The sequence below is a fragment of the Alligator mississippiensis genome, chromosome 5 (assembly GCF_030867095.1).
Source record: "Alligator mississippiensis isolate rAllMis1 chromosome 5, rAllMis1, whole genome shotgun sequence".
In the NCBI taxonomy this organism is placed as follows: Eukaryota; Metazoa; Chordata; order Crocodylia; family Alligatoridae; genus Alligator; species Alligator mississippiensis.
Genome location: NC_081828.1, coordinates 29,449,446 through 29,510,393, shown reverse-complemented (window position 1 = coordinate 29,510,393; position 60,948 = coordinate 29,449,446). Strand labels below are relative to the sequence as shown.

Here is a 60,948-nt window from a genome sequence, read left to right as displayed (position 1 = left end):
TGATACTCTCCCATGAGTTGATGTCAATTTTCAAGTTGGCCTGGAGGACATTTTTTCAAGTTGGCCTGGAGGACATCCTTGAAGTGCCTTCTCTGCCCAAGTTGCCATCCCCTTCTATGTTCCTCATCAATTCTTCCCTGTTTGTGAGCAGCTGGTCAAGAAGAACATGGCCCCTTGTTTGCCTCCAACACTTGCACCAGGAAGTTGTTCTTGGTTCTCTCCAAAAACTTTCTGGATTGCCTGTGTGCTGCTGTATTGTCCTCCCAGCAGATGTCATGGTGATTGAAGTCCCCCATGAAAACCAGGGCCTTTGATCTGGAAACTTCTGCTAGTTGTTTAAAGAAAGCCTTATCTACCTCATCTTCCTGGTACAGTGATCTATAGCAGACACCCACCACAACATCACCCTTGTTGCTTTCCCCTCTGACTTGAACCAAGAGACTTCCAACAGGCCTATCTCCAGTTTCATATTGTACCTCTGATCAATCATACAGCTCTTTTACATAGAAAGCAAGTCCTCCTCTTGTCCCTTGCCTGTCCTTCCTGAACAGTTTATACCCATCCATGACAGTGCTCCAGTCATGCAAACTCCCACCAAGTCTCTGTTATTCCAATCACGTCAGTTTCGTGATTGTGCAAGGATTTTCAAATCTTTTTGCTTGTTTTCTAGGCTCCGTGCATTCATGTACAGACACCTGAGGCAACTAACTGATTGCCCTACTTTCTCAGGAAGAATGAGAAGGCCTCCCCTGTTGTCCACTCTGATTTGTGCTTCCACTAGGTACCCCTGGGTGTACTTGGAACAGTCCTAGGGGGAGCACAGCTGCCTCTCAGGGCTGGGGCGGAGCAAGGGCAGCATGAGAGCTTCCCTGCCCCTTAGAGGGGTGCCACTGCCTTGCACTGCCCTGGCCCTGCTCCTGGGAGTTAGCAGTGCTCCATTTCCTCCCACCCGCGCACCGTCCCCATCTCCCTGCTCTGCCTCTGGCCGCTCGCTACCCACTGCCCCCCACCCCCCAGCACCATGTTCTTCCAGCTGTTGGGGGGTACTTAGACTTAAAAAGGTTGGAAACCCCTGCTCTAGGTCATCTGATTTCCCATTTGCCATAGAGCTTTGTTCTCCATTCCCCAGTGAACCTAGTTAAAGCCCTCCTCACTAGGTTAGTGAGCCTGTCTGCAAAGATGCTCTTCCCTCTCTTTGTCAGGTGGATTGTGTGTGTGTTGATCTAACTTCTGAATTTTAGCTACTTATGCTAAATATCTAGGTTTGTTATGCTCAGTTAAAGAAAGAATTTATCTTAAAGGCTTCCCTTCAAAGAGAGGAGCAACATACTGACCTGTGAACTGTTTGCAACTGCACTGTTTCCTGTCCCTGGTTCCTTTTGAGCCTGGACTCACCCTGCCCTTTTCTTAGGACTTTTGTTAGACACAGGCAGCAATCACCCAGCAATCACTCAGCTAGCAGCACTTTCAGCACTGTGCAGAGCACATGCCCAAACACACAGTCCACCAAACAAGCACTCACCAAGCTGAACACACAGACAATCACTTAGGTTCCAGGAGCAGGATCTGGTCCCTGGATCCTTTTCCTCTTCCCCTTTCTCCTTTTGCTCCCGGCAAATTGCTTGCAAACTGCCTTGTTTGCTGTCCCTGTTCGCAACAGCAACACAGCATAGCACATAAAGTATATTTAATTAAAAAGAGGGATTTACCACTAGTGCTACCTATAAAGGCAACATAAGATTTATAGGCAATTTCATACCATGAAAAGAATTATTTGGAAAATACCAAAACTGCAAAACCAGATCAGTTCCATAGTTTGTTTAATCCAAAAACCTTTTTCTGACTGAGCTTTCCTTCACTAGACTTTTTACAAATTAATATATTTTTAAAATCTAGTGTAGACATCCTCAATATTTTCATTCCAAGCACAGCTCTGTTAAGCTTCAGATATAGTCTGAGGATTACCAGGTAGGTTCCAGACCTGTGTTCCAACAAAATGAAATATTGCAAAAACAATGGTTATAAGAAAATTTTTTAAAAATCTCAGCCTGAAAATACAGTAACTAAATACAGAACTAGTGTAACACCAGCTATTTATAACAGAATTCTCTTTATTGCTATTACAACCAATTAAGTGTTCTTAAATCTGAAAATAGACTTCATTACTAATAATAATATAATTAAAACCTGAAAGGTTACAAATAACCAAAATGCTTGTAAACCTGAAAAAATATTACAAATAATAAAATGGTTAAGAACCAGGAAAAATTGCAGAAGACAAAATAGAACCATGGAAAGGTCCCAAATGATAACATTTGTTCAGTCTGAAAGAAAATATATAACAGAGTGTGAAACAGAAAGAAAGTTATTCTGGTACCCCAAATTTATGAAGTGATAACGTCTCAAAATCCCTAACATATGGCCAGCCTGTCAGGCCAAACTTACCCAATTTTTAGAGACTAAATTCTGACTAGGGTATGTATCATTGGTACATTGGTTCCTTTGCCTGAACAAGATTTCAGTGTAGAAACACTGTCCAAGGAGACAGCTACGCTTGTATTAACCTATCCGTAATATATTATAGGGTTACCATATTTATAGTTTCAAAAATAGGCCACCAGTCAGGGATGGTGCGGGTGGGGGGGTGTAATATGATTGTGGGGGAAGGCAGTTATATGCCCATGCCCTGCCCCTGCCCCTCACTCCTAAACCACAGCCCCCACAGCCCTGCTGGTACCCCTCACTCCCAACCTGCAGTCCCCCCAGCCCTGCTGATGCCCCACACTACTGACCCACAGCCCCCTGGCACTGCCTGTTCCCTGCACTCCCAATCCAGAATCCCCCACCCTCCCTGGTGTCCTTCACTCCCAAACCACAATCCCGCCAGCCCTGCCACTGCCTCTCACTCCCAACCCAGAGGCCCCTGCTCCCCCAGCCCTGCAAGCGTGTCCCGACTGCCCCACCCCTGTGAGCACAGGCTCTGGTGTGACCTGGCCATGCAGCTCCTTGCTGCCTCTTTGCCGCTTCCTACCCCTGCTGGAGGAGCAGGAACCTCCCCTGCCCTACTGAAGCCCAGTGCTGGGGAAAACTTTGATTCTGAGCAGAGCGAAATCCCAAATCCTGGACAGCAGTTGATATTTAAAAAAAACACCTGGGTAGAGATGGGAGGACCCATAAAGAAGACATGTCTGGGAAAACCCAGACATATGGTAACCCTAGATAATATGAAGTCAGACTGTAGCAGGGCAGTGCTAGCTGCTGCACTGCTGGTGGCACTGGCAATATGACCAGCCCCATCCTGCAGCACAGACTATTTTTTTTCCATATCAGTGTAATTATCAGTATTTTACAAATGTATTTGTCTTCTGTATTTGAAAGTCATGAAGAGATCATAAGGATAAATTTATAGTGAGTTTTCAATTTGCTGTTAGTTTTACTATGTTCTAATGCCAGGGCCTCTCCCCTACTTTTCTTAAATAAAACAGATAGTTGTACTTACAGTAATGCAGAGAATAATATAGATCCAGTCATTATTAGCACCACCATTAGAACATTACCACTATTATTGTTATCACTATTAGAAGTATCAGGTAAAGATTCCCTTGGAGGGGAAAAAAAGGCAGCTTGAGCCACATTAGACACTTCTGAAATCAGGAAGGCATTATCCATGGCACGTACTGCAATATAGATTATGATACCATTTTCTATTGTGAAATTTTCTGGTTTAAATTGAAATGATTCTTTGGTGCAAGCAGGCTGAGGTATCAAACTAGATGTATTCACAGATGTAGCCTTGTCAAAAGCGTTCCGTAAGTCCAGAGAAATTTCACTCATTTTTATGAAGTACTGTTTAGCTGAGGGGAAAAAAGTGGAAGTGGGTAAGAATGTTAGCATGCATGTTTCACTGTGCATACATGCGATGATTGTAAATAACTTGCAGAGCAGAAACCTATCTTTTTTGAAACTCAGATGGTACTCCATTCCCAACGCAACCATTGACTAGTTTGTTCAACTAACTACCAGCCTTTCTTTCTGAAAAGACCTGGACAGGATTTGCATTAGAACTTGTCAGGCCCACACATTAACCTGGCCAAGGATCTGCTGTTAACTTAAGTTGTGCATTTTTTATCTTAATCAGCCTTAAGTGAATTACCTTACAAGCACTTACAGCAATGAACTGGCTGAACAGAAGAACATACCCAGGGATGGAAGTCTTCCATATATAAGTGCAGACTATGGTCCATACATTTACCACCCTCAAACACACTTAACAAGATTTTCTATAATGCTAAGATTAGAATGATAGGATGAGAAGCTTCTCGCACAATATCCTTTCCTTTGAATATCCAGGTATGCATAAAAGACAAAAAGGGAAAGCTAAAAAGAGAGAGGAAAGAAGTCTCTGCAATCTACCAGTATTGGCAGAAACTAAAATATATAGCAGAATGGCAGCTCCATTTGTCAGGGATGTTGCTGTAACTGTACTTGGCTTCCTAATGTTCTTTAGTTCACTACTACTGTTAATTTTTCAAGGCTACACGGTTATTTTCTGTTCCAGACTTTTCCAGCTTTTTGTTTGATTTGGGTTCTAAATGCTTCTCTTCTAATCATAAGTGCCATTACTTTAGGGAATGGAGGAAGGCTGACTCTACACCCCTGTAGAATCCTCCTACTCAAATATGCTTTAACTGTACAGCTGTTTTGAGCTGTAGGAGCAGTAGTAAAGAGCCACGTAACAGAACCTAAGTTTGTTTCCTCCATGAGCTGCTCATCAGGAGTTGTAGGAATGTGCATAAGAAAGCATGGGATAGGCAGAATAAAATCTTTTCATTTCCTGTAAAATGAAGTGTTGGGGTTTGGAAACATTACAGTTTTCTCATTCCTTTCTCTCGAGGATTAGGTGTTGTCACAGTGAATGCTGTGTTGAACTTTTGGTTACTTAGAGGCCTAGTCTATGCTAGGAATTTTTCGCAAGGAAAAGCTAGAATAGGCAAAATCATAGGGCATACCCAGATGAGTGCACCACATACCACACAGTCCTTTGTTCTCCGCACTGCAAGGGCATGCTGCCCGAGTGTGCGCTGCTCCTTTTTTTTCTGTGAGGTCAAAAAAGTCATGGAAAAAAGCCCGAAGCAGAGCACATTTGGGCACCATGCACTGTTACAAAGTGGAGCTGGACTGCTCAGATCCGCACTACAGGTGACGGCCAGGCTCCAGCCAGTAGGATCACTGTCGCTGCAGCTCCAGGAGGCCCCCAGGACCTCAGGTAAGGCTTCTGGGCCCAGCCTCCCCTATGCTACCCGGGGGCAACTTGCCACTGCTACGTGTCCCCGGGGAACCAAAGGTCCATGCTCATGTGGACGCGCCCATAGTGTCTATCACATTATGGAAAATGGGAAAGATATAGCTCATTTTCTCATCTGGTAGGATCCTTGTGCTTTGTAATTTCAGACAAGTGACAAGAAAACATCATTTCCACATCTGCGAAATAACCTACAGGCTTACCTTGTCCCATATCCAGGTCTCCCCCTGGAGCTGTCCATGATAAGTGAATGCTGCCTTCTTCTATATGAGCGTGCAAGTCAATTATTTTAGAAGGTGGGAACACATCAACATACTGAGAAGGAACATTTTCCACAACAAAAGAACCTCCAGGTGTAGTTCTTCTGAAGCTTCCTAGCTTTGCTTGAATGTCCTTGTTACTGACTTCAGGTCTTGGTACATTCATTTTGATTTCACCTGCCCCCAAAATAATTAATAGTTTATTAGTACAAAACTCCAAATGATAACATTTTCTTTTACCTTTAATTTCTTTTCTCTTCCTGTATTTTTTAACTTGGGGTAGTTCAGATTAGTACAGGAATAGGTGAAGCAAAGATGGAAAATACAGTGAATCCAGGTATTCTCCAGCCTGGCACAAGATTTAGAAAACCACAGACACAAAACAGATTTTAGAGCAGTTGGAGCTAGAAACAGTGCTAATTATCATGTAAGGTAGGTAGAGTATTATGAAGGTTTCCAGTGGGTTATAGATGCAATAACTTTGCTTCTACCCATCTCTTCCTGGATACTGTAGGCATTAGAAGGCATTTAATCCCAGGTAACCATTTTCTTACTCATTTGGGTATATGCATTTTTCTAAACAAATATATGACTATAGAAATATGAGAGTGAGAGAGGATGGGGAATGAGAAACTTCTAATTCTATTTTGACCTCTCTTCAGTTGATTAAATATAGACTTAGAACTAGCTTTGATTTTCAGGCTCTTAAACTCAGAGATGCTCTTGACTTCCAGAGAGAACTGTATTTTTTATTAAAACTCTATTTTGTATAATAAAACATTCTTATTAAAATATTGTACACGGTGCTCATACATAGCAAAATACAGTTTTTTTTTCGCTTTATGCTGTATATGCGTTCCTGGAAAACAATGCATAACTTGAATTCACAGAAAGGGAACCCACTTTACAAATAGGGATACTTTCCAAGACCTCAACTGTACTGACCTTCAGACCCATTTCTACCAATTTTATAAGGCAATTTTGGTATTCACCAAGAGCAAGCACAGGGTATTATCATAATGGGGATGGCAGCTACAAAAACACGTCACAGACAATGACCGAGGAGCACTGATCCACACGGGAGACTATATTTTGGTGCGCATCACTCCCACCATGCACCATACAAAGCAGCTGACTGTGGGCTTCCACCACACTGATCATATAAAAGTGAATTTACCTTGCATATAACCAATTTTTGGTATAAAAAGGGTCATCACATAAGAGCAAATTCACACATAAAGAACACACACAAAACGAGGGAAACCTGTAATGTGCCTCCAGCTGTTCCTTTTGAAAACTGCAAATGTGAATAGAAAAAAATACATTTAACTGATTTTAAGGTTAAAAATCATTTCTGTAAAGCTAAGCTCTTCCATATTCAGCCATATTTTATGCATGCAAAAAATACAAAAGTATTTTACTACTTTTATAAAAGTTTCTTACCATTTTTTATGTAGCCTGGTACATACAAGGCTTGACTTTGTCTCTTGCCAAGTCGGGTACTCTTATCTTTTCCCAGGACCTGCACTTTCAAGTTGTACCTACCATTTTCATGGAAAGATGTGAAGAACCTTGAATAGATTCCATCATTCTTGGCAACGTCAGCACCTTGGCATAAAATATTAAGAATTAATGTCCAAAAAAAAGGTAACTTCTAGTAAGCAAGGTCACTTAGGCTGTTCAGTAGTTAAGCACAGGTGATTCTGCTATTATTGGAGTAACTTATTTTAATATGGACATCAGCCGAAATGATATTGTCTCCATTGTGATGTAAATGAATTACATATTTATCCAGAGGTAACAATGTGGCATTTATACATATAACTATGTAATTGCTCTTCTTTCTGGGAAACTACCTTAGTGGAGATTCTCATGTTATGGTTGGTGGAGACCTTCTTGGCAGTCTTGAGACTGACACAGTGTCAGAGCACAGGACTCTGTGAAGGAGACAGCTTGCGGGATGATTTCTTTATCTGCCACCAAAGTTATATCTACACTGCTGTCAAAACTGTGACTATTTTTGCACAGTCATGCCTGAATTAGCTTAGCTGATGGGCAGTGGGTTCATAGTATCATAGTGCTTATGGTCAGAAGGGACCTAAACAGATCATCAGGTTCTGACCCCCTCCACTGGGCAGGAACGGATGCCGGGGTCATATCACCCCAGCCAAATATCTGTCCAGCCTCCTCTTGAAGACACCCAAGGTAGGAAAGAGCACCACCTCACTTGGGAGCCCATTCCAGAGCCTGGCAGCCCTAACTGTTAAGTAATGTCTCCTGATGTCTAGCCTGAGCCTTCTCTCTAACAATTTGTGGCCATTATTCCTAGTAACCCCGGGTGGCGCCCAGGGGAACAGAGCCTCCCCCAATTCACACAGGTCCCCCCTGGTGAGTTTGTAAACCACCACCAGATCCCCTCTCAGCATTCTCTTGAATAGGTTCAGACCTTCTAGCCTCTCCTTGTAGGGCCTGCCTTGCTGCCCCTTGACCATGAGAGTGGCCCTCCTTTGGACTAGTGCTAGCCACATCCCCCTTGAAGTGTGGCGCCCAGAACTGGACACAGTACTCCCTCTGTGGCCTGACCAATGCCACATAGAAAGGAAGGATCACCTCCCTGGACCTGCTTGTGATGCATCTGTAGATGCACAACAAGGTGAGATTAGCCTTATTGACCACTTCGTCGTATTGGCGGCTCATGTTCATCCTGGAGTCAACAAAGACTCCAAGATCCCTTTCTGCCACCGTGTGGACAAGAAGAATGTTCCCCAGCTTATAGGTGTGTTGCTGGTTCCTTCTCCCTAGATGCAGTACCTTGCAATTGTCTGCATTGAATTCCATCCTATTCTCATTCGTCCACCTCTGTAACCTGTCTAGATCTAGCTGAATTCTGTCCCTTCCCTCCAGCATGCCCACCTTGCCCTAAAACTTGGTGTCTTCAGCAAATTTGGACAGCATGCATTCCACACCCACAGCCAGATCGCTGATAAAGATGTTGAACAGTAGAGGCCCTGGGACCGAGCCCTGGGGGACTCCACTGCCTACATCCCTCCAGGTCAAAAATGACCCATCCACCACCACTCCCTGGGTGTGACCATCTAGCCAATTTGCCACCCATCTGGCTGTGTAGGCATCAATGCCACAGTCACCAAGTTTTTTTAAGAGAATGTGGTGAGAAACCGTGTCAAAGGCCTTCTTAAAGTCCAGGAAGATGACATCCACCCTGACACCCTCATATAGGGACTGTGTGACCTGATCGTAAAAAGAAACCAGGTTAGTCAGGCAGGACCTGCCCTCAGTGAACCCATGTTGGTTGCCCTTGAACATTAACTCCCCTGCTGGGCCCTTGCAGATGTGCTCCTTGATAATTTTCTCTTTCTCGAAGGTCTCCCCAAGGACTGAGGTAAGACTGACTGGTCTATAATTGCTGGGGTCCTCCTTTCTCCCCTTCTTGTAAATTGAGACCACATTGGCCCTTTTCCAATCCTCTGGTACCTGGCCAGTGCCCCACGAGCGCTCATAGAGCCAAGCCAGGGGCCCCACTATGACCCCTGCCAATTCCCTCAGCACCCTCGGGTGAAGAGCATCTGGACCTACTGATTTAAACACGTTCACCCCCTCCAAAAGTTCCCTAACTAGGTCATCTCTGTCCCTAGGCATGGCAGTGCCCCCTGGGTCCATCCGAAACTCTAGTGGGGGAGATGTCCCGGTCCCTGTTCAGGAATATGGAGGCAAAGAATTAATTAAAGAGGTCATCTTTTTCATTTGCTGCAATCACCAGATTGCCAAGCCTATCCTGTAGGGGCCTACGTTACCCAGTGCCTTCTTCTTACTTCCTATGTATTTGAAAAAGGACTTTTTATTATCTTTAATTCTGTTCACTAGCCCTAGCTCCATCTCTGCCTTGGCCTTCCTAACAGCCTCCCTGCAGTTCTGAGCAGTGGAGGTGTAATCCTCGTTGGTGATGGCCCCTTGCTTCCACTGTTTGTACACTTCCTTTTTTGCCCTCAGGCATCCCTGGATGCCTTTGCTGAGCCATGGGGGCTTCTTAGCACTCCTTCCCCCCTTGGTGAGCATTGGGACTGACACCCTTTGAGCTCGGAGGATCGTCTCCTAAGAGAACAACCACCTGTTTTGGACTCCCATCTCATTGAAACTCTGAGACCCCAATGCCTTTCCTACTAACCTTCTTACCTTACAGAAGTCAGCCCTCCTAAAGTCGAGGACCTCTGCCTTGCTGCTTGCTTTCACTACCCTGTGCTGGATAGTAAATTCCAGCAGGCAATGATCACTGTCACCCAGGTGGTTGAGTACCTGCAGACCCCTCACCAGGTCATTGCCTATGGCAAGGACCAAGTCCAGCAGGCATTTCCCCTGGTGGAACTATGTATTTCCCCTGGTGGGTTAACATTAATGCTGCAGTCAAGATTCACATGGCATGGGACAAACTTGAAAAACCAACTCTTAAGCCCCCGACAGATGTAAAAGTAAGGTGAATGCACAATAGGATCTGATGCGGGATCCCAACAGTTGCATTTCCTGGGATGCCTGCATCAGATTCCACTGCACCATATTGTCAGGGCAGAGGGAGCCTGCTCCCAGGCTCCCCCTGCACTGGCAAGTAGGTTTCCAGATGCAGGAGCACACTATGTGCTCCCCAGGCTGGGAGACCCACCAGCTGAATGGGGCTTTCCACTGGGGAAACACATTTGATCAGCTGATGGGGCTCCGAGCCCTGGGAGCCCATGGTGTGCTCTCTCAGCTGGAAGCCCTGATCTGCTGAGGGGCCTCCCAGCCTCTGGAACACATAGGAATCTTGACAGGCTCCTGTGGCCCCCAGAGGCTGGGCACTGGCCTTGTGTTCAGTTACAGGTGTGATAAGAATCAGTCACAAAGGTATTACACATGTTTTGTAACATGTATGTAAAATATACTCAAAGTTCAGAAAGTGAATTTAGGCATAGAGTTGTTTGCCATCTTTTGTCCCTGTGCAGTTATTTGCATCATAGGTGATAGCCCAAGAGAGAAAACAGGCTTTGAAGAGAGACTTTGCCTTTCCTTCCTGTGCACAATTTTTCTTTCTTCCTCCCATTACACCCAGTACAATACATCAGGGTACATATGTTGTATCAGTTTGGATACCAAGCCATTCACCCATCCTAAAAGCACTTCCCCCCTCTTAAAGTACCACTACTAAAGACCAGAGTCACAGTTTTCTTCCTTTGAAACCCCTTATTCTGGGCTCATTGCATACCGGTGACTGACTCCTTTGTATAAATTTGCAAGTAGCATGTAGTAGATTCTAAAATGCAGAACACAAGTGGGGAGAATGCAAACTGATAAATAAAAATCAAGGACATTTATTAAAAAATTACCTGAGCCATTGTCAAAAAGTTCCAGATCTACTGCAGTTCCAGTCTGCGGTTCAACAGTAGCCTTCACCGTTGCACCAAGAACAGGCAAAAACCCTTGGCTAACTTCTGCATAAATAACCATAGGACTAGGGAAACTGTTTGTATCCTTATTCATGTGAGCTCTCACAGTCACTGGAGGCACATCCAAAGATGCTGCTCGAGAGGTTACTGTCATTGATATAATTTGAGAGGCTGTATATGTATTTTGAATCTGATAATGCCAATCTCCCCACTGCAAATCAAATATAAAGAATATTATAAGTTTATTATAAGAACTTAGTATCCTATGAACAGCCTTGTTCCTCTTAGATAATCATATATTAGATTAGATTAAAGGAGATTTTCAGTGGCACAAAGAGCAGTTCGAGTTAGGATATCACTACAAGGCCAAATCTGAGACCATTTGGATACCTTGGCCAGAGCTGTTAATATTTTTAAATGTTTGGATTACTTCTAATTTCAAATTTAGAGCTGATATTTTTTTTTAGGTTTTAGGAATTCTCTCATTCGTGGAACCATTTGTGTACTTAAAGTTATAGATATGAATGCTCAGCCTTAATTTCACCTTAATATAGTGTGTTGTGCAGAAATCTTATATATATGATAGGAGTGCAGTGGCAGGAAAGGTGTCAAAAAGTGGGATTTTAGGCATTTTAGTCCATGAAAGGTATTAAAGAGTTCAGACACAAAAAGAGAGAACTTGAACTTTACCTCTGCGGTGCCTGCTACAGTGAGTCGAGCTGTTTGGAGGTTTGTATCACTAATGGTAAAGTCAGAATTTCCATACACTTTTCCATTAGGGTCCCTGAGGAAAATGTGTGGTAAAGAGCCACTCCATGTAACTATGAAGAAGGTATCATTTCCTATAGTGCTGTCAACTGTCACTGACCCATTCATCCACTGACTAACTGCAACTTGTAGAGCTTTGCTTTCAAGCTGTCAGACAAATGAAATATGATTTATGGTTAGATAGCAGGTAAATACTTAAAATAAAAATAATTTTCATCTTACTAAGATGAACAACTCTGATATTATGGCTATTTAGAGGGAAGCCTGAGTGGGTAAAGGCTCTCTGTCCCGCTGCTGGAGGAGGGAACACAACAATATGAGTAATGTTACAGCCAGTGGCGATGTGTAGGGGGTGTACATGCACCCCTGAGAGCACCGGCGCACCCCCTGTCAGGCCAGGCTCTCCACTTAGGTGACAGGCAGGTGGGGAAGGTGGGAGCGCTGGTGCCCCCTCTACGAATGCCAGCCAAGGAGTGGGAGCACCAGATGAAGCGGTGCTCCTGGAAGTGAAGCAGAAGAAGCGAAAGCGGAAGCGGCGCTCCCGTGGCTGCTTCCAGGTGAGTGTGACCGGCCGCAGGCCCCACCCCCACTTGCTAACTGGTTGCTGGGAGGGCACATTCCCCCCTGACTAAGGTGGCACCAGTTGCCCATGCTTACAGCCCTGTTGGCGCTATCATGAGAAGGTCCCATGTTCTGCGCAGAACTGAATTGTTTGGAGAGACAAAGACCTTCTGTGTCTATTGCTGTTTCTACCTTCAAGGGAGATCAGCAAGGGAGGAAGAGCCACAGGCATCACAGGATCAAGGATTACCTTGATAAATCTCTCTTAATTGACTAGTAACATGGGGGAAAAAATAGCCTATTAACATGGGAAAAAATGCTTTGAAACTCAGACCTGGATAGAGAGTTGAGAAATATTTCCACTTCCTGATGAAATTCCGCTGAATGCATCAGTTAGACTACTGGATTCCAGTGTATCTGAGGCATAGAATCGCAAACCTCCTGAAATGTAATTATTAAAATAATCAGAATAGTAATTTAACTGTAGAAATGAACATACCTTTGCTATGAGCCTTGTGCTAGCCTAAATGAGTGCAACACTGAAATAGCCAACTTGATGATTTAGAACTTGTGTATTGCCCTCTGTGCATGCTTTGGGGGATGATCATCAGGAATCAGTTAAAATGGACACTTGAGTCAACAATCCTGGTTTGGAAAAGCTTCCCAGCTATTTCCATTTAAATCCATATGGCTTTGTCTGGCAAAGGACGGTTATTTTGTCACTTTTCATCAAGTACAATGATCACTCATTTCTAGGCTGTTTTTAGTAATTTTGGATTCTGAGCTACGTTTCTCCCTCAAAGTAAAATTCTGCTCTGAAAAACATCTCTATAGGAATAACATTGGTGGATTCTGTGGTTAATCCCTCAGCAACCTAGATGATAACTCCTTGATTTTAAGTATATCGTTTGGTCCTCCACTAGCGGTCATGACCTGACTGTAGCACAAGTTAAGCATGTTTCAAGCATGGTAAGTGGATCAAACCTCTCCAAAGACTAAAGGTGCTTCCCCAGCACTAAACTGAATTGCTACTAAGCGTAGGCAGAAGTTAGGCACCCAATTGATCAGCCTGGATCATTTCTGAACATTCTCTGAAGCCCAAGGTCAGGCGCACAGTAAACTTTCCAGTCCATTCTGAAGGCATCACCTCAACTAGTAGTTTATGGATTAGGCCCAATCCAGATCAGAGAGAAGTTAGCCACCAAAATTCAGCCCACATGCTGCTTAGGCACTTAAGAAGCCAAACTGGATTAGTTCCTCAGTGAGCATTTCTGTAATGGCACATAGTCCTCCTATAAGAATAATTCTTCTATGGTGGTAGCAAGTAGACATGACTATTAATACATACAGCACATACCTTTGGAATCCCTACTTGAAGTTAAACTGAGACTAAACCAGAACATATAAATCCCACTGGCATTTGTCCTGTATTGTAGCATTATACAGTTTCCACATAGATTCCCTTAAAATGGCTTAAGTTAAAAGTAACAATGCAATTTTAACTCAGACCAGAACTGAGTATCCTAGTCAACAGTATAGTAGAGATGCTTCAGATTCCTAAGCTAGAGCGCTCTACCTGTGAGTATATGAGACCACTACTGGTTTTATCACAATTATTTTATTTAAAAGCATGTATTTAGGAAGGTTTAGTATTTACAAATCATTCCCATGTAAATAACAGAAATCAATCATGCAGATGCAAGACAAAGATGTCCAGGGAGGTGATGCTTCCCCACTATGTGGCACTGGTCAGGCTGCAGTTGGGGTACTGCATCCAGTTTTGGGCAACACACTTCAAGAGGGATGCAGAGAATCTTGAGAGGGTTCAGAGGAGGGCGCTCGTATGGTCAGAGGCCTGCAGGCAAGGCCCTACGAGGAGAGACTGAGGGACCTAGATCTCTTTAGCCTTTGCACCTAGGTCAGCTACCTGCTGATTGCAGCCCTTAATCTGCTGCAATCTTTTTAAGTAACAGCAGCTAGAAACTAGGGCTGCATGAAGTTTCAGTGGGTGCTTTGTTATGAAGCTGTTTTGACTCGTTTTGAGCCGGAAAGAACGAAATTGAAATGAAGCAAAAGCCTCAAAACAGCTTCGAAACAAGGGCACTTGAAATGTTTCAAAAGTTTCAAAATGTTTCGAGTTTTGAAGCTGGCTTGCTTGTAGCTAAACAGAAACTAAGGAAAGGCAGGGGTAAGAGGAGGGAAGGACAGCTCTGATAGTGATATATAGCTCCCAATTCGATTCCACAGCTCTCTGATCACTTTCCCCAGGTCTCTGATCATTTCCCCAGCTCTTCCCAGGGGGCATGGGCCCCCTGATCTGTGCGCAGGGTTTCAGTAAGCTCCCACTGCAGGCTGGGGCCAGTGGCAGCTGCTCGGTGCTGCCGATGGCCCCAGCCTGCAGCAGCAGCCTGCTGAAACCCAGTGTGCAGATCCAGGGGCCTACACCCTCCAGGAAGAGCTGGGGGAATGATTAGAGAGCTGGGGAATCAAATCGGGAGCTGGCAAATTGAACTGGGGGCTGGGGAATTGACCCGGAGGCTGGGGAATCAAACGGAACTGAGGAATTGAACCAGGGGCTGTAGAATTGAACTGAGAGCTGGGGAATCGAGCTGGTGGCCAGGGAATCGAACAGGGAGCTGGGGAATTCAACCAGGGGCTGGGGAATTCAACTGGGGGTGGGGGAACATTCTCAGGTCCTGAGCATTCCCCCAGTTTCTGGTTCAATTCTCCAGCTCCCTGATCTTTCCCCCAGCTCTCTGATTACATCCTCCAGCTCTTCCCAAGGGGTGCAGGCCCCTGGATGATGCAGGATGACAGCAGGCTGCTGCTGCCAGCTGTGGATGGTGGCAGCTCTGGGCTATTTCCCCAGCCAGCAGCAGCATCTTGCTGAAACCCTGAGCGCAGATCTGGGGACCACGCCCCCCAGGAAGAGCGGCGGGAACCGATCAGAGAGCTAGGAAATGAACTGGGAGCTCTGGAAGACACGTGGAGCTGCCCCAGGTCTGGGACAGCAGACAGCACCCTGCTGAGCTGCACTGCACCCAAGCAACGGTGCAGCTGCTGCACGGGTTCCAAGCAGGGGGGCGATCCCCACTGCTCAGCACTGTGGTAGGGGGCTCTGTCATGAGCGCCCAAAGGCCCCAATCACCGCTGCCAGAGCCAGTGAGTGCGGGGCTTTTTTGTTGGTTTTTTTTTAAGGCTCCATACTCACTGACTGTGGAGTATGTGGATGACAGCATGCTGGTGCTGGTGGCTGGGGCCAGTGCCAGCACCTGAGTCTGCCTGGTGCAGCCTGCACTGAGCACCGGGAAGAGCCCAGTGCTGGTGTTGGCCCCAGTCAGCAGCAGCAGCCTGCTGTCATCCTGCACACTGATCTGGGGGCCCACACCCCCTGGGAGGGCTGCAGGGCTGTGCCAGACTCCTCCCAGGGATAGCGAGACCCTGCAGGATAACAGTAGGCTGCCGCTGCTGGCAAGTGATATTAGTTTTGCTTTGAACAGTTTGTGGTACAGTTTCATAAAACTCCCTGTATCTATCTCTTTGAAACTTGGCAGGTGTCATGCCCTCAGAAGGGGCTACTGTCCCTGCAATGCTCATCTGAATCAGACAAGAAATAACAAAGTTATAGGCATTTTGATGATTCCCCATCACAGCCCATGGGCAAAACGTCAAAATCCGGCAAAACATCGTTGAAACAGCAAAACAGTTTCAATGAAACAGAACAGTGCTTCAAAGCAGAAAAAACAAAACTCTGTCCCTTTGAAATGGTGAAATGGAAGTTGAAACAAAATGGTGCTGTTTCACACAGCCCTACTAGAAACCTGTTACAGGCTCCTCCTACGAGCTTTAGGTTGATCAGAGCCCCGATGCAGCAGTACCACGTCCACATACCATAGCCTTTTTTGCACTGCTACAGTGGGGATGCAGGTACAGGGAATTTTTACCTGGAGGCAGAATAACCCAGCTGAGAAGCACTGACGTAAATTGTGGCTTGGGATGCCATTACCTTCCAAGAAGTGGTGGAGGGGTGCCATGACCCTGAAGCAGTTGAGAACCACTGCTCTGCCATATTGCTATTTCTAATCAAAGGCAAGTAAAACAAAATCCTATGAGGTTTATTGAGATACGAATGAACATTCTACAAATCAGCTTTGAACAGGATAAATCGTTCTACAAATGAGCCTTGAATATGATAACTAAGTTTATTTTCTTCCTATATTTCAAGCTAAAATGTGCTTTGCTTTTGCATTTCATCATTTAGATATGCCTGCCAAAGCAGGATTCATTAGAAAAGTATTTACCTGTCATTTTCGAAAATTCTTCTAGTTCTGGGGCTGCCTGTGGCCCTAAAGCAATGGTGTGAATGATTGATCCACTCCTTCTCACTTCCTCAAGGCAGTTTCTCATAGTGTTGTCTTCTCCATCTGTCAGCAGCACAATTTCAGACCCATCTGTGTTTGAGAACTTTGCCTTAATCACCTAAATTGAGAAGAGGATCCACAGCATTAGCAGTGGAACGTCATTGGTAACATCAGCTTTCCTAACAGTTTACATGTGAGTTAAGGAAAATTATTGCCTTAAGTTTATTTCAAGGCAAAGCCCTTTCCTTGCAAAATTTTTTGGGAAGTTTTTTGGAGTGGAGGGGATATCAGCCAACATAAACATATTTGCATTATCTTGCCTGCATTATACAGTTCAATAGTTCAGGGGAGGGGGATTCTACAAGCAGCACATGAGGTTCCTCTGTTTGTTGTCACTCAATAATTGCAGATCACATGTACAAGAAAAATATGGTGAGCCAAGACCTATTTTAATTTAAGGCAATATCAGTTAACTGTTTGGAGCATAATTGAGTCTGCTTTTTCTCTCTCATTGTCCAGTACTGACACTGAAATCTGAAAGTCAAATTATAGTCATTTTTGATTTGTCTGTCAACTCAAGAAAGAAGTGTATTTGCAATCTGTTGTTGTCTTCAGTTACACCTCTGCAATCCACTTCTCCTCAGTAGGGTTATGCGGTATAACTCAAGTCAGAATTAACTCTTGTAACTGGGACTCAACTAACATTGTCATGAAGATGCACAGGCCAGGCTGACTAGGGCAGAATCCAGTTCTCTCTCCAGTAGCTGGAGTCAAACATAGTTAAAATATTTTCTCTGTTACCAAGGTCATAAAATATGACTCTGAATTTACACAGAAAACATGTGGCATATCTACCCTCCATTTCCACAAAACTGATTTTCAGAATCAAATTTGGCTGATGTCAACACTAAGAGAGTAAATTTTGAGTTTCAAACCTCAAATTTCCATGATTTTAATTTCTGGAAGGTGTCTTGATTCTCTACAAAGCAATCTTACAGGATTTACTTAACATGGTTGAAAAATATCATCTGCTGACAAACTGACAAGGTGCTAGAAGTAACTGTCATAAGTCATAGAAAGATAAAGCCAGAACAGACCATTATGATCATTTTGGCTAACATCCTTCATAGTCAGGCCACAGAAGCTTATTCAGGAACTCAACTTCTTCCCCATTGTATGTCATTAGAGAGACATTTCTTAAACTTGTCTTGGCTAAAACTACATGCACTGGGCTTAAGTCATGTCATGATTTTCATTACATGTCATGAGTTTCCAAGTTTGAATCATTCTTATTTCTCTTGGTCCATTGCCTATCCACCAATATCTCTAATTCTGTTACTGTATTCCCAGGTAAAGCCCCCCAACATTCTTCACCTGAAATCCTTGCTGTACGCCTGCACAGATGTTAGTTCCTCCATCAGCTCTTGTAGGCAGGTATTTGATAAGGCCCTGGCGCACATTCTCACTGACTATTTGTTGCAGGTAAGTTTGAATTGTTGCTGAAGATGAGAAAGTGACAATTCCAGCCCAGGAACCGATTTCAATAATCTGCAGCAGGAATGTCTCTGCAGCCTGATGGAGCCGTGTAATCCGATTATGCTGTATGTGATGAATAGAACATACTTAGAACTGTCAGAGCTATTCGGGGAGAAGATACTGAATAAGAACTATTGATCCTGAGCTGTTGTTCAGTTCATAGTGATAAATCAAAATGTTTCTGATAAAAAGTAAATGAGAGATTTGGGGAGGAAATATGGAAAATTAGACAAATGCACATATCTCAATATCACCAACTATCCTGTACTTTATCTATATGTCTGTTCATTCCAAATCATGGTGTTTGTAGAAGATCCTTCTATCATGAAGTGTCACTCACAGGTAACAGTAAAACTGTATGTTCTGATACTGGGATCTCATTCCTAGTAAAAATATTCATATTCCATATTTATTTTAGTAAAACATTTCAAGCAAGAGAGGAAGATTACTGGCATATTCAGTATTATACCACATTATGATACTCCAAATTCTCAATTCCTAAGTATGACAAAAAGATGAAGGTTGAATATTTTATTATTTTGATAAACATAATGAATTAGATCTTGAGGTTGAAAATTCCTGGGGGATGCCGGACAACAGAGCTTTTACTGTACTCTCTTTTTTTATATAAATATTCAGTTTTTTAAATGAAACTAAAACAAAGGAGCACAATTTATTTATAAGTTTTATCTTGAAACGGAAAATAGACTAAGTCTGGCCTATCTGTCTTAGCAGTTAATAGCCTTCATACACTTCTTTTTAGCATTTCCTAATTTTGCATAACATGGTTTGCTAGAGCAGCCTTAATTTTCCTAAAAAAAATTAAAGCTGTTAACTAAAATATTGACTGAAGAAAGTGTTATAATAAATCAGCCATTTTATATCTATGTCTGTTTTTAATCCCTTCTGCTCAAAATGATTTATACAATAGTAATACTTACAGCATCCATACTCCCAGAAACATCCAGCACTAGACAGACAACTCTGTCCCTGGTCTGTAACAGTACAAAAGAGGGCTCAGATGGGGGATAAGAGCTGTTTATTGGTGAGACATTGCTGAAGTCAGTAGAGTTCATAATTACTTCCCATGCGCTTTTGTAGTTACACAGTTTGTTCTGCATATTCATAGCTTTTTCATTATGACTGTGTTTATCACAGAATTTAACCACCTAAAAAACAGTTAGGAGAGAAGAATGATTATTAAACAGCAAGTGTACATATAGCAGCAAACCCCAGTCTATTAGGCTAGGGACAGACATTCAAAAAAGCATGAGCCTGAATTGATTTCATCTTTGCAGGTTAGTCTAAGCTGGCTAGACTGAACTGGTTTGCAAGTGCACAGATATTCCCTCTGGACTGAAGAAATGCAGGTGAATGCCTGCAGTGGCTCAGGCTTGAAGCTGGAGGGGTACTAGAGCAGCCCTCCCTTGCTTTCTTCAGTGCTGAGCTGAGGGGTGGGTGTTGGGGCCCTGGCAGGATGCTCTGATTAGGGAGGGGTTCCCTCTGCCCTGCACTGCTCCTGACCTGCGAGAGAGCCAGCAGGGAGTTGATAACACAGCGTTTAGCATCCTATCAAGAAAACAAAAGGCTCTCTCATTAGTTCAAGCTCTTCTTAAATAACTTTTTCCAAGGAAGGAATGCAGGGACATTAACTAGCTTGAAAAGGGAACACTCTCTCCCATTGACTCTATTTAGCTCTGGGTTAGCTATTTTGATTCCAAGGACTCTCCCTTCTGCTTTCCAGCTAGCCACATACATGCTTTCATGTTTTAGAAAGGCTGCTTGCCTTAGGCACTTCACTTCTGGTCATATTTTTGTCCTTAAAGGTGAAAATGCCCATCAAGACCTCAGCCCATTTGAACTCACTAATGGGGTCACAGAGGTAACAGAGATAAGGGCTAAGTACAGACATTAAAAAAGCCAAAGGTAGAATCAATCTAAGTTACAAGGTTTTCTGTAAGTGATGCAGTTAAGATGAGTAGTGAACAGAACACATATTCCCACTTTGGGTGGGGGTTGGCAGGAAGGGGCAAATTTTAGACTGGGTTCCACCATTTTTAAAGCAGTCTATGTGTGCTGAACATCTGTTCTGTTACAGGTATATAACAGTTTTGTGTGCTGAACTTCTGTTATGGGTATAGACTAGTTTCCGGTCACTTATTCTGGTAAAAGTGTAATGTCTGTATCTGGCCAAGAAGTGGTGCTGTAGACCTACAGGCTTGGTCTCCAAGTTGAAAGAGCTATGGGGCTTACCCCTGCACATGGACCCAGGATACTCGGATAGTTTGTGTAGAGGCTGTGGATCCCAAGCTGGAATCCATCCCTGCAAAATGCATGAGACTGGGCAACACAAGAAATCCCTATCCTCATGGGCACAAAAAAATAAATCCTCACTGTCATGGGCACATCCCTGTCCTCATTCAAGAGATATAAGAAGCATGTAAGCTTTTTGACTAATAAAGCTGAACTAGAAGTTACTGCCCAAAACACAGGCCACATAGAGTGCAGATCAGAAACTGAACTCTGTACAGTGAAGAAGTCTTGCTGGGAATTGTTTGGTAGAGATGTGCATGTTGGGGGGGGGGGCTCAAGTATCCAGAGACAGGCAGAGAGAGATCTGTCATGACCCAAAGGTCTGATTTTTTGTGTGTGCTTCAGCACTAAGAATTATCCCCGTGGATTTACAGCTTCATTGCACGGAGGAGTTCTGCTGCACAGAGAACCCGCGTGCAAAGGAGAGTGTTCCCGCCACTTTGCAGCTGTCTTCGCAGGGTGCATTTCCTTTGCAACACAGAAATGCACGGTGCAAAGGACTTCCCGCTCTTCGCATGCAAATTCGTGCCCCGCAATTGGCTAGTGCTAAATTATTCCCACGTGGCGGCTAGCGATTGGCCTGCTAGCCGTATAAGAGGCTTGAGCAGTTTCCGCCCAAGCTGAAGAGGACTCCACATCCATCTCGTGGGGACTCTGGGTGTGCGCGGCAGGGTAATAGAAACCCTGTGTGATGCTCAGAGGAGTTTGGCGGCCTGATCCACCGCCCACCTCTTCCCGTCTTCGAGCGGTAACTTTCTATAAGACGTATCGACGAGTTTTCTATTCTGATGCGCGCTTGTCCTGGACATCCGGAGTTCTGTCTGCGTGGAGCCTAGCAAACTCCATGTGATTGTTCGTGTTTTCTGTTTGTAACCGCAACTCAAGCAAGTCTCCAGCCTGCACCGCGACCATCTCGGTGTAAGTAAACAATCTTAAAATCAACCGTTAAGTCTCTGTGCCTAATTCTAGCTCGGTGCCCGCCCTCTCTGACCCAGCCTGCCCGGGCTGCCGGCCACAGCCCGCGTGCAGAGCGACGAAAGGGCCCGGGGTTCGACCCAGCCCGCACAAGATCAAGAGATCAAAAAGCCAGTCAGATAACAAGGGAAGAACTACAAGCATGATCCTGAGAACAAATGAAGAGAAGCTTTTCAGGAAGACTGCCGGCTTGAAAGTGGCTTGAAAATGTGACCAAAGAAATGGTCTCATGCTGTTTGAGTTCAAGAACTTTGCATACATTCTTTGGAAATATCTGGATTTCAACAAATGTCTAACTCCATAATCAATTTCTACTGCTGACACAAATAATGTACAAACCATTACTGTTTTAGCAGGGAGAAAATATTACTTGCAGGGGCTGAGGCGGCATCAGAGGAGCGAGTGGTATGGGTGTTGGCTAAAGCAGGGGGGCAGTGGGGAGATGGTGGGGCTAGAGGAGTGGATCTCCATACTGAGCAGCACCAGGTGCTGCTGCTGTGGCTGGCTACTGCAAAATTAGTTTGTGGGGGCTAAATCCCATTAGCCCCGGCCTTCTGCCACATATGACACAAACGGTCAAATATTGTCTACCCTGCAAACCAAAAAAGGTGTAAAGATACTCACAGAAGGTAAGCTTTGCATGTACATTATAGATGCTGAGGCAGCTTGTTTGTTTTCTGGCACAAATTTACATCCACCTTCGAACAGCTTGGTCACATTATCATATTTGCATTGCCTAATTGTGCATCTGTTTCCATGGCAACTTTGGTATATATATTGACCAGTAACACCAGCTGAACACCTGCAGTGAGATAAGATAGAAAAACACAGAGCCCTCAAGCCACAAATAACCAACAAATAACTATTATTTGTAGAAATCATCATAAGCTTTGTGGTAGCAAATAAACTGGAAGTATGTTCTTCTTAAGAATTTAAAGGATTTCCTTTAAATTCTTAAGAAGAACATAGAGCATGATCTAAAAAAAAAAATCTTGGATAAGGAGAGGAAACTTCAAGGATTGCTTCCCAAAGGGGCTTGAGAAAATATTTGTGTACATTTCATGCCAACTGCTATTTGATAAACCCTGTGAAATCATGTGAAATAGAGAATTCAAATCTGCATTTACATGTGGAATGAAAGATAATGCTATTTTAAAGTTCCGCACGATGAAATGATAATGAATGAAATTCCACAAGACTAAACTGTGGGCAATGATAATTGTTAATTAAGTATTATGGACTAAAGTTCTTTATACTCACCTAAATAACAGCTCACCAAGACTATTCACTTGGGGCTCAAAATATTGATGGGACCAAGAAAACAAGGATATGGCAGATGTAATCAAAATGTTTAGAATGATATCAGCTAACGACAGAATGTGAAGAAATACTACCTTGTTGCTTCAACCCTTGCTTCTCCAGAGTCTTTAGATACATAGAACGGTGCATCATTATTATATTCATCAAATACCCCCCATCGAAGATGGGCCCATTCATGGACAAAAACTCTGCCTGTGGAAAAGTAAGAACATGTGTGCATTCTAAATCCAACAGTTTAAAACTTACTTTAGGTTAAGTCATATTAACATATGTTGGTTCCTTTTCTTTAATAAGCTCTGCTAATGAAAACCTTCTTGCCAAGCAAAAATTCTTGCATTTGCACTCCCCGAGCCATGGTTACTATTGCTGCCACTGAGTCTGGCGTGTTGGGCCACACTAGTGTGCAGGATTGCATCATGGCTAGTATTAGCATGCAGGTTCATGCTGGATCACACCTGTGGACTGACCCCATGTGCTTGTCTCCTGTGCCACACATCTGACTTCTGGAGTTGGAGGGGCTGAGCACTATGTATATAGACCAGGAGCAGGCAACTATTTCGGGCGGAGGGCCGCTTACTGAGTTTTGGCAAGCCATCAAGGGCCGCATGACAGGTAGTCAGGGGCAGCTAAATATTACATTTTCTAAATTTTTTAGGGGCCCCGTGGGCTGGATAGAATGGCTTGGCAGGTCTCATCCGGCCTGTGGGCTGCATTTTGCCCACCCCTGGTATAGACAGACAAGCAAATTATATTGATCTAAAAGGAGGAGCATGTACCAGACATCTGCTCTTTTGTGGTAAATGTTTTGTGTGTCTACATCTATTCCACAGTAAGTCACAACTAATCAAGAGTTACTTAACTCCAAAACAAGAGAGCTAAGTTACCACAGTTCAGGTGGCAGGGACAGTGGACATACAGAGAGTTGTTGCAGAGAAGCTGATGCAAAGCAGTTCTTCTCTTCACATCCTCTCCATGTTTTTAAGTTAGCATAATTTATTCATCTGTTCATTCTCTAAAAGTTACTTTGCAGGAGCCTGATGTTCATGTCTTTTTCTGAAAAATCATGCCTTTTCAAGGTATCCAAGGTAGACCAAACAAAAGAAAACACTCCAAATCACTGGACACATCTGAAATCTGGACCACCGTGTAGTAACAACAACAGTAGGTACTGAAGGTCAAATAGATTGTGTTACCGCGTGATCCATAGATATCCAGCAAACTATCATTTGACAGAAAGTTAGGTGTGAAATGAATGTATCGTCCCATTTCTCCACATCCTCCATACTGCAGAGTGTACGGATCATCTCCATACTTCAAGTAAGGATCAGCCACTATGACATCTGCCTAAAATAAATAAGCTGTGGTTTAGAAAACGGCACAGAATATGAGTGGTCTGAGATGATTCTGTTGCATGGGCTAAATTCTCCAAGTTTTACACAAGGAAAATACCCACAGAGAAAAATTGTATGATCAAAAACAAAAAGAAAAGTTTACATTAGAAGACTATTAGGTAAATGGGATACACTTTTTCTTGCAACTATGAACATAACAAATACTTTTGATTTTTAAAGAGTACTGTAAGTTTTACCTTATCATATGACTCTGTTTTCAGTCTTGAATAGTCAGGTTTTTGCTGCCATGTTTGAGGAATTATAATTTTTAGAACTTTGAAAAACAATCTTTGTTCTGTGGCTTGAAATAAGTAAGTAGACGCTTCTTTAACCATGGCCTAATAGGGAAAGAAGTAAAATATTTATGGATTTTAAAATATCATTGCAGCGACAATTAATCATTTTATCTGGGCCAGGAAACAAGAATACAGTAAGATGAAATGGTTAATGCAACAAAGGAACATAGTCATTAAATCCTTGCTAACTGAAGGGCTGTACAGATTTTTCTTCCTAAAAGAAAAAGGAATAAATCAGGCACTGAATTGCTCCTGTTGCTGTGTATCTAGATCTGTGGTTCTCAACCTTTTGGGGCTTGAGGCACCCCTTTTGTGAACTTAGTGCCAGGGTGGATCATGGCAGGGTGCAGTTGCATGGCCCATGCCTTTGATTCTTGCTCCACCCAAACTTTAAAACCAATTGCCTGGGAGGGGCAGCGGCATTGCTATTCAGGCAACCCTGAGGAAGTCAACTGACTTCCTGACTCATTAAAATCTACCTTATTCCTGCTAACCTCTCTTCACTTGCCAGGTGTTAAGTACCCCCTCCTTTTTAGTAGTCTGGATGTTCCACTAGTCAAACTATCCTTTCTTCTACAATTTTGTTGTCTACTAGCCACTCCTGGTAATGTCTCTCTTTTATTTCTCTGCTATGTCACAGCCCTGCAGAATGTTTTTAGCTCTAGCTGAAAACCTTAACTCAGATGTGGTACTATTAACTCAGGTGTAGCAATGACTGACAATGAAGTATTGCAAGCACTATCAGACAGGGTTCAAATTACACTTTGGCTCTTGGGTGGGGGGTGGGGGGAAGGGGGTCAAAGGTAGCTGTGGCAGAGATAAGCTATGGGCTCTGGGCACCTGCAGCAAAAAGTGCCCTGCAGCAATGAGGAGAAGCAGCCACTTTCCCCCCTTTTCTCCCCTTCTGCTGGGGGCAATTCTTATCTCTTATGGGGGGGCCCATCCTGCCCAAACTTGCCTGGTTTTGTTTTAATCTGAATAAGAGATTTACATTTGACTATAATGAAAAAATATCTTTTGACCATGTTTTGTCTATTTTGTGTTTTTAAATTATATAACTTAGAAAATTAGTGAACTTCTAATCAAGTTGTTTGTTTTGCTTTTTTGCTTTTAAACTGAATAATGGAGCATTAGGCTACTAGCATATCAGTAAAGCTTCTAGTGCAGGGGAGGGGAAAATACAGCCCCTGGGCTGCGTCCGGCCCACCAAGCACTTTCATCCGGCCTGGGGTGCCCACCAACAAATTGTACCCCACCCAGAGCTTCAGCCCAGGAGGGTGGGAACGAGGCATTCACCCCCAACATACCCTTTTATGCTTCACTCCCACCCTCGTTGGTGGAAGGGCCCAGCCCTGCTAGCAGAGGGGAGGCCGCTGCTGCCCTGGCATCCCACTGCTTCCAGGCAGAAGGTAGGGAATTGGGGGTAGCAAGGGCTGCAACTGGGCAGGAGCGTGGAGCATGAGGGTGCAGTTGGCGACAGTGTGGAGCCCATGCCCAGGGGGGTGGTGGCAGCATGGGGCTTGGCTGGGCAGGGTGTGGGTATGAGTAGGGGAGTATGGCAACCCCTCCCACACTCCCTCCCATGGTGCACAGTGCTAGCAGGCAGCAGGGACAGCAGCAGCAGCAAGGGGGGGATGCTCATGTTCAGCACTGGTACCTGGCTCTGACCAGCACTGCCCATTGTAGCAAGGAGCACAGTTCCTGCTGGGTAGTCTGTATCGCTGGCCTTCCCCGCACTCATGCAGCACTGGAGGGAAGCCCCAGGCATGGGAGGGCAGCCCCAGGTGCTGGAGCCAGCTGGTGTGGGGAAAGCAGCTGGCTCCTATGTGGGGGGCTTCTCTCCCAAGCCACGCGAGTGCAGGAAGAAAAAAATATGTCTTATGTGTAACCCAGGCGGTACTCCAAAAGGTACCCTCTCTCCAGTTGAAGGGATCAAAGCAGGTGCACAAGCGCTGTGGGAGGTGTAGAGACTCTCCTCCCCCTATAGAGCAGAGCCAGACCACCACTGGGGACTTAACCATATACCTTTTAATGAGGGAACAATACTGGGAACATAAACAGGCATAATCAGGGGGTATAGTGGACACCACAATACCCCAAGGGGGCAGGATTCAACAAAGGTTAGACACTTACAATCATTGACAAAAGACAGGGTTAACAAAATATAAAACACAAACAGCAGAGCAAACAATACTGGTTGGGGAAATATAAAAAGGCATGAAATACAAAATGTCAAAGGACAAAGAAATATAGGGCCTAGGTACCTGGAAAGGGAGAAAACACAATGCCCCCTTTCCATTGCAAGAGAAATTTCTCCTTGTTAGCTCACTCACCCCAAGTCACTAAAGTTGGGACTTGAACCTCCCATGTGGTAGGTAGGAGACCTGCCACACAGCCACCAGTGCTGGTACTGCTTCAAGCTGTAAGGGGTCTTGACTTTCCTGTAGCTCCGGCCTCACGTGGCACTGCCTGGTTTCTGATTGGAGGAGTTGGAAGTCAAGCTGGGAACCCCTCAGGTCGCTGCTCAGATCCTTGCTGAAGCGGGAAGCCTCTCCTGCTGGCCACAGCCTCTCGTAGGCGATCCTGGAGCCCAGCAGGAAGCCTCTCCTGCCAGCCACACGCTGTGCTGCTGAGGGTCCTGCTCCTTCAGTCTCTTCTGGGGCAACTGCTCCCGCCCCGCTGGCTCAGCTCTTGCCAGCTCTTTGAAGCTCCTTCCTCGTGGTCCCTCACTGGTCCCCTCTGAGTCAGCCGTGCTGCCCCTTTTATCCCCCTCCAGGTGACCCAAGGGGCCAATCAGGGGACATGGAGGAGTGAGTCTCTGGGGCCTGATTGGTGAGGAAAGGGAATCCCAAGTCCTCCAATCATCTTTTGCCCTTTCAAAACCCCTGGGCTAGGTCACTGCCAGCTAGCCCGTCACATACTCCCCCATGGAACCCTTCACCATCCCCGGTGAAGTGCAGGCCTCAGCCTGGGGGACTACCGGGCCCATGGGGCAGTGATGGGGACCTCCCCTGGCACCCCCGGGGCATTGTAGGTGAAGCGGCGGACTGGCCGAAGCTCCCGCCTTGGCCATGGGGTATGGTCTGGGGCAGGACTCTGTGAGAGCCCTGGCGACTCAGGTTCCCTCTCACTCGAGGAGTCTGCCCCACTGGCAGGTAAAGACGTGGGGATGTTTTCTCCTTCAGTCTCACCAGGCGGGGCCCCACGAGCAGCAGTCCCCATCTCCCCTTTGCCCTTAGGAGTGGCAGGTCCTAAGCTTGGGTGAAAGTCAGTAGGGTACCACCAGTCAGAGTCAGAGTCTGAGTCCTCCAGGGAAGCTGCAGGTACAGCTGCCGACTGGGTGGTGTGAGGCCTCCTTCTACAGGGAGACCTAGGCCTCTCTTCTAGCGGCTTGCTCTCAGGTGGAGGGGACCTCACCAATTCGCCAATAGGCAGCAGGAGGTTCTGGTGGACCCCGCGACTTCAACCCAGTCCAGACTAAGGGGAGATTTCGTGTACTGGGAGGTCTCCCAGTTGTTGCACCACTGTATAGGGTTCAGCCTGCCACTGATCAGCGATTTTGTGTCTCCCAGTTAGCCCCAGGTTTCGCAGCAGCACCCGGTCCCCTTCTTGTAACCCTTGCTCACAAACTCAAGCATCATAAAGCTGCTCATGGTGTTGCTGGTTTCTTCCAGCAGTTTCGACTGCCAGTCGGTATGCACCATGCAGACGGTCCTGAAGCTGTTGTGCACATTGACCATGAGTCAGATGTTGTTGGTAGACTCGTTCTACCCCAAAGCACAAATCTATGGGTAACCGGGGCTCCCTCCTGAACATGAGTGTAGCAGCCTTTAAAAAATGGACCCACCTGAACAGAATGGGAAAAGCTGCCTGGCAGAGACGAGTTTGTCCCAGAGGGGACACTGTAGGCTCTGAGGACAAGTGAAGCTGTTTTGGAGAAGCCCTGTTGGAAGTGGGAGGGGTGATGTAACCCCAGCAAAGTTTTGAAAGAGAGCCGTTAGCAAAAGCCCAGGAAGGGCCCTGAGCTGGGATTGGCTGAGAGGCTTGGATAAAAGGGGGAGCAGTTTTTCCCGCGGGGGGGGACGAGAGAGAGAGGGGGCTGAGGGACAGGCTGGAGACCGGATTGAGTCTCGGCTCAGTGGTCCCTCGGAGAGCCCCTAAGAGAGGCCTGCAGGAGCAGAGTGGAGAAGCTGCAGCAGCAGGAGCAGGCAGGGACTGCTGGTGTGGAGAACCCAAGTCTGGAGAGACCTGACCGCAGCTGGTGTGACTGGGTGAGCACAGCAGAGCCGGGGGGAGGGGGGGACTGCCGGAGTCTGCCCTAGTTTCCCTGAGGGGCAAGAGGCCCCAGGGGCAGGCAAAGCTCAGGAAGGGGCTGCATTTGCTGGGGCTGTGAGGCTGTGCGGGGCAGGAGGGTTGCTACAGCCTGCAGCCCAGACACTGCTCACAGCAGAACCAGGGAAGGGGGCAAAGGCAGGGGAAGGCTGTCTTGCAAGAACTGCAGAGGAGCCGCTGCTTGCTGCCCGGAGACCCCAGGAGCACGGAGACGGACACCAGTGCCACAGACCACGTGCAGGGACACAGACAGTCCCGCTCCCTGAGATACCCCGCCAGGGGCAGTGCACACGGGATCCCCAGTACACCGTGTGCAAGTGAGAGACTGTGTAAATAAGTTCTTAAGGGTTTATTAGACAGTATATCCATGTGCTTATTTAATGATTATTTGTTATGATGTAATAATTAAATCTTGTAAATAGTTTTAGAACTGTCTGCAAGGGTGCTTGATTGTAAGGGGAGGCTCTCTGCTCGGGGGCACTGCAGCAGCTTCCCAGGGGGGTTGGGCAGGGCTACTGGCTACTGGGTACCCCAGGATCCCATTATTCAGGTGAGGGCGCATGTAGTGTCGTGCCCAGAGTTACATGAGTAAATACAGACTGGCCCCCGTTGCATCATTCCTAGTGGAGTTGTAGGCATGCACTAGGTATGCGATGTGCTGGCTCCATGCGGCCTTCTGTTCCTGCTGGAGGGTATCCAGCATGTTCAAGAGAGTGTGATTGAAGCGCTCAGGTTGGGGATCCCCTTGGGGGTGGTACGGTGTAGTCCTAGATTTGTGTATGCCAGCACTGTCAGTACTTCATGCAACAACTGGCTCTCAAATTCTCGCCCCGATCTGAGTGGATTCTTGCAGGCAGCCCAAACACGGAGAAGTACTTTTCCCACAGCACTTTGGCAACTGTTCTTGCTATTTGATCTTGTGTAGGGAAGGCCTGGGCATATCAGGTGAAGTGGTCTGTCACACCCAGCACATTCCCCTTTCAGTGCCCCTCCCCTTCTATGGCTAGGAAATCCATGCACATGAGCTCCATGGGTTTTGACCTCTGGATGGTGTGTAGATAGGCAGTTCGAGTGGGCAGGGTCTTCCTCTGCACACACCGATCACAGTTTGAGCATTTAGTCCTTACATCTTCAGCCATTTTGGGCCAAAAGAACCACTCATGGGCTAGTGCCAGGGTGTGCTCCACTCCCATGTGTCCAAAGTCATCATGCAAGGCCTGTAACGCAAGGGTCTTATACTTCTGAAGGAGGACCAGCTGCCAATATTTCCGTCCTTCTGGGTCCTGCACCTCCCGATGTAGCACTCCATCAAACAAGCGAAGCCTTTCCCACTCCCTCAACAGGAGGTGGGCTGTGGGGGTAGCATTATTAAAGGGTCATGGGTCAGGTATTCCCTGATCTCTGGGCACACAGCACCTCTCGCACATCTGGGTCCTGTTCTTGCACTGTCTGCCATTTTGTGGCCATGACCTGGGGCAATGAAGAGGGAGCCAGCGTGGTGTACTGAACCCACAGGGGATTTTCGGTAATAAAAAATTTGCTGTTTGAAAACTGTCTGAATATCAACGTCATTTTCCCTGAAGCAGATTAGGATCCGGCACTGTTTGAAAGTTAGACTTTCTAGGGCAGGGGTGGGCAATTATTTGGGCCTGTGGACTCCATATGGAGTTTTGCTGAGCTGTTGCAGGCTGGGTCAGCAGCTCTCTCCCTCCAACACAATAGCTCACCAAAATCCCTATGTGTGATGGGGCTGCAGGCTGGCAGGGAGCAGGATGGGCCTGCGAGGCCAGGATCACAGGGTGGGGTCACAGAGTGGTGACAGCCCAGGGCTGGCGCCTAGGGCAGATCCGCAATCTGCTGCCCATACACCTCTGCGACGGGCACAGTTTCCACCGGCAGGGGCATTCAGGGAGCAGATTGAAGCTCTGTCCTATCCCCACACTGTCATTATGCCAAGATCCTGGCTGTGCATGCAACTCCCCACCCAATTCTTGGCTGGATTCCATAGAGGCTCTGGGATCATGGGGTGGTGACAGCCCGGGGCCAGGGCAGAGTCATGATGTACTCCCTACATGTCCCTACCTGTAGAACTGGGGTTCTGCTTCAGCTCTGGCCCACACCCTGTGCTGTCACTGCCCTGCAATCCCAGGGTTTCCATGGAGACTGCAAGGAGCTGTGTGGGCAGGGTGTGTGGTCGGGCAGGGACCTGCATTCGAGGCCGGGGCTAGGGCTGGGGCCAAGCTCTTGGGGTGGTGACAGCATGGAGCTGGGGCAGAGCCCCTGTCTCTACCCCAAGATCCCGTGGTCTCCCCAGCCCCATCCACACCTTTTACTCCCGGACACCACTCTCCACCAGACCACTGCCCCATCCCAGCCATCGAGCCATGCACCCTGTCTGTGTGGGTTGCACTCCCAGCGGTAGGTGTGTGGTGGACAGGATGGGGTGCACAGGCAGTGGGTCTGGGTCTGGTAGCAGCAGCCAGAAGGAGCCACCATGATTGGGGCTCCTGGGAAATGGAGTCCAGTTGCTATAATGCCCCAGCCCCGCTGCGCACCTTGGGGTAGCAGGGCCAGCCACGTGCCCCACATCCCAGGCTGCCCCTCGGGCTGAACAAACTATCTCAGTGAGCTGAACCCAGCCTGTGGGCTGTATTTTGCTCACCCCTGTTCTAGGATGATCACAGTGGGCACATCTACATGAGATATTTACTTTGGAGCTGCCTAATAACCTCTACAGTAAAGTCTCAATGTCTACACATGCAGCCCTATTAGGTCACAGTAAACTAATTAACTCCACCACAGGTTAGTAATTGTAAATACAAGTAGTATCTGAGGCAGAGTTCTTTACTCCACAGCAATGCACATGTAGATGCTGACAGGTCTGGCTGGTGCATGAAGGTGCTTCAGTACAGGGCTACCTGCTGGCTCTAGCCCTGCACTGAAGCATCCTCATGCCCCAGCCACCCCCTCTGCAGCACATTAAGCTGGATTGGAGCAGCTCTGGCCTGGCAGGATCACCACCCTGTTCCCTTCCCCCCCCAACCTCCCAACCGCCCAAGTCTTCTGCCAGCTGGGGCTGCTCTATCCTGCCTTAACTTGCTACGGTCCTGGGCACATATGAAGACACAGAGTCCAGGAGCAATAAACTCTAGCATGATGTGTCCCAGGGTTTATTGCTTTGCATTAATTTTATGTGTAGTTGCCCCAGCATATTGCAAGAAGACTGCAGCCCAAGGTCCTAGTGAGGACTTCCTCCCTGAAAGAGAGTTGGTGGCTAGAGACACATGAGTAGGGTGCTTTTGAGGAGGTTGTGAAGGGGATAGAAGAAGTTCACTCAGAAAATGTAACATATTAAGTACAGAAATAGTGCTGCAGCTTTACACACTTTTCTTCCTCTTTTTTATTGAAGGTGTAGAAGCCAATACGACTAATGATAGAATTGTAGAGAAGTAACTGCTGATTCATTACAAATCCATGTTTCAAAGATTCTTGGGTAAATACATTTTGGAAAGAAGTAGTAGAAAATGAGTTTCTACTGGATTGAGGAATAATATTCAAGTTAAGCCTCCAAAGATTAGCGCTGTCATTAGCAACAACAGGTAAGAAGAAAAATTCAAGAAAAGAACATACCTACTACACAGGGAACTAAAAATCAGAGGAAAAACTCACACCAATATCAATGGGAGAAGAATCTGTCCATTTTAGCACTATGATTACTTCAGAAGTAGAAAAATAACTAAGGAATATCTCTGAATGACATACAGATGAACACCAGCATTCTTACCTGTATATTTCCAATTATCTTGTCATCTTCTGGTAAATGGGGGTTAATTGCAATAACAATGTCCTCATAGCCACCGTTTTTCAGCTGTACCATAGAACCTCTCACCACGAGCAGCAGTTGAAATGACACTAAAAGAATCATACTCTTAAACACCATCACCATTTGTCTTTCTCTCCACATTTCTTGGTTAGAAAAATTATGGAACTGCAGGACTATTTATACTATCACTTTTGTTCACAAAAAGTCAACACATGTTATAACAGGTCTCTGATTTGGAATTTGAAGTACGAAATTGTTATTGAACATATTTGCTTAAATGTTAGCTTCCTGGAGCATTTTCTTAGAATTGGGATAATCTTGGAATGTTCCACTTATAGCGTTAACCCTCCATGCCACAGGCTGGGACTTGCCTGTGGAGCTGTATTATTTGTTCAGTGTGGTTCCCTACAAGTCCAGGAACCTGGCAGTAGGGGAGTAATAGCAGAATTAGTGCTTCCAGAGCCACAGCTATCATTGCTTCCACTGAATCTAGCACATGGGGTGATACTAGTGTGCGGGGCTGCACCATGGCCAGATCTGGCATGGGAGGTCATGCTGGACTGCACCTGTGGGCTGACCCTGTATTCTTAAGAAATGTATATAAGATAAGTTTAATGGACTAATGTTGGAAATGAATGCATGGGGACAGAGAAAGGAGGTGGGTTAGGGCTCTGTGTTTTGCTGTGGTATACAGCTAGCTGTATTCCCACTAGCAGGTTTGTGCAGAGGTGTAGCGAGCTCACAGAGTGCTGGAGTGGAGAGGGGAAGAGGGGTGCCATAGAGGTATACCAAGCATTGTAGACTGAGGTGAGGGAATGTGGATGAAAAGAAGACTTACCTTCCCAGGCTACTTCTGCTGTTACTATAGCAGCAGAAGCTCCACTCAGGCCACAGGAGCCCCATAGCAAGGCTTCCTGGGAGCTGACACTGGTCCCTGCCATTCACTCTCCCATAGTATGTACATATTGGGTGCTATGCTGTGCCTACTCTGGCAAAGGCTCCCCAGGGTGAAGAGATCATCATCCTATTTGCTCCACACACTCCCACTCCCTAGACAGTGCTTGGTATGGTGCTGCCCTGCCTAGCTCCTGTGGCCAGGCAGGGGAAGCTCTGAGCAGAGTTATCCCTGCCATGGCAAAGACTCCTAGGGGTGGGATTCTGGTGCCATCTCCTAGCCAATGCTCTCATTAACTTCTCAGATAGATTTCTGCTCTGCATAGGATTTGTTTACAGGTTTCAATGGACCTTTAGTTATAACAAGTTACTTGGATTTGTATACTGTCCTGTTGTGGTGATTAAAATGGTGGCTGCTGTTTACACCCCCAGGCTAGGTACAGACATTCAAAAAGCCTGACATGGAATCCATCTAATTTACACAGTGTTCTGTAAGTGGCATAGTTTAGATTGGCAGTGAACAGAACAGGTATTTGCCCTTTGGTTTTGGGGGGGGGGGGGGGGTAGGATCTTAGACCAGGTTCTACTACTTTTAAATCAGTCTGTGTGTGCCAGACTTCTTATATTGGTAAAAATGTAATATCTGTACCTCGCCCCAAAGTGTGATAGAAATTGAAAAGCACAAAACCTATTGTAGGCCAACACCCTGTTCAGTGATTGTGGCACTCCATCCTGAGAGGTGTTTATACAATATTATACATCCCTCTAGGATGCAGCTGTAATGCAGCTGTCTTTAAAAACCATTTTATGTTTGATTCATCACTGACACCCATACTAACCTTCCTGTTCTAATTGCCTATAAACTCCTTTAGATTAGTTGTTGCCTGAAGCTGCTGAGGAAGAGGAAAATAGAATAGTTAAGAGAAATATAGAAAATCAGCCAAAGTCAAGAGAAAAAGAAAGGGGCTGGAAACCCTGCTCAGTCCTGAGAAGCAGAAAACTTCTGCACAAGCTCAGAAGAGCAGATAATGATGAATGTCCAAAGAGCTGATCAGTTTAAAAGCAATACAGTTTCTAATGATGTGGGTTTTCCTTCTGTTTTGAGTCTGGCGCATTTGTCTTGTTTCCAACAATATTTCTCCTACCATGTCTATCATCTGACTGCCATGTGAGTGATCTCCTATCCTTTCCCATTGTTAGCTCAGTGGGGAAATGTGGTAGCCTGGCAGCATGCATAAGGTGGGCATGGGGGGACACATGCCCCCTCTGAGATTGGCCCTCACCGGCTGGAGAGTGGGGGCACCAAGAGAAGCACCAGTTTTGCCACCGGCGTGTCCGGGGTCAGCAATTGGCTCCTGGTGCCCCCGCACACTCAGGAGGCACTAGTCACTCATGGTAGCCTGAGAGAGATCAGTGGCAAGCTATGAAGTGGCTTGTTCCAACAGTAGTTTTGATTATTAAATTAAAAAAAAATTAGATGATCACTTGTCTGGGGTCTTGCAAACCCAGCATTCATTTCTGCCTGTGGCAGTGGGTCAGGCTAGATGATCTGTTCAGGTCCCTCCTGACCCTAGCTAATATGAAACTATAAAACTATTAGTTTTCATATAAGTTAATAAAATGATCCAGTAAGAAAGGCCTGGGAGGTAATGGTGAGAGCCAGCCATCACACTCCTATATCAAAAGCTAGTATGATAGATACAAGTTGCTTATATGGGAAAGGTCTGGCAGACATGGGCCTTCTGACAGCTACAATCAAATTTGTGGCTGCTTTCAGTTTCCATGCAAAAGGGACACACTGCAGCAGTAGACAAGGGCAAGATTCTGATTCTTTTTTCACCATAAATCCCGCTATACAGAGTTTCATTGGTTTATGTGAAATCAAACTTGCATCCTTTTTGCTGTCCCAGAATTTTGATGAGGTGAAACCCTAGCTCCAGTAAAATCAGTAGATTTGTTGTCTGTAACTTATACAGCAGACCTGCCCTACCCAATTCACCTGCCCTACCCTCCAAGAGGGGGCTGAACACCCCAGACTGAACTTCTTCCACTTCCTTTCCCCCCTCTCATTCTGAACACAGCAACAGGCTGGGAACTCAGAGACACCAGTTACAAAGGATGCAACATTTTGTAACATCTTTATCTGATACCTCATGCAATGTGGGGTCAGATTTTCACCCAATTGGCCATTTTTGAAGATGTTTCTGTTCTGGCTCTTTTCTGTTGTTGGATCCAGTAAGGTCATGGATTGCCTATAAAGGATGAGAGCTCAGCTGGGAAATGTGGCAGCCTGAGAGAGATCAGTGGCAAGCAATGAAGTGGCTAGTTCCTACAGTCATTTTGATTATTAGCTTTGGTTTAAGATAATAAAAGTGATCCAGGAACAGAGGCCTGGAAGTGATGGTGAGAGCCGGCCTGACCCTAGCTAATATGAAACTATAAAACTATTAGTTTTCATATAAGTTAATAAAATGATCCAGTAAGAAAGGCCTGGGAGGTAATGGTGAGAGCCAGCCATCACACTCCTGCATCAAAAGCTAGCGTGATAGATATAAGTTGCTCATACGGGAAAGGTCTGGCAGAGATGGGCCTTCTGAATCATGTTCAAGACAATCAAATTTGTGGCTGCCCTCAGTTTCCATGCTAAGGGGACATGCTGCAGAAGTAGACAAAGGGCAAAATTCTGATTCTTTTGTCACCATGAGGCCCAATATACAGAATTTCACTGGTTTATGTGAAATCAAAATTGCACCCTTTCTGCTGTCCCAGAACTTTGCAGATACTTTCTGAGGTAGCTTTGTTCTAGCTCAGGGGTCGGCAATGTTTTTTGGCCAGAGCGCCGAAAAACCCACAATGCCTACCTTGGAAGATGCCAGAGTGCCAGTATGCCAGAAAAACAAAACGAGGGCAGAGAGTACATGGCAGGATGTCCTGTGTATGCCCATTGCCCTCCCACCCTAAGCCCCTGCCCCCCAGCTCTGCTGCCCCTTGCCCCCAACATACCCCTGCTCCCCACCCAAAACCCCTGATCCCTAGCTCTGCTGCCCCTTGCCCCAGAACCTGGGCCGGGAGGCTACGAACAGCTGCTGCCTCCCAGCCCCAGCCCCAGCCCCAGCCCTGGGCTCCTGGGAGGCAGCAGATACCAGTGATACTCGCCGCCAAGCTGCATTCCTGTGCTGCTTCTGCAGAGCAGCGTGTGAAACCCGGCATGGCAGGGCATAGCAGGGGGCGCAGGAAGCTGCCTGCTGCTCCGAGCTCTCTGCTGCCTTCGTTACTTAAAATTGCCAATAGCTTCAATTAAGAGCAAGACCTTAAAAAGGGAGATAAGGAAAAATGCCATGTTTATTGATTACATGAAACAGATACATAAGCTTGGATACACCAGTCATAAAAAACAGACATACACAGACATACAGAGACAACAACTTCACTAAGATGTTACAGTTACTAGCAGATGTTACTTCATATTAGCACTGGATGGCGGGACCCAGGCTTATTGAGGATATGAGTGGGGGTATACAGGCATGTATCTCTGTGCTCCATGGGGTTGCAGAGAGTGGATTATCCGTCTTGGCTTGTCTGCATCCTACTTTTATAGGGATTTCAAGTCTTTGTTCTGCTTTGGGGGTTTTCCATGGTCAGTCTTTAGGTCATCCTAGTGTATCTTTGATGAGGTCATTCCAGTCATTGTGTAGTTGGTATCTTTGCCTTGAAGCATTATGTCCCTGAAATATTGTGTAGTTCAAATGGTAGACAAGATATGCAGAATACCTTCTTCTCACTCTTTTTTAAACTTGCAGATGGGTTCTTCAGCCATCCATTAATTAGCTTAATGTCTGGTAACTTATACATCGGTGCCTTGTTGCTTATACAATCAGTTAAATCTTCTTCTGTTTTCATGAAAATAGTTACCATTCTTTCACCATTTACTGTCTCACACAGAAACTCTTGTACACAGGGCATACGAAGTTCATCTACTCATGTGAAGGAGGGAACAAGCAAAAAATGGAGTCTTAGTTGTTCATACAATCATAGAGATTGATCAGTTCAATACTATTATCATTTAAACATAATAGCTAATATGCAAAAATTCATACTATATCCTGGCCACACTTCCCCTGCAGCCAGGGGCAGCAGCGAGGGGCGCAACCCTGTGTGCTGCCCACGCTGCTCCTGTGCACACAGGGGAAGTGTGACCTGTGAAGCATGGAGCTTGCAGCAGCAGGCAGCTTCCCTGTGCAACCCCTCTGTGAGCTGCCTCTCCGGGTTGCACACGCTGTGCTCTGGATGGCCCAGTGGAGGGCAGCAGGGCCAGGAGCACAGCATGCGCAACCCAGAGCAGCAGCACACAGAGGGGCCACACAGGGAACCTGCCTGCAGCTGCAAGCTCCACGCTGCCCAGGTCACACTTCCCCCTGTGTGCACAGGAGCAGTTTGGGCACCACGTAGGTTTGTGCCCCTTGCTACTGCCCCCACCTGCAGGGGAAGTGTGGCCAGGGAAGCAAAGAGCTTGGAGTGGCAGGCAGCTTTCTGTGCCTCCTGCTGTGCTGCGCTGGGTTCCACGTGCTGCTCTGCAGAAGCGGCATGGGAGCGCAGCACAGCAGAGAGCATAGCTGGTATCTGCTGCCTCCCTGGAGCCCAGGGCTGGATCTGGGGCTGGGAGGCAGCTGGGGCTGGGAGGCAGCAGCTGTTTGTAGCCTCCCGGATGGAGCTGGCCCAGGGTTTGGGGTAGTCGCTGCCAGCTATGGTGCCCGGGCTGCTTGAAGCAGGGCTTGCAGCCTCTCAGCCACCTGATGGGAGCAGTCCGGGCTCCTGGCTGGCAGCAACTACCCAGAGTATCATATTGAATAAAATAGTTTGAATGTTTGTGATGGTTGCCCATTAGCCAGTTTCAGGAAGAAGATAAGATTTATCTCCTTATCTAGCTCATTGTTTTGGACTATGTGTGAAAATCCAGACTTTGCTTAAAGTTTTAACTTTTGAATTTTATCTTTAGAGGTCTTTTACAAAGAGAACCTGAAATTGATTCTTTAGCAAATATCCTGAGTTCCGAGAGATCAAACCCCGGGGCCTTTTGATCAGATTGGTAAGAAAAGGTCACTTGCAGTGATATGGAAGTTCCCCAAAGTAATTTAAAATGATTAACAAAAGAAACTAATTACTGAGCAAAAGATTCTGTTGAGTAAGATCCGAGCCCAAATTTGGGGGTAATGACAGGTTTGAGTAGGAGTGTCCCAAGACGGCAGCTCACTCAATAAAAACTGTAACTTACTGTCCCAATTTGGAGGTAACTTCACTTGCAGAACAACGAAGGAAGAATCGCAAGTGTAGGCCGGATCAGACTGATCACCTGAACCACCCTCTCCGTGAACACGAATCTCTTAGTTCACGCTGAAGCTGCAGAGCGCCTGAAAAGGACTGAAAGAAGGGGACTTATTCCTATCAGTATTGAGGCCAGCCCATTGAATTGTATTGCTGAGGCGAGCCCATTGAACCGTACTACTGAGGCCAACCCATTAAATTGTACTACTGAGGAATGAAACCATATTTTGGTATTTGGCTTCTCGGAATTCTAGGATTGTAAGTATAATATGAAAAATAACAGTATTGATTCAAATTTAACTTTTAGTTGTAATTGTAGTTGTTTTTGTAATACTAATTTTTATAGCATTGTTTGGGAAGGAAGTGCATTCAGAGCATTGTTTCTGATATATGTAGTTATTGTGTTCTTAATGTTTGTGGTATTTCTTAAAGCTAAGCAGTGTTATATGCGTAGCAAAGAATTTAAAAATAAAATTGTGTTGTATAAATTAAGTGTGTAATCATTGTGAAATCGTGCAATCAGCTAACTACTCCCCCAGCCAGTGCATCAAAACGAATCAGTAAATTGTGTGGGATTTTCTCTATTCCATAACCCACTAGAGACACAGAGCTGGGGCCAGCTGCAGCCAGGAGGCTGCAAACAGCTGCCACCTCCCGAGCCCAGGCTCTGGGAAGGCAGCAGGTGCTGGAAATCTACTTGGTGGGGCTGGGGCAGGGAAGCAGCAGCTGTTTGTCACCTCCCGGCTGCAGCTGGCCCAGGCTCTGGGGTAGCTGCTGTCAGCTATGGTGCCCAGGCAGGCTATCAACCACATGCTGGAAGCAGCCTGGGCTCCTGGCTGGCAGCAACTACCCAGAGCCAGTACTGGCTGCAGCTGGGAGGTCGCAAACAGCTCCTGTCTCCCCACCCTGGCTCCAGCCCCGGCCCCAGCCCCGGCCCCCTGCCCAGCAGGCAGATTTCTGAGGAAATCCTGAGGAAAATGGCCTTACACGTTGGCACATGTGCTGGGGGTTGCCAACCTGTTCTAGCTTATGACGAAGTGAAACCCTATCTCCAGTGAAATTAGCAGTTTTGTTCTCTGTAGCTTGTACAGGAGACCTACCTATTCTTCCTTAGGGTTCCCACTTCTAAGAATTTCTTTACAAGTTGGTTTTATGTGCTGGCCTATTTGCACTTTTAGTTCCGTCTTAGACTTCTAACTTCTTCCTTAAATGTTTCCTGTTGTACTACAAAGCCCTTTTATCTGGCTTTATTAAGGTTAGATTTCCAGGTAAGTTGTCACTTCAAAGAGAATTTATGAATCTGTGACTGAGACAACATTTATTTAGTCATGCTTGTTCCAGAGAAGTTTAAAAAACCTGTCACTCAAACGACATTTATTTAGGCATGCTTGAACTCTCCATGAACTCTCCTTCTGGATTCTTATCTAAGCTGAAATATGCATACTTTATCAGATGATGTTTTCTTAAGAAATGTCGAGGCCAACTCTAAAAATCTCACTTCCTTTACTTTATGAGCTTCCCTATTTCAGTCTTTACCCAGAGACTACCGTATGTTTGCATTGCCCCTGTGTGGTCACACTGCCTCAGCCAGAAGTAGTGTAACCAGTTTAGTGCAGCACTGGCCATAAGGCAATAAGCTCTACCTAGAAAATGTATTGGTGCACCCAGGATAACCCTAAGCCAACTATACTACCTCCTGAAGGTAATGCACACAGAGAGACCACGCTGTACCTCAGTATAACACACCCATAATATATATAGGGTCAGTATAGACATGCCTATAATGTGGGAATGAGCTACTGGTGTTTTTCCTACCCCTGGGATGCTGCACATCACAGCCTTGTGGGAATGGTCTGATAAGGAAGGTAAATACATTCATTAATATAAGCCAGCAGTGTCAAATACTAAAGAAATCCCAAAACAACTGACCATTAACAAACAGTTTTTATGGGAGAGAGAACATCATTTCTTCTGATGGATCACTCTGCAATGTGCCCATGTACCTGCTTATGGCCCACTGCAGAGCTTATGCCTACCTTTTCCCACATTTTTATTCCACTAGCCACTGTGAAGAAAAAATAGAGCCCTGCATTCATAATACTGTTTATTGAGTGACACCCCAGGCTTGGGAGTTCTGTTCTGCCTAAAGCCAGATCAAACACGTTCTTCTATGAACTTAAAAATGGCATTCAGCCAAATGTAAAAAGTAATCTTTCTGCAACACAGTACTGTGAGTTCACCTTTGGGTGCCTGCCACTTTTAGGGCTGGTAGCAGGCAGCTGCCATGTGCCTGATTAAAGCAGCCAATTTAGGACCCAGATGCACAGGCTGGGCCAGCAGCCTGCTGCTGGCAGCTGAGGCAGTAACATCAGATGGCTGGCCTACGGCTTCTGGAGCATCTTGGAGGTAATGGCAGGAGCTATGGGGATGGTTAGGAGGCTCCTTGTCCTGGGCATGACCTAAAACTGCACCCTGCTGGGTAAGTGGGGGTCTGGTGGGGCTGTCTGTGGTGGGACAGCTCCCAAGAAATACCAAACCATGTTACTCCTCCCAGTGAAAGGTGGATAGGGGCACCTTAACTCTGGCCCCTCACCATCTGGTGGGTAATTGGTGAGAGCAGTGGGGCCAGGTGTGCCCATTACTAGGCACCTGAGCCAGGAGGGACAAAGGGCCCCAGAGACCCTGGACGGCGGTAGTGGTGTTGTGGATGGTGACTGTGGGCCCTCAGAGTAGGGTGCAGCAGAGCGCCTGAAGGACTATGTAAGCGTGCAGAGTAGGACTGCAGAGGGCAGTTTGAAGGACTGAACAAGGGGCATACTGAGTAGGGCTGCTAGGGCAGCTTGAAGGGTAGTGCATGGGCCAGCCCCAAGTGTGAGACAATGACAGCAGTTGCCCAGTGAGAGGCTAGGGGCAAAACCAGCCTAGTGTTCGCATAAGGTTCCACCATGTAGAGTAGATGAACTCGTGGGATTTGAAGTTGGTGCATGGTGGTGCTAGGAAGTGAGCAGCAAAGCCCAAAGGCCCATGAGGGGTTGCTCAGGAGGAGCAAGGGTGGTGGAGTGTAACTCAGTAATGGGCGGAGTGCAAGAGGCCTCCGTGAGAGGGGAGTGTGTGTGAAAGAGGCCAACAAGGGTCTGCATTTGTCCTGGTCTGAGACTGGGGAGAAATATTGATCTGAATGCCATCTGTAAGGCATGGGCCATGGTTAGTAGAGGTTCAGAGCTGTGGATAGTGCCCCCTAACACTGGGGTAATGTAAAGACAGCCTTCTGCATATTATATTTTAAAACATTCAAGTCTTGTCAGGCAAGTTAGGGCAGACCACTTTAGGCAAGTGGGTGGGCCGACTTGATATCTTGCCTTGAGTTTGTCCCCTGTCACAAGTACAAAACTGGGTTTTATTTGCTGTTATACGTTTCAAAGAAAGTATGATTTTTCATAGGATTTAGATATGGGCTTTGGGCATGTCTACACATGATATTATTTGTGCCTAAACTTAATGTGCCTTAACCAAAGGTGTATTATGGTGCTTATATTGCTAGTGCTGTGTGTCAGTTAGCTATATCTTATCAGTAATTGTAATATAATAAAAGCCTCTGTCTGTCCATAACACTTTATTCACACTCTAATTGGTCATCTCGGAAGCCAATCACAATGCTGACTGAAGCAACCAATCAATGTGCTCCAAAAGCATTCTGGACAGGAGGCAGCGGTACAGTAGAGTGCCACCATGACAGAGGGGATGGAGCAGGAGGGTCGCTCACGCCCTGCCCCCCCACTCCCTTGAGGCAGTGGTGGCATGGGGTGCTTGCTGAGGGTGACAGAGGGGCAAGCTTCCCCTCCCCCCCTGGGAGGTGGTGGTGCCATGGGGTGGTGGGTGGCAGTCATTCTAGTCTAATCATCCTTTTCAAAGGAAAGGCATTTTGAATCATATTTTAAGATGCAGGATGAGTCTACACATTCATTAAGGCACTATAATTACAGCACATGAAAGTTTAGTACCTGTAATCACAGTTACTAACTTAATGCACCATAATCAGTGCTACTGTGAATTAGTGCTGGTGCACACTTTTTAAGTGACATTAACGTGCAGTAGACTAGTTCTACTGAGCATTAGCACATTAACATGTTTTTTTTCATTCTGTGGTAATGCACAATAGAATTAGTCTACTCTGCCATTAGTGTCTTGTGTAGACATGCCCACAAAGTCAGGTTATGTAAATAGGACCAATAACTTAAAGTATTTTTTGTTGCCCTGATCACACACAGACATGGCACCCCCTTAGAAAAGAAATCCAGGAAAAAGAATTTATCAAGGTTAACGTTGTGTGTTCGGGGGGTGGAGGGAGGTGCTGTTATATGTCTTTCTTCTTTGCTTCCGTTTCCCATTTTTCATTTCTATATTATTTTTCCCTCTCCTTCCCCATCCGTTCTATCTGCAGGCACAGTAAGTTTTAGGAAAATTTTTCAAGCCTTTTTGCCCTGAGGTCTGGATTCTCAGTTCTTTGAAAGAAAACCTGCTTGTTTCTCTTGACCCCTTTGCCCACAGTGCCAGCAAGAACTGAAATCTTCAGGTCCATTTACTGCTTTCCCTGGCAGTCCTTTCCCCTCCTAACTTCTGTTTCCCTATTACAGCTGTGCTCCTCTATTCCCATTTCCCTCTTGATCTTTTTCCCATTTTACTGTTAAATCTACAATTAAGAATGTCTTTCTTTCTCTCTACTTTTTTTCTCATCTTATTCTAACCCTACTGTCCCTTGCCCCCTTCTCATTTTCAATGACGCACAAATAGTCAAAGTACCAAATAGAAGTCCGTGGCTTTTTGCTTCTGTATACCTATCAGGTGGAGCTTGTCAGCTGACAGACTCTATACTCCCACTGCTGTAATAAAGTGACAGGCTCATGTTAGGTTTTGAAGGTGCAGTAGAAGCAGCTGATATCTAGGAAAGTTGGCAGGAAGAAATGGGAGCAGTTAGACAGAGGGATTTTTTGGAATTATGGGAAGATTAAGGATGAAGAGACAGAAGAAAAGTTCACAGGGTGCTTGATCCACAGACACGAGGGCTGTGTGAAATTTCAATGGATGTTTTGTTTCAAAGCTGTTTCGATGCATTTTGAGCTCGAAACAGCCGAATCAAAATCAAAACTAAACAAGGGCACTCAGAATATTTCAAGTTTTGAAGCCAGGTTTGCTTGTACCTAAACAGAAACTAAGGAGAAGGAGGGGGAAGAGACGGGATGGACTGTTCTGATATTAACAATATCTCTGCTGGGGGATACTGCTCTCTGCTTGCTTCCCCCAGCTCTCTGATCATTCCTCCAGCTCTTCCTGGGGGGCACAGGCCCCAGGAACAGCTGGGGAATTGAACATGGAGCTGGGGAGCTGAACATGGAGCTGGGGAATTGTTCAGGTCCCTGAACATTCCCCCAGGTCCCAGTTTGATTCCCCCGCTCCCCGATCTTTCTCCCAGCTCTCTGATTGCTTCCCCCAGCTTTTCCCAGGGGCGGGGCCCTGGATGATGCAGGATGACAGCAGGCTGCCACTCCTGCTGGTGATGGTGGAGGATTTGGGCTATTTCCCAGGCTGGCAGCAGCAGCCTGCTGAAACCCCACGTGCAGATCCATGGGCTGCACCCCACAGGAAGAACTGGGGGAATGATCAGAGAGCTGGAGAATTGAGCTCCGGAAGAGTATGCAGTGCCCTGCTGAGCCATGCTGCCCCGCGGTGCACAGGTGGGCTCTGCCATGAGTGCCAGAGGCCCCAGTCACCACTTCCAGAGCAGGTGAGTGCAGGGCTTTTTTCTTTTTTAAAGCTCTGCACAGCATGCTGCTGCTGTCAGCTGGGGTTAGTGGCAGCACCTGAGTCTATCTGGTGCAGCCCATACCAAGTGCCAGGAAGAACCTAGAGCTTATGCTGGCCCCAAGTGGCAGCGGCAGCCTGCTGTCATCCCACATGCAGATCCAGGGGCCCATATCCTCTGGGAGGGTTGCAGGGCTGTTCCAGACTCCTCCCAGGGGGAGCGGGCCCCTGGATCTGAGTGCAGAATGACAGCAGGCTGCTGCCAGCAAATGATACTAGTTTTGCTTTCATAGTAGCTAGGGTCAGGGAGGACCTGAACAGATCATCTAGCTCAGGGGTGTCCAACCTTTTTGAATATGGGGCTGGATCACCAACTTTTTATCACCCAGTTGGCTGGCAAGCCATATTCAAAGACATCACAGGAAGTGGTATCATATCAGGAAGTGATGTTGTATGACCTTTGACACCAATGAAGTTGCAGGGGTTGACATGGCCCTGGTTGACATGGTATGCATGCCTGGGTTGACATGGTGCTGCAGGAGCTGCTTGGCTACAACCAGGTTGACCTGATGCTGAGAAGCCACAGGGACAGGCCGGGGTAAACCTGGGGCCTGCCCGCCCGGCCTGCCGGTGCCATGCCCAGATTGACATGGTGCTGCAGGACCCTCCTGGGCAGAACTGGGTCAGCACCAGCCAGGAGAAGCAGCATGCAGCCGAAGCCGGCTTCCCATGTGCTGCTGGGGACAGGAGGAGGCCAGCCAGGTCTCCACTGGCTGGCAAAAGCGGTGGCAGAGCCGTGAGCCACTCGGGACTGACCAGTGCAGGCTCGTCCCATCCTGAGCGGCACACAGCTCCACCGCTGCTTCTGCTGGCTGGTGCAGACCCAGCTGGGCTCCTCCTTCTGTCCCCAGCAGCACATGAGAAGCAGCCCCCTGGGGGCCTCACAACCGGGCCCGGAGAGCCGCAGAGCCTGGGGGGAGACTGGCCAGGGGAGCAGGCGCCACCTTGCTGTGGGGCCAGGCAGGGCAGGGCAGCGGGGCTGGCTTGAAGTGGGCGGGTGATGAGGCAGGCACGGGCCAGCAGTGCCAGTGGCCACTGCTTGCCCTCCCACGTGGGGCTGCTCCCCCAGGCACTGCGGGGGTAAGCAGCTCCCCTCCCCTCCCTGCTGGCTGGGGCCCGCGGGCCAGCCCTCCTGCCTTGCCGCGGCCCCACCCTGCCTGCCTCGTCATGGCCCTGCTGCCGTCGCCGCTGCGGCCCCGCCGCCACCATCTCTGCGGCTCTGCGTTCCACGGTGGTGGCTCCACACTCCGCACTGCGGCAGCAGCCGCAGCTCCACAATCTGCGCTGCTGCTGCCTCTGCAGCCCCACCGCCACCACACCTCTGCTGCTGCGGCTCCGTGCCACAGCTGCTGTGGCCCTGCACTCCGTGGCAACGGCTCTGCCCTCTGCGGTGGCAGCACAGCCGCCGCCGCAGGCCAGATAAAATGGCTTGGTGGGCCACATGGCAGTCTGTGGGCCGTATGTTGGACAAGCCTGATCTAGCCTGACCCCCTGCCACAGGCAGGAATGAATGCTGGGTTCACAAGACCCCAGACAGGTGATCACCCAACCTCCTCTTGAATTTGCCCAAGGTAGGGGCAAGGACCACTTCCCTGGGAAGTTGGTTACAGATTTTGGCCAGCCTAACTAAAATATTGCCTTCTGATCTCTAACCTAAACCTATTCTCCATCAGCTTATTACCATTGTTCCTCGTCACCGCAGGTGGTGCTGGGGAGAAAAGGGCTCTACCTATTTGCTGTTGATCTCCCCTGATGAGTTTGTAGGCAGCCACCAGGTCCCCCCTCAGCCTCCTCTTGCTGAGGCTGAACAGGTTCAGGTCCTTCAGTCTCTCCTCATAGGGCCTGTCCTGCTGCCCTTTCATCAAGCAGGTGGCCCTCCTCTGAACTCTCCCCAGGCTGGCCACATCCCTTTTGAAGTGCAGTGCCCATTACTGGACGCAGTACTCCAACTGCAGCCTGACTAAAGTCGCATAGAGGGGGAGTATCACCTCTCTGGGCCGGCTTGAGATGTACCTTTGGATGCATGACAAGGTATGGCTGGCCTTGCTGGCTGCGGTCTGGCATTGGCGGCTCATGTTCATCTTAGAGTCAATAATGACTCAAAGATCCCCTTCCGCCTCTGTGCTTTCAAGAGGGGAATTCCCCAGCCTGTATGTATGCTGTGGATTCCTCCTCCCAAGGTGCAGCACCCTGCATTTGTCTATGTTGAACCCCATCCTATTCTCATCTGCCCACTTTTGTAGTCTGTCTAAATCTATTTGCAGCCTCTTTCTCCCCTCCAGTGTGTCCACCTAGCCCCACATCTTAGTGTCATCAGCAAACTCAGACAGCGTACTTTCCACCCCCTCGCCTATGCTTTTCCAGGCTAAAGAGCCCCATAGCTCTCAGCCTGTCATCGTAAGGTCTGTTTTCCTGACCTTTGACCATGTGCGTGGCTCCTCTCTGGACTCTCTCAAGCTTCTCCACATCCTTTTTGAATTGTAGGGCCCAAAACTGGATGCAGTACTCCAGCTGTGGCCTCACCAAGGCCAAGAATGATGTCCCAGGATTTGCTTGAGAAGCATCTATGGATGCAAGCCAGCTTTTGGTCGCTTTACTAGCTGCAGCATTGCACTGAAGGCTCGTGTTCAGTTTGTGGTCAATGAAGACCCCCAAGTCTCTTTCTTCCAAAATGCTAGCCAGTGTAGCGCTGCCAAGCCTATAAGGATGCTAAAGGTTTTTCCTCCCAAGGTGGAGAACCTTGCATTCTTCAGTGTTAAACACCATCAAGTTCTCGTCTGCCCATTTGCTGAGCCTGTCCAGGTCAGCCTGGATTGCCCTCCCCTCTTCAGGTCTGGATGCTCTGCCCCAAAGTTTGGTGTCATCGGTGAACTTGGCCAGTCCGCTTCTGATTCCAATGTCCACGTCATTAGTGAAGTGGTTGAACAATATGGGTCCAAGGACAGAGCCTTGGGGGACCCCACTAGTCACAGGGCACCATGATGATTGACTTCCGTCAATTACCACCCTCTGGGTCCGACCACGGAGCCGATTTCCCAGCCAGCGGATCGCGGTGGACCCAATGCCACAATTGGCCAGTTTCGCCAAGAGGTGATCATGGGATACTAGATCAAAGGCTTTTTTGAAGTCAAGATATATGACATCAATATCTTCTCCCTTGTCCAGGTATTAGGTCACCTGGTCATAAAAGGAAATGGGATTGGTCAAGCAAAACCTACCCACAACAAACCCGTGCTGGCTGTCCCTCAGGATGTTGGTGTCGGCTAGTCCATTAAGGATGACCTCTTTAATAAACTTTTCTAAGACCTTCCCCAGGATAGAGGTCAGGCTGATGGGCCTATAGTTTGCCAGATCCACTTTCCTCCCTTTCTTGAAGATAGGCACCACGCTGGCCTTCTTCTAGTCTTCGGGCACTACACCAGAGCGCCAGGACTTCTCAAAGATTCGTGCCAGGGGCTGGGCTATGATGCTTGCCAGCTCCTTGAGTACCCTGGGGTGTAGAGTGTCAGGGCCAGCTGTCTTGAAGGTATCCAGCCTCTCAAAGTGTTCCTTCATGAGGTCAGCATTGATGGAGGGCAGGGAATCTCCCTCACCCAGAACTTCCTGTCCCATAGTGGGCATGGGCATCCCATGGGACTGATGAAAGACCGACGCAAAGTACCCACTTAATAGGTTGGCTTTTTCCTGGGCGTCAGTTATCCCATCTGGTTCATCAGGGGTCCAGTGTTACACTTGCTTTTCCTCCAGCTCCCCACATATCTGAAAAAGGACTTTTTATTGTCCTTGATATTCGAAGGTAGTTGGAGTTCAGTTGCAGCCTTGGCTTTTCTGGTTTGCTCCCTGCAGAACCAGACCAGTGCAGAATATTCATTTTTGGAGGTGAATGCCATCCTACATCCTTTGTAGGCCTTTCTTTTTAGCCTCAGGATATCTGCTAGATCCCTGGAGAGCCTGGAGGGCTGCTGTGCCCTCTTGCTGCCTTTCCTCTGAGATGGAATAGAATTAGCTTGTGCATTGAGGATCACTCCCTTGAGGAGTAACCACTCTTCCTGAACTCCCCTTCCTCTGGGGCCATGGTCCCTTAGGACCTCACTGACAAGCCTCCTGATCTTCTCAAAGTCGGCTGTCCTGAAGTAAAGGACTTCCGTGTTGCTGACTGACTTGCCAGCTTTACGTCAGATGGTAAAGGTGATCAGCTTGTGGTCGCTGTCACCCAGCTTTCCATCGATCACTAGGTCACTGATCAGGTCATCCCCAGTAGCCAGTACCAGGTTGAGCAACGCTTTACCTCTTGTTGGCCTGTAGACTTCTTGAGTAAGGTAGAGGTCATCCACGCATGATAGGAAGCTTTGCAACTGCTTGGATTTTGCTGAGTGATCCTCCCATGAGATGTCTGGGTAGTTGAAGTCACCCATGACAATCATGGTCCTGGAGCATGCGGCCTCAGCAAGTTTCTGGGCGAGCTCCTGCTCAAGCTCTTGACTTTGAGTGGGAGGTCTGTAGTAGACTCCCACCATTGTGTCGCCTGTGCCATATTCCCCATGGATTTTAAGTCAGAGGGTCTCTAGTCATCCACCCTGGTCACCAATATCAGCTTGCAGGGACATGTAGCTTTTCTTAACATAGAGAGCTACACCCCGCCCCTTTTATCTACTCAGTCTCTCCTGTACAGGGTATAGCCTTCTATACCTGTGGTTGAGTCTTGGGTGGAGTCCCACCAGGTCTCCATTATCCCAATGTTGTCATAATTATTTGTGTTAAGCAGGAGGATGAGTTCCTCCACAGCCTCATGGAGCTGGGCCTGGCAGCAGAAGGTGGAGAGCCACTGGCCAGGACTGTGCTCAGAGCCAAGGCTGTTCTCTGAGTGGCTCCACCACTGGCTCTCCTGCTGCTGGCTTCTGCCCCATGAACCTGGGCATGGTGGTGAAGACTCAGTGGTGGAGCTCGGAGCCACTCCTTGCCTCCTGTGTTTTGATCCTGAAACATGTCAAAACAGCTTTGAAAAAAAACACTCATCAACATTTCACATAGCCCTAGTGCAAAAGCTTCCAAATAAAAGGTCACTGGATGGGGTAGGAGGGGCGGGGTTTGCGGGTGGGGGTATTGTTTTAACATTGAAACACAGTTTGTTTGCCCCTATCTTTCTTCTCAGAAGCAGCAGAGCTATTTTGGCTGAATTCGTCCAAAACCCTTCAGCCAGAGGAAGATATACAACATGTTAGACATTACTTTGATTTGTTAAAGTTTAGCACTTACAAGCAACTGAAAGGAAGGCCTTACAATAGGAAATGTCTGGCAACCTTTAATAATAGGTGGCATGCTACCAGGCCTGCCTTGAATTCAAACTGTACCCTTTCTACCTATACATCTGAATGATTAATTTCTAACATTACCATTATTTCTACTGTAATTTGTAAACCTAATTCTTGTAACTTAAAAATATTGCTACTAATAAATGATTGGTAGTAACATAAACTTTGTTTTTTACATTGCTGGTAATGACTTTCCCCAGTATCAACATCATTGATGGTAATAAAAACACTACAGCTACTGAAATACAGAAGACATTCACTCATATCTTGAAGAGTGATGTTGCTAAAAGTAATATTGGAGCATATTTAGTGGAACTGGATGGAGCTCATGATTTGCTGTGCTTGATCCTTTTGCCCAGGGCTAAACACTATGCATAAATGGGGTTCAGTGATAAGAAACTGGTTTAAATCTGTCACACAACAGATGTTCAGTGCACGTAAACCAATTTGAAAATGGCTGAAACCAGTTTGAGATAAATGTGGTTGAATGTAGTATCAGACTTAATTGGTTTGGGTCAAACCCGTTTATGCAAAGTCTGTCCCAGAACTGTTGCTGGTTTAAGCTAAATTAGATTCCCTCAGCATGCTGGCATGCTCTCTGGGCTGGGCTGGGCGAGGCTGTCTGCTTCACAGCAGGGCTGGCCCCTCTCCTCTACTCCCTGACTGCAGCTCTGGCAGAGACTTGAAGGCACAGCAGGGTCTTCTGGCTTCCTCGTGCCCCACTCCCCATCCCATCCCACCCTCCACTCACTGCTTAAGCAGGGATCACTTCCTCCTCTCTCCCACAGCAACAACTGTAGCCAGCATGTAGTATGCTAGCTAATTCTGAGAGGAGGCAGATAGAGCAGTGTCCACTTAGGGCTTTTTAGAGCTGATCAACAGCTCAGTTGGTAAGGTCCCTACATTCCTTCATTTGCAGAAAGCTGTTTAAGAAGAGCTTGAACTAATGAGTGAGTTGTTGTTTTCTGATGGGGTGCTAAATTCTGATAACAGAGCTGATAAATGCTCTGTTATCAAGCAGGGGAGGAGAGGTCCCTAATCATAGTGTCCTGCCAGGGCCTGGCCATACCCCACTCAAGCTCCACCCTGTGGAAGAAACGGGAGAACTGCTCTAGCACCCCCGGCTTCTAGACTGAGCCACTGCAGGCATGTGCCAGCATTTTTCAGTCCAGAGGCAATGTCTGTGCAGTTACAAACCAGTTCAGTCTAGCCACATTAGATTAATCTACAAAGATTGAATCAATTCAGGCTCACACTTCTTGAATGTCTTCCCTAGCCATAAGATGTGGAGCAGTTTCAAGTACTGTGGAAATTGGTGAAAGCTGAGGGGTTTCAGCATCTTCACAGATCAGGCCTCTTACAAATATCTGTTACAGAATCAGTTCTGTGGCTCTAGCAGTGTGTAGGCACAGGCTTCATTCTTCTTGTTTCAAAAAAGTATATATCAAACTAAACAGCAATGCAGGTGGCAAGGTATGTCCACTTGGGCTGTGTAAAATTTCGACCACCGTTTCATTTTGGTGGTGTTTTGAGCATTTTGACACTTGAAACTACAAATCTGAAATGAAATGGGAGATATTTCAAAACGTTCAAAGCAAAGCAAAGCAAGTCAAAATGTGTCAAAGATGTTTCAAAGGTGTGTTGAAGCTGGGCTTGCAAGGAAAGAGAAAGTAAGGAGAGGGACAGGGAAGAGTGGGGAACAGACTGACACCTGTATCTGGCCAGTGTCTGCCAACTGTCTCTGAGGTCCCTTCCAATCCCAGTGCTCTTGGAGAGGGACCTAAAAAGTTTCAAAACAGTATAAGTCTGTGAGTGCCTAAGCTGTTAGCCTTTGTCAGCTTGTCTCTTGCCAGAGAGCAGCATCCGAAAGGCACTGACTGACTGCTTCGTAGCTGCTACTGTCTAGCTAGGGAGTGTGTCTTCTACTTGCAAAGGAGTGGATTGGTTACAGCTTACACTGACAGCTTGGTTAGGCTAGTATAACTTCAATACTAGTATTGTTATCCCTATATAATTTCTTTTTTTTCCTATATCCATTCCTTTGAAATTATTCTTTTATCTTTTTTTACCAGAAGAAAAAGAAATCTGTGTTTTGCCTCACAGTGTGATTGCTGGGCACTGTTCAGGAAAGCACAGCATAGATTAGATAGATTGCACACACAAAAACCTACATATACACACACTACACACAGTCAGACACCTTGTCCAGCACAGGGAAACATAAAGCGTGCTGGAGAGGCTGGTGCTGCCATGTCTGGGAGGGGAGCGAGAGGAGGCAGAGGTGTCAGTTCTCCACTGCTCAAACTGAGATGCAGCCTCTTTTCAACCAGCCATGAGGCTTCTGCTGGTACTGGGAGCAAGGAGGTTGCAGCAGCGCCTGCAGACACAACCCTCTGAAACTAGTTGTGATAATAAACTCCAGCACCAGCAGCTTGACAACAAGCAGCATGGTCTCCTTCACCCCAATTGCAGGTCTGAGCATGAGCCTCCCACTCCCAGTCTTAGAGGAGCTCAATCGTGAAGTAGGGGACCTCAGCTTGATAGCAGAAGAAATTCTGGGGAGCAGGGGGAAGCAGGGTTTGTGCTTCACATGCCTCAAATTTCCCCTAGAGCCAGGTCCCCTTCCCCAGAAGGGACTGCAGAGGAGGTTGTGGGGGCAGCTGGCTCAGCTCCTCCTGTTGTTGTGACTCTGCCTGCTAAGGAAAGGGTTAAGCAGGAGCCCCACCTGCACCCCAGAAGCCAGTGGGTAGTGTGGGCTGGGATCATTTTGAAGTGACAGAGGATCCCACATACGCTACCCACCTGCACTGCTAGCCAAAACCAACTGGGGAAAGGGAGCGAAATACGTGAGCACCATGAGGATGCTGATGCATCTCCGCAGGCACCACCCTATTGCCCTTGCTTCTCGTCAGCCTGGCACAGTGGGAGTATGCCGAAAGGGATGTCCTCCTCTCGCTCAAAAGCCCCTGTCCCCTTGAAGCAGAGGCAGGTCACCCTGGAAGAGTGGAGGAAAGGTGGGCGGCGTTCCAAAGGTGAGCGAGGTCACCCAGAGCACTGGGGAGATGCTTGCTGTGGATGGCCAGCCATTCTCCTTTGAGTGGCCAGGGTTCAGGCGGCTCATGGCACTTGTGGCCCCATCATACAAAATGCCGACACACACCACCTGCAGCAGGATGGTTGTGCCCTCCCTGGATGAGGCATGCAGGGAGTACTTGAAGGAGGAGCTGTGCGAGGCAGGTCCACAGGTGGCCTTACACTTCACCTCAGACATCTGAAGCAGCCAGGGTGGAAATCACACGTACTTCTCGCTCACAGGGCACTGGTGAGACCAGTCAGGCCATCAGTGGGCTCTCCTTCAAGCTGAGTTGATGGATGAGTCCCATATGGCAACCAATATCATGGGGGCCATGAACTGCTTAGTGCAGTGGTGGCTCGCTGAGGAGGGCCAGATCATCCTTGGGCTCATGGTCACCAACAATAAGGCCAATATGGTTAAGGCGATCCATCTGCTGTGTGGCACATGAGTTCCACCTCATTGTCAGGAACTCCTTGGAGGGGGACAGGGTGACAGCGCCGGCACCACCAGTAAGCTCACTTCCAAATGTAGGAAGGTGCCAGGCTACTTCCACCAGAGCATTAAGGAAGGCATCAGGAAACTGCTTGATCCTGTGCAATCCAGTACAGTCCACGTGCTGGCTGCCATGTGTGACCTGAGGGTATCTGCGGCAGCAAAACCCTGGATCACTGGTTGGAGGTGCTGGTGAACAGAGTCAGGGAGGCAGAAGGCCATGGCAGGGGGATGTGCAAGAACAGGGTCCACTGTTGCATGCCATCCACCAGCCAGTCTCCTCCTCCACCACAGGCACCGCCAATGTGGGCCAAGGGTGTGGCACCCATGGTGCGGTCAAGAGACACCAGACCCCACCATTAAGCAGGTAGCATTCAGGCCTCAGTGGCTGCCTATCTCGCTGAGGATGTGGAGCCACTACTGTGCAATGCCTTGGGCTACTGGGCAAGCCACAGCCAGATCTGGCTGGAGCTGGCCATGGTTACTTGGGATCACCTGTCCTGTCCACCAACCATTGTTCCAAGTGAGGGGGTGTTCAGCATTGCTCATGATTTTGTGACACCCTACCACACCTCTTTGGATCCTGGTTTGGTGGAGAAGCTGGTGTTCCTCAAGGTTAACTTCCCATTCCTGGGGTTCTCCGAGCTCCAGGTGCAGATGGAGTGAGTACCACCCTCCTCACTTTGTCCGCTCCTACTTCCTTTCCGTTTCTGAGCCATTCCTTTTATGCTGCAGAAAATATGAAAAGATTTTGAGGTCATTAAAGAAGGCAAATATTATAAACCCTAAATGAAAGTATAATTCACTTATGCCAGCAATTTTCAATCTTTTTTTGTTATTTGCAGCGCCCTAAAAAATTTCAAATGCTTACAGACATGGAAACCTCTCCCACCCACCCCTCCCTCCAAAAGTGCTTTACTGGAAAAGGAATCATTTGGCTTGGATCCACAGCATCCATATAGCTCACATGCTTCAGCAGGACTTTTTGGTGCTTTGACCGAATAGCTGATTGAATCAGCTATTCGGTCAAAGCCTAAAAAGCCCCACTGAAGCACTGGAGCTATATAGATGCTAGGCAAGCTGGGTCAAAACAACGTGATTTCTTGTGGGCATGTGCTGCGCTTGGTGCGGGGGTGCATTGAGCTGAAAGTAAAACTCTGTTTTGTTTTTTCTATGTCCGTATGCACACCTTGGGCGTGTCCAGAGGAGCCCGCATGTGCCTCTTGCTACGTCTTAAAGCCATTTGAGATGCAACAAGAGGCATGCTGGGAACAAGAAAGCATTCCCCATACTGCATATCTGTAGCAGGGGCTCAAAATTTGATACCTGGATATCCAACTATTTGGGTTGGACTAATAAAAGATATCAGAACCTTGTCTGCCTAAAGGATAAGTAGATTTTTGTAAGAGTGGTTGTAAAGAAGCAACTGGAAAGTAACTTGTTCCCCTACGTGAAGTCAGCTAATGACTAGTTTTGTTATGATGGGGAGAAAACTAATGAGTGTAAGCAAATCCCAGTATAACTCAAAGTAATAACTATCCTAAAGTTTTCTAGAGCAACTGTTGTAAAAGTGGCCAGTCCTTGAGTTATGTATGGTGAAGAATATACTGCCAGACTTAGAGTATCAGGCTGTTCGTATTTTCAAAAAAGAAGGTACAAAAATGATTTTCATACTTTTCCTGAAGTTATGCAAGTTTCTAACAAAACACAGCAGAGAACAAGACAAATGTGGAAATGTGGCACTGCAGGTAGTTGAACGTACATCACAGTTTTACCTACTAACGGTGTACTCTCACTTGCAACTGATCTGTTTATACTCCCACAGAAAGCATCCACAATACGAGCTATTCCAAGCTTGATGCTTGGAACTCCAACACCACCACCACCTTTAATATTACTATATGAAGAAATTCATTCACAATTCTTTGTATTACAAATGGCAAATGACTTATTCTGGAAACCTAATTGCCATCAAGGCTTATTTAGGATTTAGAATAGAAGTGATGCTATACAAATGTTTGCCGAGTTTCTTTGTGAAAAAAAATTGGGGAATAAATTTAAACACCAGTTAGCAGTGTTCCATTTTCCTCTATCATGTGCCACTTCGGCATTTCTGGCCAAGTGCAAACCAAAAGAAACCAAAAGAAAACAAAACTACATATTGGGTGCATCTACACAGGCAATTAATACAAAGCAATAAACTCTGGAGTTTATTGCTGTTGGAGCATGTGCCCAAGAGCGCAGCATGTTGAGCTGGGTCACAGCAGCCCTGGCTGGCAGTGAGCCCAGGGGGTCAGCCTGCCAGGCTCTACTTTGTATTTACAAGTAATATCTTGCTGCAGAGTAAATTAGTTTACCCCAGCCTAACAGGGGCATGTGTAGATGCCAAGATGTTTACTGCGCAGCTAATTAGTCTGTTGTGCAGTAAACATCTTGTGTAGACATGCCCAATCGGTTTACATAGGATCAGAGAGGTCTATATTTGGAGAGTCAAGGCAAGCCTATGTGTACCTTTTTTTTTTTCAAATAGTAGCAATAGTCTACTTGCTGTAGTTTATGCAGCCTTTGCCTTCTTCAGTCTGCTTTTTGCTGCATCCAAAACTAGTCTCTTGTTTTGCAGTAGCTTTCTTTCTTTGTATTAGTTTATGTAACTAATTTATTTTCCTAATCAGGGTAATCGTGGGCTTGCAATACCTTAACATTGCTCATCCACTTATTACTTGAGACTGTATTCCTAATGTACCACATAAAACTGAACTTTTAAACTTAGTGAATGTGGCAGGTATTCAACAACATATGTACTTTTATAAAACTCTGTTTTGCTAGCTTTTTTTAAGTCTGCTTTATAAAATATTCATGTTTTAAAAAGCTTCAGGAAGTGCCCAAAGCAGAAATTTGGTTATCTCCCCTTCCACTTAAGTATTTATATTGAAAAATATTGAGATATATGAAATGGAGCACATATCCCAACCTACAGCAATTGTTTTGTAGTCCCCTTCAGTAAAATTTCTTAGTGGAGTGAGAAAGTTTATAGCAGATGCTTGAATTAGCTCTCTGTCTGCTGTTCCAATTCACTTTTGTGTTTCCCCACATTTGAGTGCATTTCCTGAAAAATAAAGAGAGAGATCTGTTGTCCAGTTATTCCTGTATGTGGTTAACAAACAGGCTTCTAAGAACAGGAACTTAAGCCAGAAGTTTGAAAATTAACCAATAACCAAAAGGAACAGTGTTTTATGAAGTATGAACAGTTACCTTCCAGTTACACTTACTTTAAAGTAAGCAGAGAACATATTCATTGTTAGGTCCTAAATGGGACTAGTTCATCAGCAGCAGTCATTTGACACAAGGGTGACAGTTTTCCAGTAAATAGGGAAGTTTGATCAGTGAGTCTGTAGATGACTGAGGAGGCGGATGCAAGAGCTGCATATTTAACTGCAGATGTGATCCTTCTTTCCCGAACTATCCTGGTGATGCCAGGTTGCAGCTCTTTTCCTTTGAGATGCTTTCATTTATCCGCCTGTGAGTCTAACCAAAATGACTGATACTTTATCATATATCAGGAATAATTCAGCGCTTGAGTCTCCGAGGTGTTGATGTTTATATCAGCTTTCTTCAGATTGTCCCTCAAGGTGCTCTTGAATTTCTTCTTTTGCCTGCCTCTTGAGCAATGCTCCCATCTGTGAGTTGGGAGTATAGGGCCTGTTTCAGAAGCATATTGTTATGAAGGCCATGTAAAGATCTCAGTGTTTCTTGCAACATTTCTTCCGCAGCTATCTAGGAACAAAGACCTATTGTACCTCTGAGTGGTCTGAAACCACACTGGGACTTCAGTAAAGACTCACTTTGCTTGCAGAGGAGATTATTGAGGAGAATACCGGTAAGGATCCTCCCAGCTACGGACATGAATGCAATACCACAATAGACTGGATTGCATCTCTCAAATATGGTAGTGATTGTGGCATCTCAAGTCATTGGGAACCTCTCTGTTTCCAGTTCTTCAGAATAATGGTGTAGTGTTGGTGAGAGAGGGTTTTTTTTCCAAATCACACAAATTCCAGCTGGCATGTCATCAGGACCACGTGCTTTGTTGTTCTTTATCTGTTTAATAGGCTTCTAACAACAGGTGTTGTTCTTCCCTTTCTGAGGAAATTATTACTTTGCGACAAAGTATTCATTCTTCACAAAACAGGTTTCCCCTCCCCCTGCCATGTACTTGCTTCATCACCATGTGCTCTGAAATGACAACTACCAGGCTTTGTAATTTGTGTATCTTGGCAACCATATATGTATGCATTTTTGGTTGGTTAAATGTAACCGTTACATCAGTTTTAAGAGTTGTTTTAGAGTTGCAGTAACGCAAAACCTGCACTTTGAATATTTTCAGTCATCCAGCTTTAACAACAAATATAGCAATGTTGCACAGGTAAGCACTTGCAGAGAGGGAAAAAGTTATTAATTATAAAAGAAATACATTAGAGATCTAACCTTTTGCAGAAAGGCTCATTTTGATTTTAGGAAAGTTACTGTGAAATTCCAGTGAAGGTTGTCTTTTTTTTATAACAACTCCTACTTTGCAGAACATGTGAAAGGCAGTAAAATAAATATTTTATCAAATAAAATATTTTATTCACACATTAGAAAGTAACTACACTTTACCCTTCCAGCTAAAGATTCATAGAGACACCAAATTCTAGACCTAACACTGAAAAATGTCAATCTTTTAACAGTTTGACAACTTTTGCACATGTTTATTAGAAGGAAATAATAACAATGTTCAATGTCTTCAAAACACTAAACCTAAAAACACAACTTATTTCCCCTGGAATGTGTGAAGAGCAGAAGTTAAGGAGATATAAAATTAGGCATCTACGTTAAGGATAGAATAAACTCCCGCAGTAAATCTGAAGTAGTTGATAGCCAGATACGAGAGAGACATTTAAAATTGTGCATATGGTTTGTTAAAAGGCCCTCCTCCATACATTGTTTGGGTGCATCTATGTTCATGTTGGGGGAAGCTTTAATATCTAAAGCTGTAGCACTGCTCTCTGGGTCCACTTTTCAAGTGTAGTAGCAGTAGTGATTTGACTACTTTGTAGTGTGATGCTACCTTAGATGGACCAAAAAGCTTAAACAGATGTTTGAGCCAGGGTTATTGGGTCTGCTTTCACCTCTCTGTCTGTAGCCAGGATTACAAAGAGCCTTGTTACTAATACAAGAATATATGAGAAGGTACTCTAAATCAAGAGTCCATGTGGCATGTCTGTCTCTGTCCATCCATCTGTCTTGCTTACAGTTGGAATAACAACGTTGGGAAGCAGTAAGCAATCACATTTGAGAAATAAGAATGCAAGTACCAGAGAAACAGTAATTATCCTAAGTCTGTACCAACACCTGGTCCCTCTCTTCCCCTACCCACTTTCCAGTAAAAACACTGCTTAATAGGACAGACTTAAAGAACAAACATAGCAGCAGCTCTGTAAGTCCTGCTTCTAGTTGTCGTACACCAGAGACGGAAATATATAACAATAGGCCTATGAAACTGAAGTAAGATCACCCAAAAGAAATGACTCTAAGATTAAGGGGCTTAATAGGAAAAGGTACCAACTGGAGATTACAGTTGGAGGAGCCCATGCATGTTGCTGGTTATTTTAGCTGCCGGCTATTAAATATGAAGGATTAACAACTTCTAAACTGAGCATAGGGGTGTTGGTTGTAGCTGTGTTGGTCTAAGGACATAGGCAGACAAGGTTCTTTAGGTAAATGGGATATCTTTTATTAGACCAACTAAATAGTTGGAAAAGTTGTTCTTTGCAGCCTTTCAAGGACTAACGCCCTTTTTCAGGTATAGGGAAAGTCCGTTGTTTTTATTTACAAAATAATGGCAGGCTCTCCCTATGGCTGAAGAAGGGCATTGGGGCCCAAAAGCTTGCAGGGAACGATTTTTCCAACTATTTAGCTGGCTTAATAAAAGATAACATATTTATCCAAAGCACCTTGTCTGCAAACTGAGCCTAGAACACTTGGGGCCAAGCTTCTTGGCTAGCAGGCCCAAGTTATCCCCCAGAGATGTTCTTGATAGTTCTTTCCTTTTTTGCTTTTTATGGAGCTGGTATTATAGGAAGTAACACTGCAGCAGCTTCTGCAACCCCCTCTGAGTCCAGTCAGGCCATTGTTTTTGCAAATATACCAGGGCAAGCTAGAGCCAAGTGGTTACTCACATTTGACACCAAGTCTAAAATTCAGCTCTGTTCTGCAAACTTGTAAGCCAAGAAATACATGTCTTGTGACCTGTTCATATAATTTCCTCTGGCTTCATTCTAGTAATAAATCGCAAAATTAAATGTTTGAACATCAACGACTTGAAAGAATATTAAAAAGAAAAATGCATCACAAGCTCATAATAACATTCATATGGGACTTCAATAATGCATTAAGTTCTAATCAATAGGCCAAGTGCCATTTGGCTAATGAAATGATTTGTAATAGCACTAAATTCTGAAACACTAACTATAGAAGTAAGCAATCACTCTAAGACAGGGGTTTTCAACCTTTCTTGGTCTGTGTACCCCTGGAAGTCAGTTAAGAAGCAAGGTGTCCCCCAGCAGCTGGTTGATGGCAGCTGAGATGGTGGGGGGTGTCTGCCGGCAGTCAGAGTGGGGGTGGTCCCCCACATGCCTGTGATGGCAAAACTGGAATGCTGGCAGTGGAAGTGCCAGCAACGCACAACACCAACAAAAACAAAGGCACCGGCAGCGCATGGCAGCACAAAGTGTTGGCAGCCCCAACCTCTGTGCCACTGCCCTGTACCCCCTGGGGCCTTCCCAAGTACCCCCAGAGGTACATGAGCCCCAGTTGACAACCCCCACCTTAAAAAGTTTAATATCAGTCTGGATTATTTAGTCACTTGGTCAGTTTTTGGAAAAATCTGACAAACTAAGAACTTATTCTGATTGAGCCCACCAAGAGTACCAGCAGTCTTGCAGGACAGAGGAAAGAGAGTTCAACTTTATTCTTAAACATTTTCTTGGTTACTTAAAAACACATCAAGCAGAAAATGGACATTCAATTTGATACTGAAGTTCAAGTTTGTATTATGCCTTGATTTTTAGAGAAATGTTTAAAGAGAATCTTGAGTTGTAACTAGAAAGAAACAGTAGTTGACCAAGAGTAGCTGGGTTCATGGCCTTATGCATGCGCTCTTAGTAAAGATGCATGTAAATGAAGGAAATGCATAGGCAAGCCTATGCTAATGAAGCAAACCGTAAACAGAGACAGAGCTTGAGATGGGAGGAGAAATGGCTGGAACAGGAGGAGGGATGAAGG

At 46.3% G+C, this 60,948-nt stretch overlaps 1 protein-coding gene across 1 annotated transcript; it reads right to left on the bottom strand.

Annotated features, from left to right (window-relative positions):
• Nucleotides 1-1,803: 1,803 nt before the first annotated feature.
• Nucleotides 1,804-32,864, bottom strand: LOC102560658 (calcium-activated chloride channel regulator 1-like). The gene is made up of 14 exons (XM_019479126.2): nucleotides 32,632-32,864; nucleotides 24,417-24,557; nucleotides 24,022-24,172; nucleotides 22,903-23,020; nucleotides 22,133-22,310; nucleotides 19,162-19,389; nucleotides 18,059-18,283; nucleotides 16,625-16,802; nucleotides 12,658-12,764; nucleotides 11,685-11,909; nucleotides 10,935-11,205; nucleotides 7,006-7,170; nucleotides 5,506-5,739; nucleotides 1,804-3,854 (listed from the first exon to the last, which is right to left on the bottom strand). Exons 1-14 carry the CDS (start codon nucleotides 32,809-32,811, stop codon nucleotides 3,496-3,498), a joined length of 2,760 nt encoding a protein of 919 aa, XP_019334671.1. The 5' UTR covers nucleotides 32,812-32,864; the 3' UTR covers nucleotides 1,804-3,495.
• Nucleotides 32,865-60,948: the final 28,084 nt, after the last annotated feature.

What these genes read in the sequence shown, in the direction of transcription:
- LOC102560658 (XM_019479126.2), bottom strand. Translation starts at nt 32,811, where the DNA reads ATGTGGAGAGAAAGACAAATGGTGATGGTGTTTAAGAGTATGATTCTT. An exon ending in AGAATTTTCGAAAATGACAG is followed by an intron (nt 12,765 to 16,624) that starts GTAAATACTTTT and finishes ATTACATTTCAG; the next exon opens with GAGGTTTGCGATTCTATGCC. An exon ending in ACCAGGCTACATAAAAAATG is followed by an intron (nt 5,740 to 7,005) that starts GTAAGAAACTTT and finishes TTTTGGGGGCAG; the next exon opens with GTGAAATCAAAATGAATGTA.